At 41.5% G+C, this 72,089-nt stretch overlaps 1 protein-coding gene across 1 annotated transcript; it reads right to left on the reverse strand.

Moving 5' to 3' along the window:
* Positions 1-6,112: 6,112 nt before the first annotated feature.
* Fam3c (family with sequence similarity 3 member C) lies at positions 6,113-59,476 on the reverse strand. Its single transcript, XM_029478621.1, has 11 exons — positions 59,473-59,476; positions 57,849-58,151; positions 42,503-42,556; positions 38,328-38,432; positions 28,329-28,358; positions 27,298-27,421; positions 21,002-21,060; positions 19,839-19,976; positions 18,283-18,316; positions 8,908-9,034; positions 6,113-8,119 (listed from the first exon to the last, which is right to left on the reverse strand). The coding sequence occupies exons 1-11, from the start codon at positions 59,474-59,476 to the stop codon at positions 8,030-8,032; spliced, it is 1,068 nt and encodes a 355-aa protein (XP_029334481.1). The 3' UTR covers positions 6,113-8,029.
* Between the last annotated feature and the right edge of the window lie 12,613 nt (positions 59,477-72,089).

Below are 72,089 nucleotides of genomic sequence, written 5' to 3' on the forward strand. Positions count from 1 at the left end.
TTATTATATTTTATGCAATGTTGCCGTTTGAATGCTGTGCTATTTTTTCTTTTTTTTCCTTTTCCTTTTTCTTTTTTCTTTTCTTTGCATTATTGGGGTAGGGGGAGTTATGGGTGGATCTAAGGTCAGAACTTGGGTCCTGTGCTTGCTAGACAAGTGCTCTGCTGCTGAGCTAAACCCTCAACCCGTTGCTTACTTTAATCCACATGTATATGTTCATATTCGACAAAAATACCCAGCAAAGTATCACAGGGCTGTGTCTAGGTTGTATTTTACTGTAAAGGCTTATGCTTTTATACTTTGTTAAATATTTTAGATTATATGGAAAATAGTTTTTCTAAGTTCAGAATAGACACAAAAAGATAAACCTTTTCTTATTAATAAGATCAATGTTTATCAAAGATTTTGATCTATTTACTATTAATTTTTTAAACCAACATTAAGCAATAATTTGAAAAGCAAACCTCTAGAGGATTTCTCAATTCTGATGTTATAAATTGCGATTTGAATGTTTACTCTTGACCCTTAAAGTCTAACAGTTGCTATTTGCTAAGTGACAAATGTGGGCGTGGCCAATGAACAAATACAGAGCTAATTTGAAAGACTTGCTTCTCATTTCTTGTTATTCTCTGGCTAGTGATGTGGGGGTGGGGCGCTCTCCTGCTCTTTTTTACAAAGTAACTCTACTTGATCCACCTTGAACATAATCACCCTTTTACTTTAAGAGAGGAAGACCGCAGTGAACGAATTAGAAAACTTCCCATTACCCTATCAACTGAGAACTGGGTCATTCTCTGGTTCTGTGATAGCTGCTAACCCTTCAGTCTTTGTGCATTAAAAACCCAAAGCCTATTTGGTTGTGCATTCTAGGATGCCAAAGAAGAATTTCTCACTCCCAAGCTGTATCTGGGGTCTTTTCCTTCTTATCTTTGGCCCCACCCCTGCAGTCATCCTTGAGTCATCATCTATCTTTATGTTGCAAAAAACAATAAACCCAGACTAGACTGACAAGGACATCAAGGAAAACACAGTGACGCAGAAATGCTTGGCACCGGAGGAAGCATTATCAGCAAATGGCCACCCTAGTCCTTTGACTTGGCTCTGACCAGGACTTTCATCTGACTTCTGGCATTGTCTTGAATGTAAGGCTCTGTCGCTGTGTGCCTCCGATTCTTGCCCTGCCCCCAGCCCCCAGCAGCTCCATCTCCGCTTCTCTTGGTCACATGATGACACTTTCAGAGCTTGTCTTCTAAAGAAAACTAGTTCATTATCTAGTTGGATATTTCCAAGACAGGGAAGTTTCCTTCCCAAAAGCTCTGGCAAAGATCTTCTGGGTTGATGTTGGCACTGACTGGTTTAAATGTGTTCGCATCTGAGGCAATCACAATGACAATAGGGATCTGGGGGGTGATCAACAAATATTCATATTTGTCTAATAGCAGTCTGGGCCCTTGCTGGGTGGTAGGTTTTAAGTCCAACTAATTTAAACAGTTTGAGGCATGGGAGGAGGGGATTATGTGTAGAGGAAAGCCGGGGCATTAGTTTACCAGGAAAAGGTATTTAAATGCCCACAGCCAACAGAGCTTTACATCTAGTTCGTTCTAATGATGTTTGTGGTGTCTGGCATCACGTAGAACTCACTGCCAAAATAAAATCAAACCCAGACCTTGTGGATTATATAAAAAGGAACAGTGCCAGTAATGCACTGTTTGTTTAAGGTTTGGGGGTGTTTCTTTCCTTGTTTTCAAGATTTGGAACTAATAGGAAAGAAAGGATCATCGTAAAAGGAAATTAAGCCAGGTATGGTGACACATACCTTTAATGCCTGCACTCAGGAAGGTGGAGGCACACAGATCCCTGTGAGTTCCAGGCCAGTCTGGTCTATAGAGTGAGTTCAAATCTAGCCAGAGCTACTTAGTGAGACTCTTATCTTTTTTTTTTTTTTTTTAATTAAGGAAAATTGTAGTAAACAAAGCATGATCTGCATCCTCTAGATGAGGAATATGGAAAGCATTTCTCTGGTAACAGCACACTACAACCTATTCATTCTTTTGAACATAAACGACCACAGCATTCCCTACCCCCAAATTGGATGGTATCTGGTTTGTTCTAATGTTTAAGGAACACACATTATACCGATAACAAAGACTTGTCATTATACATATTTACATGCCATGACTTTGCATGTCCTTGAAGCTTTAGAATTATGTGATATTCACAGTACATATTTTGAAACTCACTTCTTCTGAAGCATTGTTAGTACCGATATGAACAGATTTAATGTCAAGATCAGTACTGAACATTTAACTGTGACCCTTAAAATTCAACAAAGTTATTATTGACTGAAGGAGAGATGTGGAGCTGGCCACTGGAGAAGCAGAGGTGCCAGGCCTTCAGGAGTTACTGATAGTTTCTGAATCACCTCCTGAAAGGCCTCAATGACTGGAAAGCAAGGTCATTAGTCCCTTACTGGGAGCACTGCTGTCTTCAAAGCTAATTTGAGAAAAAAGTTCAAACTCTTTCCCCCAAGAACCACAAACAGACCCCAAGACAAACCTTTCTAAGAAGAGCAAAGTTGTACTGATCCTTGCTTTCATTTCAATTTCACTATGCAACAAGTGTAACATGCTTTGCATGACGAGCAGGGCTGTGTGTGTCACATCATGAAAGGGGACGCCATAGTGGTATGCCACAGAGATGGGAGACTCGTTTCCTTTGAAGGCAAACCTAACTTTAGCAAACACCTTGAAAGCATTTGCTGTCTAGCTGGCAGAATAAATTTCATTCATACACACATGTGTATGAATATATGTATAAATACATATGCAAATAATCTTCATAACAATTCCATAAATTAGGCACCGTTACTGTGGCTCCATTTCCCAGATGAGGTAAGTAAGTATAGTAACTTCCTATCAAGTACCCAGCTATGCTCACACAGGATGGACCAGCTGGAACACCTGTGCCCTCCACAGCCACACTACGCTTACTGTGCATCTCATGGTATCAAATTCCTCAGGAACAGGTTTACAACCAGGTAAACTTTGAGGAATCTGTAAGGGAAATAAAATTACAGATGTTTCATTGTTTGGTTATACAAACTTGGTTAAGGAACTCAAAGTGATTGAAATTAGCAGGGATCACAGTTCGATTACCCAAGAATCTATCAATCTTCCAAGAAGAAATGATCTTAGTAAATAAAATCATCTAAGTCAGAATAAAATAAATACACCTTTACTGATGTCCTTATAGCCAATTGCTACACAAGGTATTCTTTTACAAAGATAGATAACATTTGTCATTTGTAGTGAATTAACTTCACGTACAGAAAAACTACCAGAGGTAGGGGTTTGCACCAGGTTAAAGCTTTGCAAAGAAATGAGAGTATAAGAGTAAATGTGGATGAAGTCAACACAGACTAAAGTTTCTTATGTGTGTGTTTAATGAGCAAAGTATGGGGAAGCCTTCATCTGACTTGTAAGAACTGGAAGCAAATGTAGTGAGGTAAAGACGGCCTATTCCCTGTTAAATGGCCGGTCTAGCCCAGGGGTTGACTGACCTCCACAGCTGCCAAGAAACATCTTAGTAACAGCCTAACAGCTGTTGTTATAATCTATATCTACCTAGTTCTGGGTATCCAAAATATGAGCTAAAGTAAACCCATGTCCTCACTGAGTCTTTTATTTTGCTGCATATTTCGATACAACTTAAACTCTCAGGCAAGCAAAGGGGACACAGAAATTCAATGAATAATCTCCTTCCTCCCCCGGCCCCATAACCTCCACTCCCCCCTGTCCTACGCACTGCCATCCCCATATCCTGAGCTCCCAGGACAGTAATATTTCCTCCTCTCAAGCTCTTTGCTATAAAAATTGCATACAGTAAGACAGCAGAGTGAGAAACCGAAGTCAATGGAGTAGATACATGGTCTCTGACCTATCTTCTATTTCATGAGTACACGATAATTTCACAAAGATAACTTTCATTATCTTGAGAAGTCCTCTTGCCAACTTGAAGACTTTTTCTCTCTTAAAATGACCAACCTTATTATTTCTCAAGTTTAAACTTTACTGACAAAAAAGTAGAAACAATCTCAAAATTGTAGCTGTGGCAATACCTGTCACTGTATCCATATCCAACATGCTTTGGGATCTAGAACCACAGCGAACCTACTCCAGAATATTTCCATAAAGGGATTTAATAGCATTTTGCAAAGTATACAATGGACAGTTCTGTTAGCTTTCAGTTTTATTCTGGCCTGGAGTCTAGGAACAGGCTCATTCACTTATCTAGTAACTCACAGATCCCTGCTAAAGAGCAGGAAACCTCTGGGGGCAGGGCACCTTCCGTAGACCCCATCCCTCACACCTAAGAAAACTTATCAACTGAACCTCCTATTCTATATTCTTGGACGTCCCAACTTATAGGCACTAGTGACTCCTGGCTTGCCCAGTAACTGAACGTGTTCAGATGACAGTGTCTAACATGATTAAATTGTTCCAATGCTCAGCACTGAACTAAACATAAAATGCAAAACTTGATAGGTTTAAGACACTGAGACCCACACTGAACTCTTAGTGAAAACCTGAGTCTCGGGGATGAGTATTAAGTGTCCCCTGCTTGGAGGGACATCTCTACAGAAGGTAACATTTCTGTTTAGCAGTAGACATGCAATGGGCCATCATGTTCCACTGGGGATACAGAAAAGCAAGACTTGGCAGAAAATTCACTTGTCCCTAGGCTGAGTTTGTTCATATCAGGCCATCTCCACACAGTGGTACCCGTGTCCTGGGTAAGCTGAAATGCATTTGAATGGTGGTTAACAGATCATGGGAAATGTGCTTAGAACTACATCCAAAGCAAACAATAACAGCAATAATAATAGTTTCAAAATTCCCACTGAAGATTCCACCTTTGCAAAGACACTCCTAGGCAAGTGGAGTCCTTTTATTAGATTTCAAATGGTGACTACCATTAAATCTTGAATTCCTTTTTTTTTTCCTAGTTCTTACATGAGTTTTATTTTCTTAAGATATATTTTTGTGCATTAGTTCTGATGATTGCATGATTTTCTTTTTTTAAATTTTTTTATTATTTTCTTCATTTACATTTCAAATGCTATCCCAAAAGTCCCCTATACCCTCCCTCCGCCGTGTTCCCCTACCCACTCACTCCCACTTCTTGGCCCTGGAGTTCCCCTGTACTGAGGCATATAAAGTTTGCAAGACCAAAGGGCCTCTCTTCCCAATGATGGCCGACTAGGCCATCTTCTGCTACATATGCAGCTAGAGACACGAGTTCTGGGGGTAATGGTTAGTTCATATTGTTGTTCCACCTATAGGGTTGCAGACCCAATTCTGCATGTGACAAGGCCTATGATGTTCCAAGTAATGAATGAGACAGACTGTGAAAGTCAGGGCACTGGAGATCATGGATGACCTCAGGTGTTGCTGTTTCACTGGTTAAGGAGGTCACTGTCCAGTTCATTGACTGGCTCCTTCTTGCTTAGAACTGGCAAGTTACAAATGTAGCTGCCGGGTTTTCATCCCATTTAACCCTTGATTTGATTTGATGCCAAGAGTTTCAAGAATGGAGGAGTAATAGGAGGAGAAATAAGTGATTTCGGAGGTGAGGGTTGACTGATCACTGGCTTGTGACAAAAACCATCCTCGTAAGGACAGGGAAAGAAATCTTAGAAATGCTTTAGAAGTGGGAAAATCCATTTGTGGCTTCTACTGAGCCACATTCGTATATATTTAAAGAGGTGGAAGGAATTGGCTGAGCGGCCAATCTTTTACCCGCTCAACAAGCATTTCCCCCTTCTCATATTGGCTGGAAACGATACCAAATGTATTTCCAGTGTAAACTCCTTTGCTCTTTGAGCACAGTACATTTCTCTTTTCTCTTAAAATGGACAGGGGAAGGTAGAGGGCTAACAGAACATACGGAACAATGAATTCACCATTAACCAAATGAAAATGAAGACTAGAAAGGTTCTCTTTGTCTCAGTTCCCAGGTATCTGCTTATGTCTCCTTCCTTCTGCTGTTCTAACAAAGCAGAAGTGCATCTGTCGACCCCCCACCACATCACTGCAACTACTACACGTCAGTGTTAAAGAGTTTTGATTTTAATAAAGAAAACTCGTTCTCAACATTAAGTGAGCATTGTTCCACTTCTAAGGCTGATGTGAACGTAAAACAGTTGATTATTGCTTCCAGAGTTAAGCCGGTATAACCAAGACAAGACAGAATCCAGGCCAAAAAAACCCTACTGCACCACAGCAGTTACAGAACCCGTCTTCTCCCTCCCAAAAGTTTATACAAATGGAAAAGCCATCTCTCAAAGGGTTAGCCTGTTATCAAGCAACTTTACTTCCATACACAGTCCAATATATCCAGGCGATATGATACTACTATGTTGAATGGCAAAAACTTAATTTTTACATGTTAAGATGTATCTCCCCCACCCCCCAAAAAAGGGGAGAATTTCAGGGGATGTTCTACAGGTATAGTGCTTTGTCAAATACAAAAATGAAAAATAAAAAATTCACAATGTCAAACCAAGAGTACTTATATTCAGTATTAAAAAAGAAAAATAACCCTGCAATGTTTATTTATTTTCCCATCCCTAGAACTGTATTTAAAAAAAAAAAAAAAAGGCTAAACCATACATGCTGGATGTGTTAGTACAGGAGCACCAGGACTCTACATTTAAAGTTTACAAAACTTCTCTGAGCACAGACGATTATTTATCTCCTTATGAACTACATTCAATGAGGAAAGAAACAGTAGCACAGGTCAGTAACAGTCAAGAAGGGGACACCTGGACGGCTTCTAGCTTTTAACAAAATAGCAAATACTGCTTTTAGATTTTTATACAAACCACCTAAATTTTAGGTTCAGATTTTACGTGTGGCCTCATCCCACAAAGGGCAGCATGAACATTTCATTTGTTTATGTTGCATTTGAAGTGATTCCATACATGAGGATTTAATGTACGTCACCTATACAATAGGCATGGAATGCCCTAAAAAAAACATTAATTGGGACTTTTCAAAGCTTCTGCTACACGTTTAGGCAACAGCTGCTATCACAAAGTTAGAAATAAATAACAGAATTTCTTGGTTTACAAATCAAGGCTATGATAGTCAAGTATTCCTGTTCTAAAATCATGTGGTCGATGAAAGCAGATAAATGCCTGTATTACTCTAAATGTACTGACCCAGTTGTCTTGAATGACCTGATTAGGTTGAGGAAGGGACTCGGCCTGGCCCCCCAGTTCTGTGGAATCCCACCCCTAGGCTCACTCTACACAGCTTACACAGAATCACAGAATTCACACCGCTAACACAGAATTGAGAAAATGAGCTCGGAATGACACCTACATTAATGTTCCTCTTCACTGTTATTAAAAAAAAAATAACAACAACAAAAAACTGTTGTGCTTTTCACAAATCTGATATAAATTTTCGTGTGAAACATTTTATTTCTGGATTTCTTTGGAAAGACAAAAATAAAGACTGTGAAAAGATACAACAGGAGTCGGACTGTAAGGTGACAGTACACAGACAACTAACCAAAAATCTCTTTCATTTAAAGGATACTGTCATAACATGCCAGATATTTATACAGAGACACATATACGAACAAAATCTCCTCCCTAAAAGCCACGTTATTCCATGATAGGGTTTCCCAGCAACCAGGATAAATATCAGCGTCCTGTACAACCTGCGTGGTTACCCCCTGAATATGCTTTTAGGATTAAAACACATTATTGCCATTGTCGTCTACACGTTGTACTTTCAGGGAAATGTGCTTACAAATAGTTCAGTGATTGGCTCAATGAAGACTATTTACAGAAAGGTAGCCATTTCTGTTAGCAATAAATAATCCTGGAATCGACAGAGACGGTCTTGCTCATGCACACCCTGGACGGCCACATGCTACTGAAATATGTACACAGAGCGGCTGCCTGACCGCTCTCCTGCAGAGTCAAAGTGCGTTCCTCCTCGCCTCTCGTTCCTTCCCGTCAGTCTTGCTTCTGGGGGATACATCCTTCCATCTCCACCACCTCAGGCCATCCCTCGTACTTGTTCGTTTCCTTATTATTCTTTATGTGCTAAGGGAACACAAGGACGATTCATAGCATTAAAACAAAAATGAGTGTGATCTGCTAACGTAGAGTAACTCAGCCCACCTGCCCTCGTTTCAGTGACGCACATGTCAACAAGGAGGTCACATAACACTTAAGACTCAAGATGTTAAATGGATGACCCTTGGGGACAAGGAGCTATGTGGCAAACCATCAAAAACAAAAAAACAAAACAAACAAAACAAAACAAACAAACAAAAAACCCACCAAAAAACAACCAAAAAACCTAAAAAAACAAAAAACCTACTTTTAAAGAATTGTCACGGGCAGTGGTGGCACACGCCTTTAATCCCAGCACTTGGAGGCAGAGACAGACAAATTTCTGAGTTCAAGGCCAGCCTGGTCTACAGAGTGAGTTCCAACACAGCCAGGGCTATACAGAGAAACTCTGTCTCAAAAAACCAAAACAAACAAAAAAGAATTGACAAAAAATATATTCTGTTTGAGACATTTACAGATTCAGTTGATTCTAGTATCAAAGTAGAACTGGAATCCTTAATAACCTGAGTTCTTTAAAAGGCCCAAGCATGAGAACGCATTGGTGTATAAGAAGGGAATAATTTTTTAAGTTATTGTGAAGCTTTTTTTAAGTCATCATTATTTTAATTACTTACTGAGAACTTATAAAAAAAAACTATCTGGACATATTCAGTAACAGCTTAGTCTAATTTTAGTCTAACTAGCATGAGAATATTGTATGAGACAGTCTCACTAGCTATTCTAGTCCCACAGTTAGGAACGCCCCAGACACTAACCTGTTCAAAGGGACTCTTTGTCTTAATGCCCTTCCCACCACAGAAGACCCAGTTATCTCGGAAACCAAGACTGGTGATCGAAGTGCTGCCCAGTTCAGCAATGAGCCGCCGTGCCTCATCCGTGAGCCTGCAAGAGAAGACGAAGCAAAAGATGTGGGGTATTGCGCTTTCTAAACACTTACCAAGCAAGAGAGCCACTGAATATGATGGTGAAAACATTTCAAACTACATCAAAGAATATTTTTTTAAAAAAAATGGATACAGAAAAAAATTTCTACAACATTCCTACTTGAGTTCCTTCGTGATGAAAGGCAAAGTCAGAAGTTAATGAGAGAGCACCAGCTGAACATCAGCATTGCCTAACGGCTGCTCTTCCCTTCGTTATTTCTAAGTGCATTCATCAGAAAGAGAGAGCCCGGCTCTGCTAATGGACGCCTACCCAAACTGCATCCAGGTCTTAAGCAACCAGTGTCCACGCAAACGGAGCAAAAGTGAACGCTGACAGATGCTAAAGGTTGTTCATCACTATCTTTTATTTAAAACAAATCTTGAGAAAAGGTCTAGAAGCTGCACTTTGGTTATTTAGTCAGAATGGCCATTAGAACCCACGGGAAAGCTAAACCTTTGCCCAGAAGGCAGTGACACGTTAGCCCCCAGTGAAGCCCTCAACTGATAGACACCATTAGAAACATCCATGTGGGGCTGTGGTTGTGATGGCTCAGTGGTTAAGAGCACTGACTATTCTATCAGCTGTCCTGAGTTCAATTCCCAGCAACCACATGGTGGCTCACAATCATCTGTAATGGGATCTGATGCCCTCTACTGGTGTGTCTGAAGACAGTGTACTCACATATATACGATAAATATTTTTTAAAAAAGAAAGAAACATCCACGTGGATCAGTGATTCCCTCTCCTGTCTCACAGAGAGCAGAACGGAAACAGATGAACACTAGCTGCAGAGCCAGAAACAGAAAACGAGGGCCAAGTACCTTGGTTATTTGACGTGAAGTCCTATAGCATGCGAACAAACAAAATCACTAGCACCACCCAACCCAACTTCCATAGATTAGATAGATCTGCCCTGCTAACACCAAGGCAAAGTGTTCCATCTGAAAACAGGACTATTGGAGAGGAAGGGGCTGATTCACGCCAGGAGTAGACCTGAGCTCTCTGCCTTAGTGGAAAAAACAAAATCAAAACCAAAAAAAAAAAAAAAAAAAAAAAAAAAAAAAAAAAAAAAAAAACTCCAAAAAACAAAACCCTCACCATCTTAAACTAACTTAAAATGAGGTGCTCTGCATTTAAAGAGGAGCTTTATGAAACATACTTGGATCACTCAGTGTCACAAATGATATAAAAAAAAATCCCATCCACGGGGTGGGGATGGTAGGGCAGCTTGAGTATGGTTGTTCCTAGCCTGGAGCAAGTTCACTAGAATCGTGAAAATAAACAGAAACCCAGGAAATCTGCAGCCTGTCAGAGCCGCTTCTGAACGATGCAGTGTGAACAAATGAACAGAAATGGAGTGTAATGTCTGTGTTCAAAAAGAGCCCATGAAAATAATAAATAAATAAATAAATAAATAAATAAATAAATGTTTAAAGGGGCTGAAAAAACAGCAGTGGTTAAGAGCTTGTGCAGCTCTTGCAAAGAACTCAACCTCAGTTCCCAGTTCCCAGCTCCCACAATGGGTGGCTCACAACCACCTGTAACCTCAGCTCTAGAGAATTCTGAAGCACTTGTAGCTCTAGGGGTTACTCTGAGGGCACCTGAATGCATATACACATGCACACACATTGACACGCATGTACGCGCACGCGCGCACACACACACACACACATGTATGCATACATGCACACACTACTTAAAAAAAAAAAAAAAGCCCACACAACACCTATTGTGTGGGTGTCTGCAACTTGCCACCTGAGCCTCTGTGAAGCCCTCAGGTTAGCTATTTTCTGGCTACTTTTTAAAGACTCCTTTGCCTCTGTCAGCACAACCAGATGAGCTGTGATGCTGGAAGGATAAAATGTATTGCAATGTGGAGGGCAGGCCGTAGACTCACAGCGCGCCAGCATGGCTACCTCCGCAGAGAGCCACAGGGCTCCATTTGTATTTCTTCCTCAGGAAAAGTTCAGTTTGCAATCTTGACAAATTAAAATAATAAATGTTGAATTCACAAACAACAGTAACATCAGCTCCCCAAACGATTGATTATCCAAATGCAAGTATGTTCCCCTATTCAAAAAACTAAAAAAGTAAAATCTCTCCTATCAAAGAGTTTATACAAGCGCTTGCATACACACACACACAAACATTGAAGAGACACTCAGTCATCTTTCTGCCATTTGAATTTTACTACTGAACATTACGATCCATGTGCAGAAAGCAAACCAACTTCACCAGAGAGCTAGAATCAAGTTGCATCCACTAACTCCTGCATATTCCACAGAACATTACAATGTTCTTGTGCGGAAAGCAATTAGCATAAAAGACCCGAGCCCCCTTAGAAAGTCCTGTCAGTAAGGCTGACATCGTTGGCATCCAGACACCTAGATCTGAGGTGAGCACCTACCCTTTGCAGAACTGTGCCTCTGGTGCACAGATGACATCATTTACACTGAACACCTATTGTGTGGGTGTCTGCAACTTGGCGATAGGTAACATAGAGGGTGGTCACGTGAGCAGCTTCCAATCGGAATGCAATGAGCAATAAACTCCCCGGGTGACAGCACTTATATGGGTTGTCTTCATTTAAGGCTGGATCATTTGAGCATGCCTAGTGTGACCCTGCTGGGAGAGATTCTTGTGGTGTGGAGAGATGGCTGAATGGGTATCTCTCTGAACTTGCTCTGACAGCACAGGACCTCATTTGAAATCCCCAGCAACCTCCTGAAAGGGCATGCATGGCTGCATGTCCCTGTAATACCAGCATGCCTCCCTCCTGAAAGGGCATGCATGTCCCTGTAATACCAGCACTGAGATGGCAGACAGACTGATGCCAAGAGCTCATCAGGCAGCCAACCTAGCTCAGCTAGTTAACTTTCAGCTCAGTAGGAAACCCTGTCTCAAGGCCGCAAGTCAGAAAACAGTACAAAAAGACCCAAAATACTGCTCTAATCTCCACATGAAGGCAGGTACTTCCGTGCATACACCACACAAATCCAGGCATGCACGCACATAGAGATTTTAAAAATTAAATCTAAAAGGACTATTGGAAACCTGGCCCTGGTTCCCTCCAACCTTTCACCCTGGATTCACACCCTTGCTGATAACTGTTGTCTCCCTTTTCCTGAAACAAATGGCCATGAGGCTCAAAACCCCAGTACCCGTGTCTATGTCCAACTATAAAAATCACTTCCCAGTGACTTGTAATGCTTTCTGATCTTCCTATGTAAAGTCTGTGAGCTATTTCCATGTTCCTTTTTTGTTCTATTCTAGTTTAAGCAAAGGGTAATTTCATATTTCAAAAGGAAGTTTAAATCAATGCAAAACAGCCCGAGTGAGAACACTAATATATACAGGTGTCAAAATGTAAAGCCCAGAATAATAAACACAGCATCAAATTTGGAGATATGAGCTTTTTGTTCTGAATGAGGAATTGAGAGCATGTTGTGTGTTCTTAGTACTTACTAATGGCATTACTAGCTGAGTTCTTCTAAAGTGATGCTGAGAGAGCTAAGGAGATGCTTGGTTGTTAAGTGTGTATGAGGTCCTGGGTTTAAGTCTCAGCACCTCCAGGAAAAGCCAGTGAGGCCACATACATCTGTATCCCTGGTGATCGGGAGAACAGAGGCTGCAAGATGATGCTGAAGCTTGCTGCTTGGTAGCCCAGCAGAGAATGATGAGTTCCAGACGCACTGCAGTAAGCAGGGAATAAGCAGAGAACAAGACACCTGATGCCCTCAGGAGCACACACACCTATACAACCTGTGTACTACACACACACACACACACACACACTTTTAAATTTTTATTTTGGGGGTCAGCAGGATTTCTCAAGACGATAAAAGCTTTAGACACCAACATGAAGATCTGAGTTCGGTCCCCAGAACAGATATGGTGGAAGTAAAGAATCAACTCTAGCAAACTGTTCTCTGACCTCCATATGCACACCATAGAATGCGTGTGCTTATTCACACATCCACCATAACTAAAGTATAATACATTTTCAAAGGTTTATCTTGAATCAATTATTTTAGAGAAGACTTCTTTTAAGATAGATAGAAAACTTTCCAATGCTACAGCAGGACTGAAGCAAACAAAGCAAGGGGGCCATGTTTTCCTAAAGACATCCTAATGTTGCATAGGGTCTCCTTGGAGCACCCATAGGGTCTCCTTGGAATGGGAACTGGTGTAGCCGGGCCCCAGATCTGAATAGGCTCAACTGACTCCATAATGGAAGTACCATCCAAGTTGCAACACTCAGCACACAGACAGTGCTACTTGCCAAAAATAAAACAGATACCTAATTTGTCAAAGCCCATAGTTCTGGGAAAGCCTTTAAATGTATAAACCTTGCTTTTTGGTTTCTGTAGCTCCCCTTCTGGATGATTGTTCTTATTAACTGAAGTATGTTAACCTAAAATGCATTTTGCCTCTGTGTGTGTGTGTGTGTGTGTGTGTGTGTGTGTGTTCTTAAAAACTCACCTCATGGATTAGAGAGATGGCACAGCAGTTAAGAGCACTGACTGCTCTTCCAGAGGTCCTGAGTTCAATTCCCAGCAACCACATGGTTGCTCAACCATCTGTAGTGGACATCTGATGTCGTCTCCTGATATGTCTAAAGACAGTGATAGAGTACCCACATATATGAAGTAAATATGGCCAGAGCAAGCTGGGACAGAGTGAGTGGGGCCAGGGGGGCAAGGAACTCACCCCGAGTAAGGCTCAAAGCTACACTGAAATCCTGAACACTGAGAGGATGGACCAGAGATGAAAGTCTGCATCAGGACCCACTCTTACTGGGAGAGGAGGTATATCCAGCAGGCCTACACCTTCCAGCCGAATCAAGCCTCCAAAGCACGAAAAGAAAAGAGAGAGCTGATTTTCTGGAATCAATTCCGCTTAGTAGGGAAGAATAAGCTAAGAAATATAAATAACAGGAATTATGGAAGAAAACAGTCACATTCCTGTAGAGTCTAAAGGCCAAACACTAGAAGATGGGGAGAGGGGAGCATCAAAACCAGAGATGAAAGACAGTTGTTCCCCAGAAATTCTTCTGAGAATGTAGTTCTTTAAAAGCAAGCAAATGTGGGCCTAGGAGATGGCTCAGTTGGTCAAGACACTTGCCAGCAAACTTAGTGACTTGGGTTTGATCCCTGGGTACTCATGGTGATGGAGAACAGATCCTAAAAGCTGACTTCTGACCTCCACACATGTGACATATACCACCACACCCCCACCAACAAACAAACAAACTAACTAACTAACTAAATAAATGGAAAACAAGCAAGCAAACAACTAAAACTAATAATTTTCACTCTATAATAACCAGGGAGACGACATCAGATGCCCATTACAGATGGTTGAGCAACCATGTGGTTGCTGGGAATTGAACTCAGGACCTCTGAGTCTAAATTTCTGCTGTCATAGCAAGGTACTTAACTGAAAACAGGAAAGCTTTTGAAGTATAAGGCAAACCGCATTACTGAGGACAAAGCTTTTAGCAATATTATATGAAAACCTTCCATGTCAGAATGAAACAGAACTCAAAACCACTAAAGAATTTCTGCTATAAAGACAGAAAGAGCAATAAAGTATAATGAAGGAACCCTGATTTACAAAATGAGTACCAGGATCAAGTCTGATCAAGACCCAGGAGGCAAGCACAGTTTGCGCCACAGAAAAAGGAAACAGTAACTCAACAAAGTCCTGGTATGCAATTTAAAGTCAATTTAAGCTTCTGGATATAGACACATCCCAAACACAATTTGTTACATTGTTATAACCATTGTTGTAGCCAATTGTTAGAAACCACTGGTACACTCTTAAGGAAGAGTCAATTGTTTTAGAAACTAAAAATGGAGATCCTAAGCTGTTACAAGTTTAGTACTCTAGGGGTTTCTTTTTCTATAAATAATGTATTTTATTTTTAAAAAGTAACTTTTGTTATTCTTTAATTGTTGCTGCTGCTGGTGGTGTGTTTGTGTGTGTGTGGGTGTGTGTGTGTGTATGTATGTATGTATGTATGTGTTCCAAAATAAATACAACATGGCTTCCATGGCTCAGGTTTATTGCAGAAGATAAGGCCGAAAGATTATAAGTGCCAGAGGAAAAGGAAGTTTGCCATGAGATTTTTTTTCTTTTCTCCAAAAATGTCAGTAGCTGCAGGCAGGAAGTCTCACCAAGCATGCCTAAACATGTCCTGAACAAGGGTCATACCAATGAGCATGCTAACATGGCGGGGAGGGGGCTCTCACGAGGCCTCCACCATGACCGACAACTACAGGTAACTACGAAATGCTGAGAAAGTCTTCCCTAGGGAAGGGTACACCAATTGATGACCTAAATTTTGCTTTGTTTTTAAGGCAAACAGGGCCAAGGAGATGAAGGCTCAGTAGTAGCATGCTTGCTAGGCAAACAAGAGGACTCGAGTTTGATTCTAACAGCACACTTAAAAGCCAGACGTGACAGTGTTCACCTATGATACAAATTCCAGTTCCTAACAAAAATCTAGACTGGAAGACCACAACAGCCCCTGTAAGAATAACAATGAAGGGGGACAAGCAAGGGGGAGCAGCTGGAAGGGCGCAGGCATGAGTCAAGCCAAGTTTAATGACATCTCTGAAACTTGAGCTACATGGCAGCAGATCAGGGTACTGAAATGAGTTTCCTCTATGAATTTCAAGCTAGCATCTGATAGCCCCAGAAAATAGCTGCTGCGAGTAAAATAACTAAGGTGCAGCGGGACAGCATGCCTACTGGGGGACACTGGCAGCTGTCTGCAAAGTCATCCCCGCAATGGATTAACAGAAGAATTCTGTGAGGAACCAGGTCTCTAGTTTGGCGGCACACTGCCCTTGGTAAACATTTTTATCAAGGGCTTAAATTTAGACACACGAATGACTTTGGAGCCAGTACAAAGCCTGGATTGTGGAGCCCTCTTAGGATACACGTCAGACTCAAGACCAAGCAGGCCCAATCAGTACAATCAAATTGAACAGGAATAAATGAATATAAAGTTCTTCATTTACATAAAACAAAATCAAGTGCTGAATGGAGGGAAAAATCTGACATCAAAGGAAAAGATCTGACGACTTAACAAATCTAACTTGACCAAAAATTCATGAGCCAAAAATGTGATTTGATTGCTTAGAGAGAACTAATATAATTCCAGTCTACATGAATATTCAAAGAAATGTAATCTCCTGAAACAGGGCAAGTTAGCGTCTCCGTTATAGCCAGTCCTGGCCAGACCACATCTGGAACATTGTGCTTAATTTGAGACACTCATTTTAAGAGAGACAATAATGAACCAAAGGATGCCCAGGAAACACAGCCAGGAAAGGAAATGAAGAAGAAACACAATATGATAAGAGGTTAAAAGAGCTATGTGTACTGAGCCTAGAAACCTAAAAGGCAAAAGTCAATTAGTTTCAAATGCTTCGGTATTGGGTTGCGAGGGAACACGTCTATTGTCTTGCCGTTCTACTTATCCAAAATAAGGAATGCTGAACAGAATATAGAGACCACCCTGAGAAGACAGCATCTCTTTACAGTCTCCACAGCTTCTTAGGGACGTGAGTGCTGGCCTCCAGCAGGTGGGAAGGACCAGGGCTGAGAGGACTTGCTCAGGCTGGCTAACTGCTTCTGGAGGACTTCAGGACACCCACAATGCAACCATCTCAAGACTACATCAGTATCTCATCAGAGTTCTGATTCTCATTAGGCTTAGTAATAAAAGCATGAAAAAAGGAAGACTGTGTGTGTCTAGACAAAAAAGTGAGTCTTTACGCTAAAAAAAATGACACTATACACATAATACTCTAGACTCTAGCCAAACCAACACACAAGTCACTTTTTCTAATGAAGAAGGCTTAATGAGACTCTGTATGCTATTTATTTTACTGTGTAAAATCAGCTGAACCTGCCAGTTACATTAAGTCTCACTTTATAGATTTAACATTAATCATCAGTTGAACCAGTTTAAAAATATACAATGTCAGTGTTGTCCATAGAAGTGTTTTAAAAGACTATATCAGAGAGGAATAAAGCACATTCATTTTTACAAAACAGTCATAAAGCAGCTGAAATGGTGTCTTTGAGACAAACAGAAAGAAAGAGGCTAACTGAAGAGAACCAGAAACAAACCTACACCATCTTAGGACACACAGAGCTGTAAAGCTCTGGAAATTACAAATGGGTTTTGAAAATACAGGAAAAGAATAAAATCTCTGCAAGACAGAATATACTAAATTATCTAATTTGGGAATGGAAACGTCCTTCTTGAGTTTAAGGGTCAGAGAAACTAAAAGGAAAAGCCTACAGGCACCACTACATACAAGCTCCTACTGTCAAAGGCAAAGGCACCTTAAGTTGACTTTAAAATTAAAAGCTGATTGTCTACAAAAATTGTATTTTTAACAAGAGAACTGGTTAATACCTTAATATATAAGGAACTTATATTAATTATTAATTAATATGGGTCAGCTTAAGTGGTCATATTTTATAAAAGAAAATGCAAAACAAAAAGAAAAAATCTATCTAGTGAGCACACACGTAAGTCTAGTCTCACAAAAATGAAATAAGTCATTAAAAAAATCAACAAAAACATAAAATCCATCTAGAATTGGAAACTAAAAGAATGCACACATTCTTTAACTCAAAAATCTCAATTTTTAAGGAAAAACAAGTTATTGAGCTTTTAAGATTATAAAATCATAACATACATTTTAAAACTCGTATGAACAACCAAAAGGAATACTTAATGTGGGAAAATATATACCAAAATGAGGAAAATGTGCATTAAGTCATCTGACATGGAAAGAAACTACAGTGTTTGCACACACTGTCCCTGGGCGATGGCATGTGGGAACGTGTTTCCTCATTGTGCTTTTCTACGCTTTCCAGATGTCCCAGGATACACAATACAAGAACACAAGCTACAAAACCGTCATCATCTGCTACACTCCATAAGAAATATATCATTTCCTGGGCTGGAGAAGATGATGGCTCAGTGGGTAAGACAGCTAACTCTTTTTACAAGGGACCCAAATTAGATTCACAGCATTCCTGCATGTCAGGTGACTCACGATTACCTGTAACTCCAGCTTCAGAACCCTCACAGACACCAGCACTCACACGTTCAGGTGTACACACACTCGCGTACACACACACACACACACACACACACACACTCCTCACATCTGCACCCTTGACCGTTAATTCCATTTTCAGAAATTAACCCTAAAGGTTATAAACAAAGGTCCAAAAGAGGAAAAAAAATATGCAAAAGAAAGTTATCACCGGGGCTGGTGAGATGGCTCAGNCTCTCTCTCTCTCTCTCTCTCTCTCTCTCTCTCTCTCTCTCTCTCTCTCTCTCTCTCTTTCCAACAGCAAGGATTCCAAACATTTTTCTCTAATTGATTGCATTTTATAATAAGAGCATTTTTAATGCAGAAACATAAATGCCAACAAGTCATTCCCATTGACATGAAAAGATGACACTAAACTGCTATTATTTCTGAACCAGGAAGAGTTTTTGGCAGCAAATCGGCTTCAGTGATGGGCTAAGAGAGCAGTACCGGATCTCTGTTTACACGCCTGGTTTCAACAGCTTCACGGAAGAGTTTCTGTGTTATAAATTATACTAAGCGCAATTATGCCCTCAGAATTTAAAACTGATGGGAACAGTGTAATTTAATATAGCTCTGACAGCTATGAAACATTTTCTAAAGCTTAAATAAATAACACACAGCAGCTTATTAAGAGCTGAAGAAATATCAGACACATCAGCTGGTCTTAAAACTGAACCTAAATAGCGACGGCCTGAGAGCTACCAGCTTATGGGGCACATGTAAATAGACCAGGCAACTAAAAGGTAAGCCTGCCTTCCTTGAAGATAAAGGAACCCTGCGGCCTTGAATGATGGCTCAAAGCTTAGGTAGGAGTGCTCGCTGCTCTTCCAGAGGACTTGAATTTGGTTCTCAGCTCCCACATCAGGCAGGTCACAACGCCTGTAACTCATGCTGTAAGAACCTGATGTCGCTGGCCTCCTCAGGCACCTGCATCCTTATACGTATATATCTACATGCAGCCGCACACCTACACATAACTACAATAATAAAAATAATGCATTTTCTAAAGAAGTCCCTCCCTTTGGGGTAACATGCTTTGGGGAGTCAGTGCTTGTTATGCATGATAGTGACCTTGTCCTGTCCCTAGGACTCCCAAACACAGAAGGAGTAAATATCTGTGGTTTGTTCTGAGTCCTGTAAACTGCAAAGAAAAGTTTATGCCCTCTCTCAAATATTTACTATGTAATTGCAGAGTCCAGTTATATGTGCGTATGTGTGTGTATGTGTGTGTGTATGTGTGTATAAATAGTTAACAGGATGAATTAATGGGAGTATTGCTTTTCTAGAACCTGAATGTGTGTGTGTGTGTGTGTGTGTTGTGTATAAATAATAGTTAATAGGATGAATTAATGGGAGTATTGCTTTTCTAGAACCTGAGTTTACCTTATCTACTGAAGGCTCCCACTTTTGACTAATTTTTGAGATTCAAAAACCATACACAAGCCAAACTGTGTGAACTGGTTATACTGGTCCTCCGATATGTCTAACTTCAGGGAGCAATCTAAACAAACTCAGAGCTTTGAGTCAGGTGTCCTGTCCAACAAGGGCTGATGTCCTCCAAATCTCACTCTCATACAACGTCCCTGCAATAACCAATCTGCATGCAATGTATTAAATATGAGTGGACACACAGTGAGGCCCGAGGGAGGGAAATGGGAACAGTTCTCTCTCAGATGGTTCAGTGAGAGCCGCGGGGACACAGTGTAAGCTGCACGTACCTCCTCCCCACATGTCAAAAAATCTGGTGTCTATCACTTCCCCTGTTTTCCCTGAAAGAGACAAAACACATATGAAAGCACACAACTGAAATATAAGTGTAGAAATTTTAAAAAATAGTGTTACCCAACAAATGGCATGAACTCACTGACAGAAGGAACTGCTCATAGACTTTATAATCTGAACCATACACATAGATGTGCATCATTGGTCTCAGGTCAGTTCTATGTTACACTTCAGTTTCATGTGGGGCCATCATCCTGGGCTAATCACCTCCTACATACAAGCTCTATCCACAGCAAAGAAGTTAGCTACCAAAACAACAATCTATATTAAAGTTATTTTAAAACAAAATTTACACTTATTTTACATTTAAGATCAATGATGGCGAGACATTAAGGTGTTAGCTTAGCACACAGTCCTATAGTTGTCTTTATGAATAAAGCAAACAGCTTTTCTCTGTGGTGGGTTGGATAAACTGCTGGCTACCCTACTCATCAGACAGTTAAAGGAATATATGCCTGAACAGTGGCCAGCTACATGGGTATCACTTTGCGCCCATGGGCTGGATGCTTAAGATTTACTTTCGTAACATTCGCTATGTTCAGGATTCAGCGGACTTGTCTACACCAATGAACCTCTGAGGAGAATGTGGACAGGATTGGAAACTTACAACACATTACACCTTTATTGCTCCCTATACTTATACAATCCACCATCCTTTGTCATTTTACAAGCCCTTATGTCTTCCTATTTTCATACTAAATAAGAGTTCTGAAAGGCACAGCAACGTGGCACCCATTTAGTACTAGATTAGTAGTTTGCAATTTCATAAGAAGCTTGCTACACAATGCAAACAGCTGCAACGTGCCCAAAAAGACACGCTACCGATCAGTAGATTCCAAGTGTCCATCTGCAGTGGTTTGCACAAGAGGGCACCCTTGTCGGTAAGGTTTCAGAGTTGAGTGGTGCCTGCCATTCTGATCCCAAGAATAAATTTTAGTGTAGGATATATATATATATATTTCCCACACTATATCCCTTCATTATACTGATAAAGTACAATAATTATTCTTACCATTTACCAAGGCAATATTTATTCCTCTTCCGACATTATTCTTCACACCGCTCATCAAACTAAGGGGAGAGAAGACAAGACAAACATTAGAGTCAGACAGCATATGTAAACATGTCAGAGAAATAAAATGCAAAAAGGTATTATTATACACATACCAAATACTCAACTCGACAAACGGGGAAAAAAAAAAAACATTTAACATCAAAGACAGCCTGCTGAGTCAACTCTAATGTCAACTCAAATAATACTTCATAAAATTAAAACTACGCATAAAGGTACAATAGTGCCAGAGAGTTGGTTCAGTGGTTGCAAACATGTATGACTTATACAGAGGACCAGCACCCAGTCAGGAGGCCCACAACCTCCAGTAACTCCACCTCCAGGGGGATTGTAGGCCTCTGGCCTCTGCTGACACATGCACTTTTGTGCACATACCCAGACACACGCAAAGGAAAACAAAGTAATTTTAAAATAATTTTGATTGAAATGCCACGCTGTTGCCACTCTGTGCAGTGCCATCTGAGGCATTCTTCAAGCCCGCCCCAGGACACGATCTCTCAACCATTCTCAAAATGCCAAAGGACAGACCCTTTCTTCTGCACCTTCTGTAGGCTCACTGTGACTGTGACACGGTGACATGAAATGGAGTCCTATGCTATACAAGCACTTTAAAAGCCAAAGCAAGGAGTAGTGGAGCACTGTTGTACCCAGGCCACCCCACCGTGAACATTTTCCTAGTCCTTATCAATGCAAACCTTCTCTGCACTGAGAAGGAATGCTGTACCTACGAATTACACCTCATCATGGCTGCACGTGGGCTGCCTGAGATAACCAGAGATAAATGCTCTGCACCTTCGGGCTGTCAACAATGCCAGGTGACCCCGTGAGACGCACGGCACAGTGGCATATTGACTTGCTAACAGTTTATTTTATGGGATACAAAACCAAAGTTTGTAGGTCATGTTAAAAGAATTCCAGGTATTAGCGATTTCCTCAGCAGTGTATTGCAAGAGGAGGTGCTGTGCAGGCATGTGAATATTAGATAGAATGTGTAGCACATAATTTTGCAAGTCTCTAATGCTTTATTATGCATTCCACATAGTCAACTGGTTTCCACAGAAGGTGTCAGTGCCTTCCACAGAACTCATATCTGGAACTGAACTATAGTTGCAGGGAATTAATTCTAATACGTGAGTGGCATGTTTGTTTATGTAAATGAGTACGACAAAGTATGGAAAAAGAAAACGAATGTTAAGCGTCGTGCATCTGATGCTGAGAAGGGCTCCGTGCCAGCCAGTGCCAGCTGCAAACTTCAAACATGCAAGCATAGTGCCATGAACATACATCTAGGTCTCATTTACCTAAGAAACACTAGACCTTAATTCCAAAACCTTCCTGCTAAGGGACAGACAGTATCACTATAAGTCTCTCCAAAAAGATACACTCAAAAACAGCGAGTAAATCTAAAAACCTTCTTAAAATGTTTTTATTGTCATATATAATATCCATGGGTTTCACTAATTTAAATAATTCTGCGTGTGTTTAGAAAGTATTTTTTTAGTCATATAGCCCATAACCCTCCCTCATCCCGTGTTGCCGTGTCACGCCTCCCCCAGCCACACCTGCTGACCTCGTCCCAACTAAGCCCCTCCAATAGAACTTTAAAAAATGATCATGAAACTCAAAGTAAAGCTATCTGAAAACAGAAAAAATAATGCTAAAATGATAGCAAGTACAGTGAATGTAAGTAGTTCAAACACACCAAATGAAGACGGAATGCGAACCATCAGCTATTACAGAGCCACGCTATTTAACAGCAATGATGCCGACAGTAAGTTCATCTGAAACAAAGATGCAGGTAACGGAACATAAACGGGTGAGAAGGACATACGCAAACAACCAAGCAAGGAAAAATAACCATCAATCAATTTTCAAAACGAACAAAATGGACATTTCCCTATGGTGAATTTTAAAGATGCAAGACATTATCAACAATTAGAGCGATGCACATCAAGGCCTCCATGAGAGACACCTTCACTCCTACTAGATACTGTAGTCTCTGGGCATACGGAGGACCCAGGACTTCACACTCGGCTGGTACAAAGGTCAAATGGGGTCACTTTGGAAAACAATCTGACAGTTCCTTTATAAGCCAGACAGCTATCTGAAAGTCACGGCCATACAAGCACAGAGAGTGGAAACACAGCCACAGAAAACCTGCATGGAAAATGGTTCAGGAACACTGTTCTTACTAGTCAGGACGGGGAAATAATCCATACACCTATCAACCTGATAAAGGGCTATACAAATGAGCCATATCTATAATGGAAAATCATTCAGTTGTGAAAAGAATTAACTAGTACGAGCTACAAGGTGGATGAACCTTGAAAGCATTATACCAAGTGAAGAAGCCAGTTACCGAAGATGACACAGCTATGGAAAACATCAAAACCAAGCTTATCTACAGAGACAGAAGCAAACAAGGTTATTTAGCACACGGGTGTAAGGCGCGGAATGAATGAAAATGGGGAAGGGCCAGAGTTACAAGTGCAGTTCCTTTTGGTGGTATGAAAATGTTCTAAGCTGGGGCAGCAATCCCAGCATTCTAGAGGCAGAGGCTGAAGGAAGGAAGGAAGGGAGGGGAGAAAGGAGAGAGGGAGGGAGGGAGGGAGGGAGGGAAGAAAAATGAACAAGATAAAAAGGAAGAATAAGCCTAACATGACTATGGCAGAGTGTCTTAGGGTTTTGCTGCTGTGAAGAGACACCATGACCAAGGCAACTCTTATAAGGCCAGCATTTAATTGAAGCTAGCTTACAGGTTCTGAGGTTCAGTCCATTCTCATCATGGCAGGAAGCATGACAACATCCAGGCAGACATGGTGCTGGAGAAGGAGCTGAGATACAACATCTTCATCTAAAGGCCACTAGGAGAAGACTGACATCCCCAGGAAGATAGGGAAACTCTTAAAGCCCACCCCAACAGTGACACACTTCCTCCAACAAGACCACACCTACTCCATCAGTGACTCCTCCTAACAGTGTCATTCCCCAGACCACCACACAGAGTTTGTACACAATGAATTATACGACAAACATGACAATGAATCACACTACAAATGAGTAAAGTGTAGGCATATATAAGCTACATCTCCAAGCGTTTTAAACAAAAGAATATGTGTGCTGAGCACACTCATAGGACGGCCATAAGCTTCACCACTGGAAAACTGGATGGGCTGCATCAGAAGGGGAGCACCTCAAAGCACGTGCTCCAGACCCTGGAGGACACTGGATGGTTCCAAAAGGTGCTCGTTACAACTGATGTGTTGGCTAATAATCAAACCCCAGCGACTTTCCAAATGGACTGTCTCCATCATCTCAGAACGTGCTCTATATTCCATCAAACAAGTCCAACACAGAACGAAGGCAGGCAGCAAGATGCAGTGCCACAGGCTTCCCACGAGGGGGCAGCAGTCTATCAAGTTAAACAGATTAAAGCAGGGAAAACCTGCAGTCAAGGAAAAACCACCCAAGAAACCAACACATTAGGAGCAGTCACAGCAATTAATACATTTATTTTATTCTTGATGACTGTGAAGGGCCCTCTGGACCACTACACACACCTTTAGAAAGAGAACCTGCTTTTTCTCTCTTACTCCTGCTTGCCCCTTGCTTCTCTCTTGCCCCCTAGCTCCCCTCTTGCCCCCTAGCTCCCCTCTCTCTGCATTCCCTTCCCCCCCTCCCAACACCTCTACTTCTCTACTCTCTCCCTCTCTCTGCTTTTCTACAATAAACGCCTTAAAACAAAACAATAAATAAATAAATAAATAAAAAGAAAGAAAGAAAGAATGAATGAACCTTAAGGGAAAGGCATAAACACTATACACTTTCAAATCATAGTTTGAGCAGTTTTACCTCATATACCTGCCACCAGCTATGGCTACTTTAAGCATCTTGGGGGGCAGCTTGCCTGAGCACTAGAAATGAGCAGAGCCCAGGCAGGGTCTGCAGTTGGCACCTCCACAGCTATGACAAATAACAAACATAGCAATTAGCTCTGCCAGACAGCAATCTAGAGTACTCGTCTCTACAGTGAATTCCTGTACGCAGAACAGCTACAGGGACATACATATTAATTATGTATTTGTAGAGAAACAGGCAAAAAAAAAAAAATGGGATGATTAGGGATGCCCTGTCTAACAGCTGGCTCCACTAGCCGTGGCTTTCCATTGCTCTTTGTTCCACCAGGTGAGTCATCTTATATAGCTATGAAATTCATTTTTTTTCAATACAACTGAGATCGTTAGCACAGTCAAGAGTCTGAAAACTTGCGCAACACTCTTATAAAATTATCTCAACCCTTGACCTGTACCGATCAGAGGTTCATTTGTGTGTGGCCTGACCCACTCACTTCTAGAACTTTCCTTCCTTATGGCCTGTGGAAATGTGCCTCCCATCTGGGGTGTTCAGAAATGTCTGTCCTGCCTCGGGTCGTCCCCTGATCCCAAGCTTCTCCGACCGCACTCAGTATCTTAGAATCTAAAGTTAGGTCCTTTCACCTCAATGACAATCTCAAATTAGACTCTACCTTACTCACTCTCACAAGTAAGCGCCTCACTGCCTACACAGCTGGGGTCCTGGCTGACAACCACTTAGTTGCAATTCCTTTTTAGGTATCTGTCACCACTGCTAGACTGTACATCCCACGACAGGGGAAAACACACTCAACCAACACCTGGCGAATGAATGGCCGCCAGGGCAAGCAGTCTCTGTACGTTAGCATTGTTTAAAAACCTTGTAAGTTTTCAATACAGAAATAATTCTATCAGAAAAAGGACTAGGCTAAGATCTGGTCCCTGCAGTCTCCCCACTAGAGATCCTTGGCCAATTACAAAGCCCTTCTCCAAGGCGCAGCTTCATGACCTGAGCTCTAGCTGTAACATTCCATCAATTATTAATCTCTCGTGGGAATGGCAGAATGATTCTTGAAATGCAGCTGATTAGTGGACGGCCTCAATCTTTTGGTTGGGCAAACTACAACAGAGTACAAACCCTACATGACATGCCCACCGGGCTAGAACCAAAAGATCTGGCTGCCAGCCCGGTACACTTCTACTAAGCCCTACTGTCAATAAACATTTGTCTTCTGACCTATGTAGCTGCGGTTGGAAAACTGGCTTTGGGAAAGGGTTTAATGTTCTCCTTGCACTAAACTCTGGGCTTCAAAGAGGTGACTGTCTGTGGGCGAGGTATTCCAAGAGAACTTTCCTCCTCTTATTTACACTCAAACTTGGACTCTTTAGTGAGACAAAGGGGAGTGTGTCTGAAGACCCAGAAACGTCCAAAACTTGCACACTCTGCTGTGTCATTAAACAGATCTGGGGTACTGAAAAGTCAGAGCGTAACTGACGGTGGCTGCCCGTTAGCACTCGGGGAAAATGAGCAGAGCTTATAAGCATCAATTTTCCAAGAAAGTGTTTTGCATGAGGCCAATTCTTTCATAGTTCACTGAAATTTTAATTTAAAAGCTCTACCTAAAATTCATAAAGAGCTGGGAGAAAAAGTCCGCACTGTCCTGTTTAGCTGTACACCAGCTTTAGCCTACCCAGCCTGATGTCATATCTATCTATTATTTTACACTAATGTCAATGAGGTCATGTCCCTAAGTTTTCTGGGCGATCGGATGAAGAACAGCTAAAAGCAGGCTTTGCAATGTCAGAGGCAGGAACTTGTGACAGCCGACAAGGCATGATGACAAGCCAATGAGCATCGGTGTAGAGAGCACTGTAACCCCAGAGTCGCTCAGCTCATCCCAGAGCCGTGTGAGCGCAAGGGGCTTGACCTCCAGGTCACGTCACACCTCAGCAAGCAGCGCCACCCAAGCATCTGGCCTAGGACGTGAGGCATGCATTGCTCTGGGAAGAGCTGTCAATGGGACTTTGCTCTGACACATATGTTTTCTATATGGGATGTGTGGTCAACAGCCGTGTGGCGGAGACACTGAACACTTGAACTATACCAACTAGAGAAATGTTTTTATTTTAATGATTTTAGATGAGTTAATTTTTTTTTCCTCATACTTAAGCAGCAAATGAAACAGCCACCTGCATCCTACACAAAGTCAGATAAATGCAGGTCTCTTGGTCACTCTCTTTAATGTACAGGGGAGAAAAAAAATCATACTATGATAACCAGAATTACTGTCTGTTAGCAAAAGCATTTCAGAACGCCATGACCCTCAAGTCCGCAGACTGTCACTCAATCCACGACCTTCGAGCTCCGAGCCATCCCATACTCACACATTGTCCTCCAGGCAGATCTTGGGTCCCACGACATTGGCTGCTCCACTAGCCATCTTAAAAGCAAAATGCTTCTCTGGGCACGCTTTTGAGATCCCACACTTGTACCTCGGAGGTTTCGTAGCTTTGGGGAGAACAGAAATACGTTGGAGATTCTTTAGAAAACAAATTAATTAAGATTTCAGATAGTCTTAGATCTCAAACTATGTATACAAAAACACATATATAAGACATTAAGGTATACCTAGTTAGGGGCTAGAGGCAGGGGTTCAGCGATTAAGAGTACTGGCTGCTTTTCCAGAGCACCCAGGTTAAACTCCCAGCAGCCACATAATCAACCATCTGTAATTCTAGTTCCAAAGAATCAGATGCCTTCTCCAGCATCGCTGAGTATCAGGAACACATGTGGTGAGCATACATACATGCAGGCTGTACACCATACATACTTTAAAAATTAATTAAAAAGGCAAGACACACATTCTTTAATAAACTATAAATAAATGAAAACTTTCAAAATCTGTCAGAATGTTTTTCTCTAAGAGTATCAAAAGAACAAGAAGAAAGGCAAAGCTTCCGATATAAAAAGGCTCAAGGGCACAATTCAGACCCTCCTGAGGAATGAGCTAACCTGACAGAAATGGATCATGCCATATGATCTTGCTCAGCAATGCAGATTTTATTTAATCATTCTGGAAGTTAAATTTCAGGGTGCCTGAGGCTTTTTAATTGGCTCCTTTGCATTGTCTAGTCCAAAGCCAGGATCAGTGAAAGCTTGGTCCTTCCATCCATCCAGGTATCAGCGGCAGCAGACTCCTCTATTCGATAAACATCGTCTGTGCTTACGCCATGGGTCAGAACCCAAGTGAAGAGCAAACGCCCAGTGGGAATGAAGAGCCTCTGACACTAGGCATCCAACACAACTTGTCTCCTTCAGGGTTTGTTCACAACTTTTATCCACACTCCTTGGATAAAAGCTTCCCAATGAACACACAGGATAAAGTACTTATAAAACACCAAGATGAGAGACTTACGACGAATGGCTGAGTCCAGCGCGGATCGAGCTAAGGAGAGAAACAGTTAAGACTATTAGAAAGCACAGGCCCATTGGCAATGACCTACTTTCAACATATTAAAGCTTCTAATAAGCCTAGGCAATGTGTGTGTGAATGACTGCGCATCTACATTACAATATCAGTTCAGAGAAGCGGTACCTGCCCACTATGTAATTCATTATGGGCAAGTGTGTGTCGAAATCCTGGAGAGCTGTGTTTTATTACTGAAATATCATTTTAAACATTCTATTTGATTATTTACTGCAAATTTGGATCCTACTCAAAAAGTTAGCCTGAAAATATATCTTTTAAAAGACTACAGTGTGTGTTGGTGAACATGATAATGTTTAAATGATGCTGCTTCTGCTGCCACCGCTGCCTCTGCTGGCCAGTGCTGGGTACCCACACAGCCCTGGAGAATGTTCATAAACCATGGGGGGAGGGGCGAAAGGGTTGCAAGGCTTTGGACGTCCAAGAGGTAAATGTTGGGGAACCTGAATTTCTCAGAACAAAAGTGTACTGGTTGGCATAAATGATATTAATGCTGTTACTAAGAGTTTATTTCATCAGTTCAAGGAAGGGCAAAGGTCAGCTCTTAGCCCCCACAGTGGGTCTCAACTGTCCTCCTTCACAGTTACGCTTGGTGCACTGTAACACGCCAGTGTCTGATCCCAGTCCAAGAAATGTGGACAAGGAGCATCAAAGTACTGTGGGCAGCTGGCTCCTGCTTTGGCAAATTAGTACACGGTGAAATAAGCTGGCCAGCTGTCTGACTATAAATAGACACTTAAGTTTTTACTTCTGGACTATTTTTGATAACTGTGAGTTTCCTGCAAGTCTACTATTCAAATGATAGAACGGAAAGTTAAAGCTGAAAGGGAGTGTCGAGGTATTTAAAGAGAAGAAACCAAGTCACCGGCTTGAACTCTCAGGAGAACACTTAGGAGAATATTATACACCACTAAAGTCACACAGCTGTAATGCAGGGAAAGAGTAATGCCCTGGACACAGCACAACAGCCTCCCCAACTCCATAACCCAGGCACAGAAATGATTCCCAAGGAAAGACGGCCACGGACAAGCAAATAACAAGCAGAAAAGGGGGAGGGGTAAAAGGAGTGGAGCAAGCACACACGCAGGTGCTACGGTTTCCCTAGCTCACTCTTTCCTTTTCCTGGTATAATTACAGAGATTAGATCCGATGCTTTCACTCTTTCGAATGAGAAAACTAACCCCCAGAACAAAGTTAGCAATGTGCAGGCTAGACACGCTCAACCTCAGTCTGTCTTTAAGAAGAAAAAAGATGTGAAGGTGCAATGGGTAGCAGCAGGCTTGACACCAAGCCGGGTGTTCCCAGGATCTAGACGCTGGAAGGAGAGACCTGACTCTCCCAGGTGGTCCTCTGACCTCCACTCAAGCGCCATGAACACGTGTACCAACACGCATACACAAATATGTTTACACATACACACACACACACCACACTAATAAACACAATTAACAAAAAAAGCAATTAGCTGGGTGAAGGTGGCACACGCCTTTAATCTCAGCCCTCAGGAGGCAGAGACAGGTAGAGCTGAGTTTGAGGCCAGCCGGGTCTACAGACTGGATAGCCAGAGCTACACAGAGAAACCTTTTCTCTAAAAAATACAAACCAAACATAATTAATTAACTAATTAATTAGTTAAAGAAAAGAATGTATCACCAGACTCAGGTGTTTACATTTCTAGAAAGGAGCACTGTTAAAATCAGGAATTCCACTCTCCCTGACCCGTGCTGGGCTAATTAGATGGCAGGTCATCTGATCGTATGGTAATAGTGTATGGAAGAGGAAGTTCGGACCAGAGCTAAAGCACTACCACTCGTTCCTATGTGCTAGCTCTGTCAAGTACTTCTGGGTGGTTACTGACGTGGTCATCAAGTTTCAGAGATAAGGAAACAGAGGACAGAGCGGTTAACTCGTGTGTTTGTTTTAGGTCATAATTGTGATTGGTGGAGCTAGCTTCTATATTTTAGTGTATTTTTAATTTCTCATTACATTTACTTATTGAGGTGTATGCATACCACGTAATGTGTATGCATATGTTGTATATGTGTGGATACGGGCATGCCAAGGTACACACGTGGAAATCTCAGAGGACAACTTACAAGAGCCAGTTCTCTCCTTCTACCGTGTGGGTCCTAGGAATTGAACTCAAGAAGTCAGGCTTGGTGACAAGCATTGTTTCCCTGCTGAGCAATTCTGCTGGTCCCAAGCAGATGTGGAAATCATCTCATGGAGTACCCAGGCTGGCTGCACCACTCACTTCTAAAGGGTGACGATGTACAGACAGATCACCAGTCAGTCCCGGAGCACAATGGCAGGGTGGGGACCTTTAGAGTAACTCTTCCAGAAAATGAGATGTGGTGACTTTTTTTTTTTTTTTTTTTTAAAGTAGCCTCAGAGAAGGAAGGGCAGAGTAACTCTAGGACTGGGGAGCTGGCTTAGTGGTTATGAGCACTTTTGTTGCAAAGGACCCGGGTTCCACTGCCAGCACCCACCTGGAGGCTCACCATATCCTCAGGTACCACGTACAAGAGTACTGCAGAGACGACGTACATGTGGGCAAAACACCCACATACATAAACAGTAAAAATAAATGTCTAAAAATTCGAAAACAATCAGATCATTTTGCTGGTTACATTTCAGATGCCAAATCTGTAATTGCTACTTAGTTAAAGACAATGGCCTGGAAATCTGTTTGTGAGTCATCGAGCTTCAGGGAAAATAGCCCTCCGTGGAACATGTGTTAGCTGATCAGAGGCTTGAAGGCAAAGAAATTCTCAAGAAGCACTTCGAGACAAGGTTAGTTTACTTGTATCCAAAACCCATCAAAACCGAAAGATTGTCCCCAGGGCTGCAATTATGAGAAGGTAAACCTGCAGGCAAGCAGATGACCTAATTTTCATGAATACGGGGCATTGCTAAAGTGTCAGGTGCAAGCCCAGCCTGGAAGGCAACAGCCCCTCTTCACCTGCATGCTTTACTTCTGACTCTAGGTGATAACCCCAGTCTTTCATTTCTTTTAGATAATATATCAAGAGATGGACACACCCTGCCTGATTTCATCAGACTTCCATGGATGTCCTTCAATTAAGTCAGACTATAGGATTAGAACTAAGTTGTACCTAAGCTTTTAATACCGTCTTAACTAACCCATACATATTGTACTTACCAATGGCTTAGATATAGAAGGCTAAAAATAATTACGTCCACAAATTCACTGCAGCAATATCTGCAGAGGTAACCTGGACTTTGTTCAGTTCTGTGCTAGTTAAACGTCCATGCTGAAAACTAACCCTGCATTAAATCAGGGCCAGGAACATGACTCACAGACTGTACAAGTCCCTGTCCAGCCTGTGAATGGGTGGAATTCTAAGTCAAGGGTATCCAGGGTCTCTGGGTATTATTTTTACAAATGGAGCGTGACTTGCTAATTCCTTCAAGATTAAGTCTTATTTTAAAAAACTAGTGTTTGTGTATTTGGGAGTGGGACATGCTGGGGACTAAATCTAGATATGCTAAGCAAGGTATTCTTGCACTTAGCATTGAGCTACATCCCCATGCCAAAATACTTCATTTAGGAGATTATATCTTTTACTTGTTGTGGTTCTTTGCCTTTTGCCTTTTAATTTTTATTTTATTCTTTTACATCACAATCTATCTTGGTAATTTCAATTATTAACTGTGGGTAAATTTTTCATTCTTCCTGTCTGGAAATGTCTGTTTTATTTTTCTGAAACACTATGATATAAAGAGCTTGAGACAATGAGCTAGGTTTAGTGAGTGCACATCTTTAATGCCAGCACTTGGGAGGCAGAGGGAGGCAGATCTCTGAGTTCAAGGCCAGCCTGGTCTACAGAGTGAGTTCCAGGACAGCCAGGGCTACATAGAGGAAATTCTGTCTCAAGAAAAGGAACAAACAAATAAAGTTTGGGTTCTTTTCCTTTTCTTCGTTTGTCTTGTTCAACTTCAATATGATGACTTTTGTTTTATCTTACTATATTTTATTTTGTCAGGTTTGGTTGCTATCTTTTAGAAGCCTGTTCTTTTCAAATGCAAAACAGAAATGGGGTGGGTGGATCCAGATGGGAAGAGTGGAAAGGAGGAACTGGAAGGAGTAGAGGGAGGGGAAACTGTAATGAGGATATATATTGTAGAAATATATACAGTAGAAAATGCTCTACTTCCAATAAAAAGGAAAAGGTGATCGGTTCAAGCTATTACGTTATCACAAAGGACAGCAGAAAGGGAGCTCACCGATGATGACGGAACTGTAGTGACCACTATGGGTAACTAGACACCAGGTTTCAGAAACCAACGTATATAGATTCAACCCAATGACATTTGCTAAATTAAGTTAGGTGCTAAATAAATGGTTATGAGAGCTAATATATTTGAAACAAGAAATAAAGCAAACCCCACAATTAATATTTGCACCAGTTCAATGTAGACTGACATCCAATATAGATAAAAGGCACTACAGTTACAAGATTCAAGCAAATACCTGCTCTAAACAGTGCCAAAATCAAACAGGTAAAACATACACGATAAGAAGGTCCCTAGCAATATGAAACACCAGAATGAAAATTAGGAGAGACAAGTGTTCTAGCTAAAGCACTAGACATGGGCTCATTCTAACTGGAAAGGCAGAATCTCGAGCCACACCCCAGATACTGAGTTACCATGATGCTCTGAAGAGTATTGACACAAGAGGCTAAGTGCTGGTGTGTAGCAGAATCTTTAGATACAAGAGGAAGTGAAGTAAGTGTTAAGAGTGGATGTGGGTCAATAGCACAGCCCTTGTCTGGTATATACAAAGCCCTGGATTGGACTTGCAATGACTCAGAAGAGAGAGAACTGTACAGTGGGCACAGTGGTGGTGCACACTTGTAATCCTTGCACTTGGGGAGTGGGGGAGGCTGAAGGACCACCAAGGCTACACAGTAAATTCTGAAATGGCCTGCAGTGCCATAGGAAAACCAGAGTACACTTCTAGAGTAGGAAAATCTGAAAACCAAGAAGATATAGAACTGTATAAAATAGCATTAAATACACCTGGTTTCCATGTTGTTGAGGGTTTTGTAAACTACTGAGTTAAGGATGTACACCACTAGCAGAAAACTTGCCTAGCATGTGCAAGGCTCTGGGATGGACCCTTAGCACTGAAACTGTAATCTGAGTTAAAGGACCTTGTATGGGTACATTTGCAACATAAAAACACTAAAGATGTGGGCTAGAAATGAAAATCACTGGAGAAAAGAAAGAATAATATTAAGGACCAACCCTTACGATCCATTTCTCTGACCCTTATACCAACTAGATTTGGGTCTATTTTCAAGCAGTTAACTCAAATGAAGAAACAATTTCAACATAGCAGCGTTGTCTTTTCTACAGGGAGCACTCCAGAGCCATGATTAATGTTTCTCATCATGTAGAAAATAGTCTTTAAATATGTTTAAAATATCAAACAAAAACAAAAATCGATTGCTTAGATATTTATGTTTTTATTCTTAGTTTTTGGTTTTTAGACTACTGGACTGAATGACATTCACCCAGATAATAATTCTTTTCTAGACAGACAAAGCATTAGTAAGCCCATGCTGGGAACTTACACTTTGGGCAGTCATGCTAAGAATAAAACAGGGACACAAGGCACATACCTAGCCAACATCAAATTAAATGGAGACAAACTTGAAGCAATTCCACTACAAACAGGGACAAGACAAGGCTGTCTATTCTCTCTGTGTCTCTTCAATATAGTAGTTGAAGTGTTAGCTAGACCAGTAAGACAACTAAAGGAGATCAGGGAATACAGATCGGAAAAGGAAGAAAGAAGTCAAAGTATTGCTATTTGCAAATGATATGACAGTATACATAAGTGACCCCAAAAATTCTATGAGGAAACTTCAACAGCTCATAAAAAACACTCAGTGAAGTGGCTGGATACGAAATTAATTCAAAAAGATCAATAGCCCCCCTCAATACAAGTGATAAGCAGTTGTGAAAGAAATTAGCAAAACAGCACCCTTCACAATAGCCACAAGTAATATAAAATACTTTGGTGTTAACTCTAACCAAGCAAGTGAAAGACCTATATGACCAGAACTTCAAGTCTTTGAAGAAAGAAACTGAAGAAGATATCACAAGATAGAAAGCCCTCCGTGCTCATAGATAGGTAGGATTAACATAGTGAAAGTGGCCATATTCCAAAATCTTCCAATTCAATGCAATCTCCATCAAAATTCCAAGACAATTCTTTAAACACTAAAAGAAAAATACTCAACTTCAGATGGAAAAACAAAAACATCCAGGATAGCTAAAACAATGCTGTACAATAAAAGAACTGGAGGTATCACCATCTCTGATTACAATCAGTAATTCCAAGAAATAATAATAAAATCTAGATAGCACTGACATAAAAACAGACAAGTTGATCAATGGAATCTAACCGAAGACCTAAAAATAAATCCACACACTTATGCACACTTGATTTTTGAGGAAGAAGCCAAAATCATACAGTCAAAAAAGAGAAAGCACCTTCAACAAATGTTGTGGGTCTAACTGGATATGTACATGTAGAAGAATGAAAATAGACCCATATTTACCACCCTGCACAAAACTCAAGTCCAAGTGGATCAAAGTCCTTAACATAATAAAACCAGATATGCTAAACCTGATAGAAGGGAAAGTGGGGAATATCCTGGATTGCATGGGCACAGCAGACAACTTCCTGAACAGAACAGCAATAGCTTAGGTACTAAGATCAACAATTAATATATGGGACCTATTATAGAAGCTGAAAAGCTTCTATAAGGCAAAAGATACCATCACAGGACAAAATGACAACCTACAGAATGGAAAAAGATCTTTACTAACCTCACACTTGACAGAGGACTGATATCCTAAATATATAAAGAACTCAAGGGGGCTGGAGAGATGGCTTAGTGGTTAAGAGCACTGACTGCTCTTCCAAAGGTCCCAAGTTCAATGCCCAGCAACCACATGGTGGCTCACAACCATCTGTAATGAAATCTGACTTCCTCTTCTGGAGTGTCTGAAGTCAGCTACAGTGTAATCCTATAATAAATAGTTAAATCTTTAAGAAAAAAAAAAAAAGAACTCAAGAAACTAGATTATCAACAAACCAAATAAAAAATGGAGTACAAATCTAAACAGAGAATTCTTGACAGGAATCGCTAATGACTAAGAAGCCTTAAAGAAATTTTCAACATCCTTAGCCATGAATGAATGAATGAATACAATTCAAAATGACTTTGAAATTCCATCACAGCCTGGTCAGAATGGCTAATAGATCAAAAGGAATATTCCTCCATTGCTAGTGGAAGTGCAAACTTGTTCAGTCACTCTGAAAATCAATTTGGCAGTTTCTTAGAAAATTGAGAATAGTTCTACCTCAAGACCCAGCTATACCACTCGGGGATGCCCCACCATCCCACAAGGACACGTCTTTAACTATGTTCACAGCAGCTTTATTCACAATAGCAGAAGCTGCAAACAACACAGATGTCCCTCAACTGAAGAATGGATAAAGAAAAATGTGATTCATTTACACAATGGAGTATTATTCAGCTATTAAAAACAAGACATTGTGAAATTTGCAGGCAAATGGATGAAACTAGAAAAGATCATCCTGAGTGAGTTAACCCAGACCCAGAAAGACATGCATAGCATGTACTCACTTATAAGTGGGTATTAGCTATAACGTAAAGGATAAGCATGCTACAATTCAGACCCAAAGTTCAGCAACAAGGTGGGGAAGGGAGTATGGACTTGGACACAGTAAAACACATTAATACCATTGATCGTGAGAAATACAATAGACACTGGGGGTGGGTGAGGGGTGGGGATGGGAACAGGAGGGATCAAGTTGGGTAAAGGAGGATGGAGGGAGAGACAATTCGGGGTGGGGGTGGGGCATCTCTAGGATGAGCTAAAAACCTATCAATGGAAACTCTCAGGAATCTATGAGGATGACCCTAGCTAAGACTCCTAGCAATGGGGGATTTGGAGCCTTAACCAGCCATCTACCGTAACCAGGTAAGATTTTTTTTTTTCCGGTTTTTCAAGACAGGGTTTCTCTGTGTAGCCCTGGCTGTCCTGGGACTCACTCTGTAGACCAGGCTGGCCTCGAACTCAGAAATCCGCCTGCCTCTGCCTCCTGAGTGCTGGGATTAAAGGCGTGCGCCACCGCACCCAGCCAGGTAAGATTTCTAATGGAGGAATCTGGACATCAACCCAAGCATAAAACCTTCTACCCCTACAATCTGTCCTGCCTACAAGATATGCTGGGGTAAAGAAGGAGCTGAAATTGACCAAATGGCCAATGACTAGTCCACCTTGAGCCTTGAGAGAAAGCCCACCCCGACACTGCTAATGATACTCTGCTAGACTTTCAGACAGGAGCCCAGCAGAACCAGCATCAGAGAGGCTTCTCCTAGCAGCTGATAGAAACAGATGCAGAGCCACTGCCAAACATTAGGTAGAGCTTAGGGAATCCTGCAGAAGAGGGGGAGGAAGGCGTGGAGGAGCCAGAGGGGTCAGATGCCACATGAAAACTTACAGAATCAATTAACCTCAGCCTGTAGAGGCTCAGAGACTCAACAGCCAACCAGCAAGCATGCACAGGACTGACCTAGGCCCTCTACACCTATGCAATTGTTGTGTAACTTAGTCTTCATCTGGGACCCCTGACAGCTGCAGCCGGGGCTGTCTCTAACTCTGTACCCTGCCTTTGGGACCCTTTCCCCTCTTGGGCTGCCTCATCTAGCCTCGATAGAAGAAGCTGCTCCTGGTCTCACTGAGACTTGATGTGCAAAGGCTGGCTGATGTCTGTGGGAGGTCTCCCCTTCTTTTTTGAAAAGAAAAAGAGGAGGAGTGGATGGGGGAGGGAGGGAAAGAACTGAGAGAAGAGAAAGTTGATCAGGATATAAAGTAGTTAGTTAGTTAATTAAGTAATTAAAAAAATAAGATTCTGGGGCTGGAAGGTAGGTCAGTACTTAAAAGAACTAATTGCCATTCCAGATTACCCAAGTTCTATTCCCAGCACCCACACATCAGCTCACAACTGCCTATAACTCAAGTTCTAGGGGATTTGATGCCGTCTTCTGGCCTCTTATGGCACCAGGCATGTATATGGTGCACAGACATGCATGCAGGCAAAAAAAAAAACAACAACAAAAACAAAAAAACAAAACAAAACCTGTCCACACAGATAAAATAATAAATTGTTCTTAAAGAATGAAGTTGTTCTACAGTAGGTGACAGCTAACTCAAGAAACTCATAACTAGTCAACATGCTACAAGATTATGACTGTTGAGACCCAATCCTATACAGGACACCTGTACCATCCTCCCTGAAAGCTCAGGCAACCTTGGAGAAGAGAAGGCAGAGAGAATTTAAAGGGGTGGGAAGCTGAAAAGCGCTGGGTCCGAGACATAGCATGTCTGCAGCACTCAGGAAATCACATCAGCTGTGATATCCATGATTGCCTGCAGAAGACCAGACATACAACATTCAGTCACGGATGGGGCGGAAACTGTGAGATACTACCCGTCCCTGAGAAGTCACTGGAACATCATCACTGCTACCGTAGGAGGGAGAGCCATTGTCTTCAGTGGTGTAGCCATGGGCTAGGTGCCCGTGCTCCAGTAATCAAGCCAAAGTTATGCTCGTGTGAGCAACGCTAAACTGAAGAGGCTGCAAAAAACTAGGACATGAAACTAGGAGGGTGTGGACTGGATGGGGACCAGGAGTGGGAAGGGGATAACAATGCAATGGGGTATTCACAATCAAAACATTTTACACATGTATGAAATTGTCAAAGAATTTTTATTTTTACAAAAAGCATAAAGTCTGTACTAAAATAAAATACAAAACAATAAAAGGAATAAAGTACTAAAGGGTGTGAAACTTACCAAATAGATTTCCTAAACTTGCATCCATTTTAATTTCAAATACTTGAGAAATAACATAGAAGGTCAGTAAGAATACTGCCACGGCCACCACCAACTTTGCGGCTCCTGGAGAAAAGGCAGAAGCAACTCAGCATGGTTTTATAAGCCAACGAACATCACTTCTGCTACGCAGATACTACATTCCGGCAAAAGCATGAAGGCGAATAGACTTCTATATTGTCATCCCCTAGATCTTAATGTTACTGGGGTTACAACGACTCTACTGATGATACCCACCAAGTCAAGGGATTTTTCCCAATCAACTCCCAGATGGAAGACCTGAGACACCTGTCTAGGGGGATTTGGTGTGGTGCAGGAGGGGCGTGGGGGATAGGGAGTTTATCTACCATCAGCAGCTGGCTTACTACAGGAGTCCTGGTGAATAGAACACTGCCAAGTCTACAGGACTACTACTCCTTTCCAATCCCTAAAGAGCAGTGCTCTCCAGGGATGATACAAAACCTTTCTGGAGATACCACGGCCAGGACACACAGGAAGTAAAGAGTTGACATGATATGTAGCAAGCTTACTGTCCTATCACCAACCGGAGAGCTACCTAACCCCACGAGGAACTGCAAACACTCCCTTCCCCCTCCTGCTTAATACTTAGGTCAACACAGGACTTGCGGCCTGGAGGACAGGCTTGGGTATCACAGTCATTGGCTGTGTGATAAGCTCTAGGAGCGCCTGCTCCCCAGCTTTTGACTTTGTATCTTTAGGGTGTCAGAGTACCTTATAACAACCATCCCTGCCACGTCTGCTGACTATGAATCATCTCGTACTCCTAAGAACCACTATGGAGCAAATCACAAAGTGCAAAGTAAAAAGGGAGTGGCTTCCCTCTCAACCTCTGGACTTCAGAGACAGGGCCTGCTTATTCAGAAACAGTATTAATTTATTCGTGTCTTAACCAATCTCAATTGGTTGCTCATATTAATCTTTCAGGTTTAACCTCTATTGATGCGAAAGAGGTAGATGAAGTCTGCAGTTATCTAACCTTAAAGAGAAAAAAAAAAAAATCCCAGAGATGAAGAAATCCCCTAAGACTACAGATAAACCAGTGGCTGCATATGATTCAGAAGGCAAGCCTCCCTGCAAAACCCTAGTGTCCTATACAGTACCCCATTCTAACACTTAATGACACAGTCTTCTGCCAAAGTCAACACAGAGGGTAAGGAAAAAAATTAAAAAAAAAAAACCAAAAAAACCAAAACAAAAAACAACAAAACATAGATCTAATTTCATACACCCAAAAGAATGGTCTGTATTCTAGGAGGGGAGGGGCAGGAAGGAACCGAAGATGTTTGGAAAGGCCGCCCATGCTGAAAGCCAGCCACATCCAGAGCCTCCTCGGGACTATTTAGAGATGCTCTATTCATAGCTATACGTGAGGCGATACTAGAAAAAAAATCTCAGTACCTGCCTCCTAATTTGGTTGTGAATCTAAAATTGCTCTAAACAAATAAATAAATAAATAAATAAATAAAATAGAAAAAAAATTTTAAAAAAAACCCAAAGCCTTAAAAAAATATATCTATTAATTCAGGAATAATGAGGCAATGAGTAGGTTCACCACCTACTTAATCCTTCTCTCCTCCACCTCAATTCTCCCTCCAAAGTCTGCTTCCTGCCTTTTAGAGCACCTACTAGCTGCCTATAGTTTCATATCTGAGCAAGCAAAATTCCATTTGGTTTGGCCTGCCTTCTCATCAAAAGCATGCTTCCAACACATATATGCTCAACAGATGAATGGCTACGGCAGACGGCACACACAGTTTTTGCCAAGTAAGGTGGGGCGTGAAGTTGACAGATGCTAGATGAAGGTGAGCACATACTAGGTCACGTGTTCTTTTAGAGCAGTTTTAGATTCACAACCAAACTGGGAGGAAGGTACAGAGAGTTTTCTAGCATCCCCTCCCGTATAGCTATGAATAGAGCATGCTAGGCTTGTACCTTATTTTCTAGCAGTCATGGGCATTTATAGCAGAGGAGAAGCCCTCACTGTCTCTCCTCAAGCAGATGGGTGAAACTTGCACTGTTCAAGGACCAACTTGCTTGGAGTCACATTAATGGGGGTGGTTTCATTTTTAAGATTTCCTTATCTTACTTTACATGTCAGTGTTTCTGCCTGCATGTACACACGTGAATGTGTATTCCTGGTGCCCGGGGAAGTCAGAAGAGGGCGTCAGATTCCCTGAACTAGTTACAGACGGTTCAGAGTCACTGTATGGGTGCTGGGAACGGAACCTTGTTCCTTTGCAGCAAGAGCATCGAATGCTCCTAGCCATCTCTCCAGCCCCAGCACTGAGTCTTAGAGCAGGACCGGTTCCCTCACACTGGTCTGGAACAAGAAAGAGATGCTCCAAGACACAGAAAAGCAAGCAGCAGAGACACTCACAGTTTCTACAGTGGTAGACTCCAGGAGCATGCTACAAAATAGTCTCTAGGGTTGGTCCCAACATTCAATGCTGGCCTTAGATTTGGCTTAAGATATCACAACCACAACTCTCATTCCTGACTCAGTGTGTCATTCTGTCTTCTTTCCAGGCACTGATAGCACTGCTTTGAGTCTGTCCCCACATTTATAAACCAAAGATCATTACATCGCAGGCTATATGAGCATCTCAAAGCAACCAGAAAGAATTTTCACTTAGAAGATATTAATTAGTTCAAAGCAGTGAACTCCTAACTGTCCTGATAGCTTATCAAAGGCCCCCAGACCTAGGCCAAGAAACAAGAACTAGCTGATGAAGTTAGTTTAACTGAGTGCATTTAGAACTATGTGCAAAACAGGAACTGGCTCTGGTTATCACACTTGAACAGGGTATTTAAAAATCCTCAGGAGACCGAGGTTACAAATCATCCCGTGGAACCTAAAAACAAACAGAAACAAAATGCGGAGCAAACACAGTAAGAGTGTGACGTGTTTTTTTAGAACACAAACAAGCTCTTGTTTCTGGAGTCTTCCTACCCCACAAGCGAATAACTACTTAGAAATGATACTCTGTAACTTCACAGCAAAGTTTTACAAAAGCATGTGCAGCAACCTTCAGTTAACTTGGTTTAGTAATCATGGTATTTGATCAACTCTGCTTGCTTGATTCTATACAACTCTAAGAAATTAAAAATTGCTGTTTGTCCACCCGCCTCAACTTTGGGCACCTTTGATAAACAACTCTAGGCAAATACTGGGTTTGCTTGTAAGAAAATGACAATTAAGAATAAGACTGTCTTGAGGTTGGAAAAACAACCTGTTTTCTCCTGTAGCTGTGCAGAATTCCTCAGAGCAAGGTGCTTTGGTAAGGGGCTGTGGCTGGAGGCAGCATAGGAGAAACAGTTTTCCCTTGTAGGTAGAAAAAGGCCAACTGAGAATTTAGGGGTCTACCCTTTAAAGATGCTTACCAATACCTACATTAATACAATGGACATCTACCAATGACTGTCAATGTAAACAACACATTACTTCATATTGCTTTAATGTCCTGGCTTCACACTCGACAAATAAATAAATAAATAAATAAAATCAAAGCAAAACCACATTTTAGGAAATTAAATTCTTCGTGTATATTACACTTAACCTCACACAGGAGAAAGTTCTATTTTAGAATTCCTTTTCTTTTCTTTTTCTTTAACTTAGCAAGAAAAAGTCATTCTCAAATTTTCAAAGCTATTCTCTGAGTATTTTATATTGACTAGTAGGGAAATACGCTTATCTCATTAAAAATAAGTATTAATATTTGGCATGATTTCAATATGCCAAATCTACAAAAATGTATATTATACCTACTAAATGTGCAAGTAGTGACTTGTTGACTACATAAAATGAAAAGGCTAAATATGATTTAGTTTATTTCTGCCAGGCACTTAACTTTCCAAAATTACAGCTATGATGGGACCTGAGGCCAGAAGATTTCTAAAAACCAGATTGTAGTAGAAAGCAAGAACCTCCCCCCACCTCACTTCACCCACACACCCACACACACACACCAGGGAAGGAAGTTAAAGGGAGAAACATGAAAGATGCAAAAGAATTAATGAATCGTGCATCCTCTCCTTTAGTCATTATTGAGCAAACAGGGTATAAAATCGATCATGAAATAAAAAATTACTTTCACCAGATTAAATAAATATCTTACCTGCTACCCTCATGTTTGCCTTCTCACTCTCTAGCACGTCTCTGAAAGAAGGTCCTAAAATCAAAAGGGAAGGCAAACACCATGAATTATGCAATGCATATTCCTCCTTAGGTTGAGGTTAACTTAGCATATGTATGTGAAACAAGTTAAGTAAATACCATGTCATTTCTAAGTATTCTATGAATAGCAATGTTTAGTTAAAAAAAAGAAAAAAAGACAAAACCCTCTTACCACTGGCCACTCCCCCTGGGCCATTAAAAAAAAAGGCATTTCCCTGATGATTAAGGATGTTGAACATTTTTTCAGGTGTTTCTCTGCCATTTGGTATTCCTCAGGTGAGAATTCTTTGTTCAGTTCTGAGCCCCATTTTTTAATGGGGTTATTTGACTTTCTGTCCACCTTCTTGAGTTCTTTATATATATTGGATATTAGTCCCTTATCTGATTTAGGATAGGTGAAGATCCTTTCCCAATCTGTTGGTGGTTTTTTTGTCTTATTGATGGTGTCTTTAGCCTTGCAGAAGCTTTGTAGTTTCATGAGGTCCCACTTGTCAATTCTCGATCTTACAGCACAAGCCATTACTGTTCTATTCAGGAATTTTTCCCCTGTGCCCATATCTTCAAGGCTTTTCCCCACTTTCTCCTCTATAAGTTTCAGTGTCTCTGGTTTTATGTGAAGTTCCTTGATCCACTTAGACTTGATCTTAGTACAAGGAGATAGGAATGGATCGATTCGCATTCTTCTACATGTTAACAACCAGTTGTGCCAGCACCATTTGTTGAAAATGCTGTCTTTCTTCCACTGGATGTTTTTAGCTCCCTTGTCGAAGATCAAGTGACCATAGGTGTGTGGGTTCATTTCTGGGTCTTCAATTCTATTCCATTGGTCTATTTGTCTGTCACTATACCAGTACCATGCAGTTTTTATCACAATTGCTCTGTAGTANAGCTTTAGGTCCGGCATGGTGATTCCACGAGAGGTTCTTTTATCCTTGAGAAGAGTTTTTGCTATCCTAGGTTTTTTGTTATTCCAGATGACTGCTTGTGGACGTTGTACATCGTGGTGCGGAGCCTAGTGCGCACCACGATGTACAACGTCCACAAGCAGTTCCATCTTCTGAGATCTTCTATAATTTCTTTCTTCAGAGACTTGAAGTTTTTATCATACAGATCTTTCACTTCCTTAGTTAGAGTCACGCCAAGATATTTTATATTATTTGTGACTATTGAGAAGGGTGTTGTTTCCCTAATTTCTTTCTCAGCCTGTTTATTCTTTGTGTAGAGAAAGGCCATTGATTTGTTTGAGTTAATTTTATATCCAGCTACTTCACCGAAGCTGTTTATCAGGCTTAGGAGTTCTCTGGTGGAATTTTTAGGGTCACTTATATATACTATCATATCATCTGCAAAAAGTGATATTTTGACTTCATCTTTTCCAATTTGTATCCCTTTGATATCCTTTTGTTGTCGAATTGCTCTGGCTAGGACTTCAAGTACAATGTTGAATAGGTATGGAGAAAGTGGACAGCCTTGTCTAGTCCCTGATTTTAGAGGGATTGCTTCAAGCTTCTCAAAACAACCCTGAGATTCCACCTCACACCAGTCAGAATGGCTAAGATCAAAAATTCAGGTGACAGCAGATGCTGGCGAGGATGTGGAGAAAGAGGAACACTCCTCCATTGTTGGTGGGATTGCAAGCTTGTACAACCACTCTGGAAATCAGTCTGGCGGTTCCTCAGAAAATTGGACATAGTACTACCGGAGGATCCAGCAATACCTCTCCTGGGCATATATCCAGAAGATGTCCCAACCGGTAAAAAGGACACATGCTCCACTATGTTCATAGCAGCCCTATTTATAATAGCCAGAAGCTGGAAAGAACCCAGATGTCCCTCAACAGAGGAATGGATACAGAAATTATGGTACATTTACACAATGGAGTACTACTCAGCTATTAAAAAGAATGAATTTATGAAATTCCTAGCCAAATGGATGGACCTGGAGGGCATCATCTTGAGTGAAATAACACAATCACAAAAGAACTCACACAATATGTATTCANTGATAAGTGGATATTAGCCCAAAACTTAGGATACCCAAGATATAAGATACAATTTGATAAACGCATGAAACTCAAGAAGAATGAAGACCAAAGTGTGGACACTGTGCACTTTCTTAGAATTGGGAACAAAACACCCAGGGAAGGAGTTACAGAGACAAAGTTCGTAGCTGTGATGAAAGGATGGACCATTTAGAGACTGCCGTATCCAGGGATCCATCCCATAATCAGCTTCTAAACGCTGACACCATTGCATACACTAGCAAGATTTTGCTGAAAGGACCCAAATATAGCTGTCTCTTGTGAGACGATGCCGGGGCCTAGCAAACACAGGAGTGGATGTTCACAGTCAGCTATTGGATGTATCACAGGGCTCCCAATGGAGAAGCTAGAGAAAGTACCCAAGGAGCTAAAGGGATCTGCAACCCTATTGTTGGAACAACATGATGTACTAACCAGAACCTCGGAGCTCTTGTCTCTAGCTGCATATGTATCGAAAGATGGCCTAGTCGGACATCACTGGAAAGAGAGGCCCATTGGACTTGCAAACTTTATATGCCCCAATATAGGGGAATGCCAGGGCCAAAAGAATGGGAATGGGTGGGTAGGGAAGTGGGGGGCGCTATGGGGGACTTTTGGGATAGCATTGGAAATGTAATTGAGGAAAATATGTAATAAAATATTAAAAATCAAAAAAAAAATAATAATAATAATAAAAATAAAAAAAAAGGCAAAGGAGCTTGCCTGGCTTGTGTCTCCTGCTGGCTATCCTTTGCTCCCTTGGATACATCATACCTGTGTCTACGGAGGCCGACTATGGCCCTCAGGGATCACACATCCATTAGGAACTCAAAACACTTACATTCAAACCCTGGCTGGTACATCAGATCAGTAAGTAAGCTCTTTAGCAAGTAACAGAAACCATCTGTAGAGATGGAGTTTAGATAGACCAGTCGATGCCGGTACAGGACATATAAGAGCCAAAGTTAGCCTGTAAGCCCCACTTGCCCAAGGACAGACAATACTTAGAATGATGGGGGCTATGGTTCTTGGAAAATAACAAGCCACAAGTTTCTGTGCCCCTAAACAAGTTTGTTTGCACTATCTGTTTGACTGGAGGTGAGTGGGAGGTACACAGGAAGGAAATATGTCAGGATGGATGCTTGTCCCTGATTGGACCGAATAGGAAATATGATGGACTTCAAGTTTTGCCTTTTTTAACCTTCAAATTTGGCTCACAACTGTGGTAGTGGTCTTACTCTTGCTGGTAAGATTAACAAATTATGTATGTCATTTTTTATAATGTAATTTGGATATCACTGTTGTAAGCATTCACAGCAAACTCTAGATAGATACTATTCTTTGATATTATTTCACCAACTGGCAACATATACTAGAAAAAACAATAAATAAAAGCCATGTGTGCGTGCTTTTGCTTCCTACCAAATTCAAAATACATGAACCGTTTGCCTAAAATGGAACCGGAACATAAACAAAGCCACACCCACATTCAGCCACACCCACATTCAGCCACACCCACATTCAGCCAGGCAACTACTTCAGTCAACATTGTGTAAAGGAACAGAATTCTTATTTCTCTGATCTCTTGCACACACACTGTGGCACACAAGTTCACAAACAGGCATGTACACACACTAGCACCCACACATACTGATTTAATAGTTCACAGATAGTCCCTCTTCCCCCAAATGACCTTTGCCTGAAGGGCACGGAAAAGAATATCAGTTTTCCTATTCACTGGAAAAAGCAATAGGGAAGAAAGCCTGCGTGCCCCTCCCACCATGTCTTCAGCTGGCTCCCATTCTTCTGCAAAAAGCTAACCTGAAGCAAAACACATCAACACTTTAACTGAGCTGTTCACTATTGGCATTTCCCCCCTTTGTTATCTTTGTGAACAACATCTATATAACAGCCAAAGTCAATACTATCTAGTTAAAGTCCTTAGGCACCAGCCAGAATTCTAAAAGGAAACAAGAGATACTGAAGTAATTCACAAGACTTCACATAAAGGGGTGGGGGGCAAAGGGGTGGTGGTGGACACAGCTCATCCCCTCAAAAGAAAACTCCATAAATCCTCTTTTGGTTTCCAGTAAAACTGAACTCTGTATTCACAACACACAGTTGGCCTTTCCTCCCCTCTTATATGCCAAATAATTTCACTCCTATCTAAGGGTAGCCTAGGAAAATGTCTTTGAACAAGTGATTAAACAGCTGGGTACCAGACACCTGATGTTCTATCTCAGCTTCCATTGCCAGGGGAGACCACACCTGCATAATTAGCCACCAGCCTCCGGCTTGCTCTTCCCATCAATTCCACTTCTAAACTCCTAACTCTGTAAGCAACTACATTTGTGAATACAATTGTTTTCCCTTAAATTATCTTAGGGAGGGATGGAGAGATGGCTCAGCAATTAAGAGCACAGACTGCTCTTCCAAAGGTCCTGAGTTCAATTCCCAGCAACCATGTGGTGGCTCACAACAATCTGTAATGAGGTCTGACGCCCTCTTCTGGTGTGCCTGAAGACAGCTACAGTGTACTCATATACATAAAATAAATCTATAAAAAAAAAGTCTTTAGGGAATTAACATTTAGAAAAATTAATCTATTAAAATCTCATCAAAATGCCTCGTCATTTACACATTTTAATTAATTTCCTTAATTAACTTTTTTTTGCATCTTTAATGATGCAAAAGTGTAAATCCGAAGAACCGAAGTACTGAAATAGATTTAAGGGCGAAGCACGGCAAGCATTTATGATGCGCTAATTCCAAACCATGCCTGGCTCTTTAGAGAGCATTTGAAGACACAACAATCTGAGGTGGTGGATGAAACAGCTCAAGAAGACTGCAGGCAGTCAAGAAGAGATAGGCCCAGAGACAATAAACACAATGGTGAAGGAATAAGAAGGCCTCGGCTAATAATTCAGAAAGCTAGTCTCCAGGCTACAAGTCAAAAGAACATAAATGATCTGTGTATTCAGTGAAAGAGAGATACAAGAATTTGAACTAGTTTCCAAAACCAGAATATTAGTAATGAAGAGAGTAGTCTTAGAATATAGATAAAAATGCAAATATTCTGCGGGGAAGTGGAGGCAGGCAGATCTCTTAGTTTGAGGCCAGCCTGGTCTACAAAGCTAGTTCCAGGATAGCCAAGGCTATGCAAAGAAACACTGTCTCTCAAAACAAACAAACAAACAGAAGTGTAAATATTAAAATATTCAAGACAGGATACTTAAGGAATTCAGGGCTCCAAAAGTGAAGGGATAGTCCAAAACCGATTTTGATGGTTTTAGATAGATAAGAATGCTAACTGAGAGGTGCAAAGGTCACCTGAAAATAAAAGCAAGGAAGGCCACACTGCCCCAAAGTGTGTGCACACTCAGGGTCTGAGAGTAAAAAAGAGTCTCAAGGTAAGACTCCTGGGAACCAGGCCCAGTTTTCTGGATGTTTTCATTTAAACAGTTCTTTTAGCCCAACTCCCTAGATTGGTCCAATTTAATACAATTTTCTAACTAAAAAATTGGGCTGTTATATAAGAAAGACCTGTCTAGAACTCATTAAGATAAGGACCAACAGGTCACAGGTCCAACCGCACTTCCCACTCCTTCAATACACCACGGTTCTGTATCAAAGAAACAAGCCATAAAAACAATTACCATAAAAACAATTACCGTCTGGCCAGGCAGTCCCCCACCACCACCAGTTGGCTAGTCTAGCTGTCCTAGGCCTTACAGGCCAGGACAAGGGGGTTCCAGAGAGGAAGGACACTCACAAACCCCATCCCATTTCTCCCGATGCACACTGATGTACTAAAGACCTTGTTGACAAAATACCACGTCAATCAATTTGGCTCTTGCAAATTGCTCTGGGAATTGCTGATCCCACTAGCCACTCCAGAGATTTGACAGTTTGTCAGACTGACTTAAGTTTGAGTGTGAGAAATCCTTACTACCACCTCAAGACAACTATGATGAAAGAAAAATATGCGCACACATATATACCGTAGCATAATGCTAAAAACAAAATTAATTCAGACAAAAAGAAAATAGTATGGATTATATTTCACAAAATAGAGAGCCACCATTCACGTTAATCCAACTTTAATTCAGTGCTGGCCAAAGAACAATCTTAACCAAACCAATTAAATTCAGATGATTCTAATAGTCAAGTGGGCTAGAGCTTTTCTTTTGCTAATTCAATTTTTATTTTATGTGTATGAATGTTCTATATGAGTATGTCTGACCATTTTGTGGCCCACCGAGTTCAGAAGAGGCTAGGTATCAGATTCCCTGGAACTGGAGTGACAGAAGACTGGGCTTGAACCCAGTTCCTCTGCAAGAACAAGTGCTCTTAACACCCCAACCCCCAACCCCAACCCCCCAGCTACCTTTCCAGCCCAAAGAGAGCTGGAGCTTTTCAAGAGACTACACAAAAACAGGTAAAACTACAAAACAATAGCCCTTAGACTATACTCAAGCCCAGTCTGTGAAGGTGGATTCCTGGACCACCCAGATAGGGCCACATACTGCCTATAAATCAACACCATTCCGGGGGTGTGGGAAAGGACCTTCCTGGATGATTAGCATCAGAATCTAGACTGGGGAGTTGAAGTGCCTTCCTCCAGCGGGGCACCAAGTAGGTTGTTTGCCCAAGTGTAGTTCCTCAGACATAGTAGGAATTTCCATCCATAGCTCCTGGCTCCAAACTCCTTCCCACAAGGCAGGATGTAAGAATTATCTAATTGTTATTCTATACTCCAATTTTTCTTTCCCCTTGCAAGAGATAGAAACCTAACCTAACCTGTGTTAATGCTAGCCACAAATAACCTTCAGTGCAGCTCTGTCTGACAGACAGGTCACAAGCCTCTCCTCAGCCCTGAGGCCTGCTGAAGAGGCAAGATGGATTGCTGGGGTTCCCCATTCAATCCACTAGCATTAGTTCATTTCCTTTCTGTCCAACCACATTTCAACACAGCTGCCCATGCTTCAGTCATGCCTATGGAATGAAGTCTCACAAAATGCCACAGGACAGAGCCCAGAGCCTGGAAGACTTCCACAGAGGAGAACACTACAGTTCCTGGGGAATGGTACACCTAGAGAGGGCAAGGAAACTCTGTTCCCCTTCCCATACCACAACCTCTGCATCTGCTCGCCAGTGTCATTTCTAATAGCCTGGATGCAGTGAACGGTAAGTATAAACCTCACAAATTACTTGAGCCTCAAGAAGTGGTTGTGGGGCCCCCAGCTCATAGCTGGTCCTGGTCCAGCAGATCCATATGTAAAAAAGCAGCCTGGGCTTGTAATTGGCATCTAAATAGGGAGAGGCAGTGGAGATACAGAGCTTCAACACACTGACACTGTCTCCAAATAGATCAGAGGACACCCACCTGGGATCTGCGGCAAAGGTCCTTTGTGTTCTGGTTGGGAGAATTCCCATCCGCCTTGGAGGACACATCTTTTGCATTTACGGTGTTGGAGTAGAGGAGGAAACACTGGCTTTTCTAATAGGGAGGCTCTGCTCTCTGCCTGCATTTAGGCTGCATAAGGGCTAAGCTGCACAGGCACACAGTACCATCAGGTCTGCTAAGTGGCAACATGCCAACTGCAAAGCCTGAAGCTCTCAGCCTCTGGAACTGTATGAGCCCATTTTTTCCCCCAAATAAATTGCAATATATATAATAAATGGCTACAGAAATGTATACAGCTTACTACATAGTACCTTTATCTAGCTGTATACATATGCACACAAACACACACACATATATACATATATATATATGTGTATATACATATCTATCACCTATACATACATCATTTATTTTTTCAAGCGAACTTGGACTGTTTAAGGCACTGTCAAGACTAGAAGATAAAATAAATTTTCATCCTCTGAGCATTTAATGTCCAAGAGGAAAATGGTTGGTACTGAAAGTGTCTAGGGTAAGCTACTCTGCTAAGTCTACATACAAAAGTGCACTACTGGAAACAAGATTCAAACAGCAGGTACAGTGGTCCAACACTGGGAAAGCAGATCTCTGTGAGTTGAAGGCTAGCCTGGTCGACACAGTGAGTTCCAGGACAGCTAGAACTGTTCAAGCTAAATAAAGAGATAATGTCCCAAAAGAAAGAAAAAAAAAAAGTTGCAATACCATACAGCTCTATGCATGTGACTACTGACAGCAAAAGCCCAGAAAACTTCTGTGTAAGAAGTGCTTTGACATCAGGTCCCACAGTCCCTACTCCAGTGTACACCCCCAGCTAGATGGAACAAAGATGGAGGGTTTAACTACATGGCAGCTTTTGGATTTTGTTGTTGTTCTTGTTGAGGGTCTTATTACATAGCCCTGGCTGGCCCGAAACTCACTAAGTAGACCAGGCTAGCCTGGAATTCAAGAGATCGGACTAGCTCTGCCTTCCAAGTGTCTCCCAGCAGGTCTGGCTCAACTGTGTTTTCATAAGGTTTTATTTATATAGACAACAAACTCTGGGTTTCATACCATCTTCATGTTTCACTCATTCAAATTTTATTTCTCAACCTACTCTGAAAAATGATTCTGCCTTAAAGACTACACAGGCTTACGTGTATGGTTAGCTGAGCCTTAAGGAGGAGTAATTTGTTTAATTAGAAAAATAAAAATAAAATAGAAGACTGAAAAAACTTCCCTAATAGCAGGTACCTTAGTAGTTGAACATTTTTGCTAGGTTATTTGGAGAATACAGATGGCTTCTATGTAAAGAGTGTTGACCAAACGCACAAGTTCTGTGCTTAATCAGCCATTTCGCCAGCATGTGTCCTCCACGGAGGAAGCCTATATTGCATGAGAAGCAAAAAGAATCTAATTCAAATGGAAACACCTTTACCTTCCTATAGCTGGAGCCAGCAAAGATAGGAGTGAGTCTGGACTGTTTCCAAACCCACAGCTAAAGACAAAAAGACACAGACAGAAATGGTTACTAAGTTCTGCTTCACTGCTGATAAGATCATGGCTGTGGAAACAAGGTAACAGCGCTCTTCTTTATGTGCGAGCTGGCATCATTGTTGTGACTCGCTTTAAAAAGGAGCTGGTAACTGTGTACCTGATGCTTGGCCAACTTGTATCATCTAGCTCTTAAACACATTTCCTAGGCTGGGGAGACAGACCAATTGCTAAAGCACTTGATGTACATGCATCTGGATGGAGAGCCAGATGGAGTTCTACAAGCCAGACAAACTTTAGAAACAAAAAAAGACAGGTAAAAAGACTGTATCCATTGGAAAGAGATTATTAACATTTAAAAATCCAGTTCAAGGACAGGGGCTCATGGGCACCATCAGCAGAGTGGCCACCTGCTAGGCTCTGACTCTTTCTCAGCCAATGCATCAGGATGTAAGTCTTAGCTACTGTTCCAGTGCCAGGGATGCCGGTACGCTCCCTGCCATGATGATAGCAGACCAGACCTCTGAAACTGTAAGCAAGCCCCCAACTAAATGCTTTATAATATAAGGGTTGTCTTGGTCATGGTGTCTCTTCACAGTAGTAGAACAGTGACTAAGACAGATGAGAAGATCAAAATTTCAAGATTATCCTTTACTAGAAAATGAGTAGGGGCCCAGCCTGGGCTAAGTCAAACCCTGTCCAAAACAAAAACAGGAAACAGCAGAACAAGGACAGGGCTTTAGCTCGGTGGTTCATCAGAAGCCTGGAGTTGGCTCCCTAGCAGGCAAAGCAAGAACAAACAATAACTCAGTATGCAACATAAGCTGCTACTATTGTGCCACTGTGGAACGTAATAGATGGACTTTAACATCAAGTGATTTTCAAGACTTTAACACTAAATGCTTACTAGAAATACTAACTTGAAAAAGGATTTAATATTGGCAAGACACTTTAGTACTGAATAGTAGAAGACACAGATTTTTAAAAAATATAATCTACACAAAGTGAGAGGGAGCAAGCGAATGTGGGAAGGAGAGAGGCAGAGAGACAGACAGACAGACAGAGGAAAAGGGAGAGAGTTAGTTAAAAAAAAAAATTAAGTATGATGCACACACCTCTAAATCTTAGCACTTCAAAGATAAAAAGGAAGGGACATAGAGTCTAAAGTCATCCTTGCCCAGACAGGGAGTTCAATGACAGAAAGGGCTACATGAGACTCTTCTAATACACCAAGACAAAACCCTACAAAAGGAATATGTAAGTTATGAAAAAGGGAAAAAAATTGTTTTTAAAGAAACAAACTAATCTTGTATTTTGATTGGAGGAAGAAAAAAAAAAATTAAGCACAATAACAACAACAAAAACTCACTCCCACAAAGTGGTACAGAGTTCTTCCAAATGGGAGAATACAAAGCCACAGACTGAAAACTTGAAATAAGGAGTCAGTAGAACAACTCTTTCAGAATACTGTTCTACTGAAAAATCTTGGGAAGAGTGCATACTGATGGCCTACTCCTGGCTGCTTTGGTTTGTCTGACACAGAATTTCCACAGCTAGCTCCTGCCACCTCAGTTTCCCATCTCCAGAATGTTGGCCTTACTAGCATGTGCCACCATGCCCCATCTCTGAATTTTCCTATCTGAATCAACATCTTAGGGCTTTTCTTCTTTTGTCTTCAACAGCACAAGATGCAAATTGATTTAAAAGAGGATTAACATCTAAATGTGGGTAAGTGGGAACACTCAAGTCCAGGGTGCTCCTTAGTTCTCCCAGAGTGTTTGTTACCCAAGGAAATTCAGGAAGGAGATGAAGCAAAATAGAACCCCACTGGTGAGACTTCAGTGTCCTCCCAGCCCTGCCATTCACTATTAACTGTCCCTCTACCTTACTTAGAAATTGCTCTTCCTTGCTGGCAACCAGGAAGAATTCAGAAACCTGTTATCTGATCTACAGCAGCCTGAATAAAGCCCCCTTCTCCTACACTGGCAAACGCAGCTGCAGCTCTAATACCTAACACAGGTTAGGGAAAGTGTCCGGCGGCGTAGGCCAACTTTGCCCCAAAGACTTAATGCAACAACAGGTGCTGGAGCCTGACAGACATTCTGAGAGCAGTGTTGCAACAGACAGCTCACTGTTGAGTCGGCTGCTTCCTAGCAGAACTCTGGAAACTGTAGAAACCACAGAGACACCTAGATTCTTTCTTTCCTCTCCAGGCACCTGAGCTAGCCCATTACAGAAATGTGCCAGTTGATCCGCATGCACTTGACAATGTTTTCCAACAAAACACTTAAGGGATTAAAAAGAAAACGGCCTTGTGTTCGTCCTTCAGCCTAATAGTACAGATAAGCAAGTTTTTTCATCTATAAAGGATGCTCATACACAGGCTGGGCTAGTCTCCACAGACTTCTCAATAGTACAGAAAGACGGATTCTAACCTGCAGACACTCCATCAGGGTCCCACTAGCTCTTAAATTTTTTAACTCACAGCCAGAGTTCAGGTCTCTTTTGAGAGATTGCTGTTAACCTTATTACCATCACATCTAAAAACCATTCAACCCAGGAGGGTATGTGGTGTGTGCAGGTGGAGAGTCAGTAAGCGGGAGTAAATGTGGGCTGCTTACTAAAAAGGACCAATAAAAAGCTGTAGGTCAAATGGAACTGCCACACCTATGCAAACACTGTATGAAGTAAATATTTCAGTGAACAAGTCTATTAAGCCACTAATGCATAAATAAATGGAAATGAGTAGCCAGATTAGATTGCATGACACCTCAAAGATATGTCTGAGGCACTCCTTAGAGCTCAGCCACTAATACAATCTTCACTACAAACAGATGTCAGGCAAGGCCACCTTTCATAAACTCTTACAGTTTGCATGGTTGAACATCTGAAGAAATATTGATAGAATTGGTGTGTGTGTGGTGTTTGTGTGTGTACATGTCTGTGTGGGTATGTGCATATGTTGTATAGGAGAGAAAGTGTGTGTGTGCGTGTGCGTGTTCATGTGCGTGTGTGTATGAAACCAGACATCAATGTCGGGTGTCTTCTTCGGTTACTCCCTAGGTGGTCTCTCATTGAAACTGGAGATTCCCCATCAGGGTAGACTGACCAAGCAGAGAGCCCCAGAGATCCCCTGGCAAGCATACTGACTGATCTCCCAGACTTCAATATAATATCCTTTACATTATATCCTAACCCTCATAATAACACTACAAGAGAAGCCCTAAAACCTTAGACACCTAAAAAGGTATATTATTAATTTTAAGAAACACACTTAACAGTCTAAATACAGAGGCTTCCAAACATGTTTGGGTTGGGGGGGTTTTTTGTTTTGTTTTATTTTTGTTTTGTTTTTGTTGTTGTTGTTGTTAGTAAAATACATCCTATCAAGTTCTTCGAAGGCCTCAATAAAGTGTTACCCACACCAGGGAGGTGTGCCTTTTAACAAGCAAATGTCTCTGCTACTGCAGACCTACAGGATCAGACTCCCAGAGTAGGTATAAGAACCAGGCATGTGTAACAAGCTCTTTGGGGTAACTCTCTCAGGCTGAGAGAGAGCTTCAGGACTACAGTGCACCAACTCACACAGAAAACGTTAAGAAGGGGGAAAAAATCAAAATGAAAGCCAAGGCAGATCTAACACTGAATTAAATCCCCGAGTCCAATTCCTATGATAGGAATTTTCATTATTTTCTGAATGGAAATAGAGCCAGCAGTCCCAGGGCCAGGTCTGCCAGGTGGAAGAGGGAGAGGCAGGCAGGAAATCTGGAGACTGGCATGAAGAAAGGAAGAAAGAACTCCTGTTTGCAATGCTCAAAACAGACTCTAGCTCAAACTGTCCCCATGTTTTCTTACAGATCTTCTCTTCCACAAAGCAGCATTTTGTTTAAAACTCCGATAGTCACTTGACAAACTGAAATGGACATTGGATTTCTGGAACCCAGTGCAGAGACCTTAAAAATAACATTTAGTTTTGCTTGCTCCTTTAGAATTCTACAGCTGTTTAAATACCTTAATCCTACCCTATCCTACTACGGGAAAGATGGGCAAATATTATCGAGTACAATGACAAAGGGCTCAGAAGTTAAGTATGCTGACAAGTCTGACATCCTGACTTCAAGTTCCAGAAAGAAAACCAACTCCTACAAATGGTCCCTGATCTCCACACATGCGCCACAGCATGGGCCTTGGCCCCACCCCTTACATATGAAAAGAATGCAAGGTAAAAATAAGTAAATTTCCTTTGAGAAAAATAATAAAAATGAAAAAAAAAGTGTTCACTATAGGAGGATCAAAATAGGACATCCATATTTCAGCTTTCACTCTGTTGGGGTTTTGTTTTATTTTTAAGAAAGAAAACAAGAGCAGGAGGAAATAAATTTCTACTCAGTCTGGTGGGATCTTCCTTTCCTGTAACTACTTCACATTCCACTTGATACGGATTCACAGTTTCTTAATCTCATGTTTCCGGATTTCCCTGCACTTCATTCATACCTAGGTCAAGTGTCAAACTGAAGTATATCAAGGTTCACAGAATTCAGCAGCCAAAAGCTCCCCAGAGGGAAAAGTGCTGGAAGAGAGTGGTTCTATCTGCCCACACAGAAAGGCAGGTAGGTCAGCAGCCAGGGGCACAGAATAAAAGGAAGGCACTGAGGTAAAAGTTGTATCAGCTCAGACAATTTTACAAGCTCCTATTTTGATCCTATGCAATGCCCTACAAAACTCACTCCAAGCCCACTAATTGCAGGTAATGCAGGGTGCCATTAGTTTACACAGCTGATCCCACAGAACTGCTTTAATAAGCCTGGAGGAGCCGTGATGAAAATCACCAGAAACTCACTGCTGAGGATGCTCATGCAGCAATCAAACTATCACACAAGGCGCTCAACAGTCTTACTGAGGGAGGGACCAAAAGGGAGAAATGTGCCATTGAGAGTCTGTGCCTGCCTCTCTGGTCTACATAATTCCATCATTCTGTGGCTTCCTGTCTCCACAACCATAGGGTCGCAGAATGTCACCGACTAGAGGAATTATATCTCGCCCTTTTTATGTTACAATTTCTTCCTACAAAGAAGAAATATTTTTTCTATTTTTTTTTTCCTGCTGTGTTCACAGCTGTAGTTTGCATGATACTCTTATACCTGAGTAATGAGCAACGATAGATGAACGTCTTGAATTTGATGCGTCGAGCTGTAACGTGCTGGAAGTCATCAGCTGGTTGTTTTAATAAGTAGAGTACATGTCTTAAGATTCTATGAAACAAACCTAGTCACTTGCGTAAAACCAAAAACCTAGCATACTGCCATAGAGAAATCACCAGATGAGCAACCTCCAGAAAGAAACAGGCTGTAAGACAGCAGGGCAAGGGAGAGTAACTTACTTTTCTCAGTGAGTGGCATCTGGGAAGTTATTGACTTTACTTCTTCAGTAATGGAGGTTTCTCTGTGCTCCCTACGGCACTGTATGAGAAACAATGTTTCCAAAGACTTGGAAATTTTAAGTCTATCACTGGTCCTTCCAGGAAAGCACAGGCCATGGGACCTGCCATTACCATCCAACTTTAAAACTCTCTCAGGAAATAGGTGTCCTAATCTGTAAAATCTGAGCAGTAATAATAGGACCCGTGTGAGGAGTTGTGAAAACTAAATATGCGCTAGGTAATACTGGGTAACTCTATCTAAGACGGTAAAGATGCAAATTAGGGACTTTGTATACATGTATTTCTTCCTATGAAGAAACGAAGCAAAAGTTCTATCAGATAGTAGTTCTATATTATAGGAATTAACTATGTAAATTGAAGCTGATGACTCCCCGCAAGTTACAGCTAGATGTGTCGATCTCAAATCGTCCATCTGTCACTCATTACTAAGTACAACAGCGCTGACCATCATGCGTACTACAGCTGTGAACGCAGCAGAAAATAAAACTAAAAATAAAATGAACAGCACTCATCAAAGACATAGTACACCTATGTGTTCACTTAAAAAAGGAGAAAGCATCTCCAGTTGGGCAGGGACGCAAACTTTACGAGTGGGTCTAGGCGGTCCAGCATAGAGTTCGAATCCAGCACGCCCGTCCATCCCATCCAGTTCTCTGGGAACGCTCAACCTGCAGGATACCGACCACGAGGGGCAAACACCGGCTTCCAGGTGCAGCCGGAGCCCGGTGGCGCTCGCGACCCAACGCCCGGTGCAGATGCCGCTGAGCGGGCCGCGATGCTCCGGACGGCCGGGCCCCGCTGCAGCCAAGACCCGCATCGGGCTGCGAGGCAGCCGGCAGCCGGCGAGCTGCTCCCTCGGCTCCTGCCTCCACGCGCCCAGCCGCACCCAGCCCAGCCGCCAGCCCGAGCCTCACCCGTCTGCGGTCGCGCCGCCGTCAATCCTGTCGGAGGCTGTCGGGAGGTGCCGCCGCCGCCGCCGCCGCCGCCTCCCGAGCGCGCCGATCGCGCCTCGGCTTCCCCCGGCTCCTCCGGCTTCGCCGCGCGTCCGCTCGCGCCGAGGAGGAAGCCAGCTCGCCCCAGGCCTCCTCCCACGCTTCCCGACGCGGCCAATGAGCCCGGCAACCGCGGAGCCGCGCACGCCCCCTGGCGGTGGAGGACCGAGCCGACGCTGAGGGTCCCGGAGGAAAGGCCACCGCCGCCAAGATCCCGGGTCGCGTCTGCGACTCAATGTGGACTTGCCACGTGGGAGCTGCCGCGTCCGCAGCCAGGAGCTGAGAGGCACCCGGGGAGGAGGTAAAATGTGTCAGCGCCTCCGCCCTTCAGTCACACACACACACACACACACAATCTCAATCCTTCAAGCGGCAATTTGAAATGACATAGGGAATCTTCACTTGACTCCTGCAAACTAGGTAACTGATCATAAAAATCCTCTAGGCAGGGGATTCATAACAAATTCTGCAACCCTGAATAATCTATCCAAGGGGAAGAGTATTGTTTGCATGCTGCATGTCAATTTCTTCTTTCAAATTATTTACTAGTATGAGGAATGTTTTTCTCATCTGTTAGGAAGTTTACTTTTTATCAAGATTTTATGAGTAACTGGGAAATTAATACAAATTTTGCTATGCACAATCTAAGAATGCAATATTTCTAGTTTCAAATCCATATCTGTATAATTTGCAACTGCTAACTTCTTTTTTTGGAAATCAGGCTAATTTATGGTAGCAAAAATTAAATTTAATGAAGTAATAGGGTTTAATTATAACAATTATGTTATCAAATTTCAACTTTCCCCCCAAAACATAAAACATACAACCTAAAAAGAACTATGGGGGCTGGAGAGATGGCTCAGCAGTTAAGAGCACTGACTGCTCTTCCAAAGGTCCTGAGTTCAAATTCCAGCAACCACATGGTAGCTCACAACCATCCGTAAGGAGATCTGGGGCCCTCTTCTGGAGTGTCTGAAGATAGCTACTGTGTATTTACATGTAATAAATAAATAAATCTTTTTTAAAAAGTTAATGTATAGCAAAATTATTAAATAAATAAATAAAATAAAAAGAACTATGAATGCTGTTGCTTAGGCCCCAGGAAAGGGAAAGAGGCAGTAAACAGCTGAGCTAAATTCCAAACACCTGTCTAGGCCTTTGCTTTGTTACTTAGTTGCTATGAAGAAACACTATGACCAAGGCAACTCTTGTCAAAACAAAAAAACCTCTAATTGAGGGCTTTCTTACAGTTTCAGAGGATTAGTCCATGGTCTATCAAGGTGAGAAGCCTACAGGCATGGCGCTGGAGCAGTAGCTGAAAGCTTTAGGTAATGATCCACAGACAACAGACAGAATAGACATTGTTGGGCTTTTGAAACCTCAAAGCCCGCCCCTAGTGACACGCCTCCTCCAAGGCCATACCTCCTAAATCTTCTTAAACAGTTTCACTAACTGGTAGCTAAGCATTCAAATATATAAACCCATGGGGGAGAGGGGCATTTGGTTTTTTACAGTATTAAAAAGCCATAACAGTTAATATACATACGCATCCCCTCTAGTTCCTGTATCCCACTAAAAGAATTGATGAAATCTCTCGAGTGGGAAAATAAGTTCCCGTTTGGGAATGAGCGTTTCCTCGGTAACTTAACAGACTAGGAAGGAAACTATATTTGCTACATTCTGATAAAACCTGAATTATTTTATTCTGATAAAATAAGCAATGCTTATTCCGAAAGTCAGTTTGATTTTGAATTTCCAACACACAATAAAATAAAGCTCCGAATCCGTTCTTTGGTCAACAATAAAATTAATAAATGAGTTACAACCAACATTGTTTTGCTTTGATTCATTGAACAGACTAGAGCTAAACCATTCCTAAAACACGTGCAGCACGGTGTGTGGGAATCTGTGTCTATGTATATGTTTTGTGTTATAATGTAGACTATATATATTTCCTACTCAGTACGGGTTGTGGTTTTGTTTTGTTTTTGTTTTTAGTCAAAGTCACTTGTTTAGAATGGTTGTGACTTAGCCTGTTTTGTGGAAAAGTTGGGCTAACTTCCTGAGTTTTATTTGCCTAGGGTAAGGGAAGTGCTCAGGATTAGTGAAAGCTCTTGGAAGATTTCACAGGTAAGGAGAATGTAGGGAACTTTACAGCTCTGGGAGGTACTAACCAACCTGATATTACTGCGTCTTATAATGACAGGCAATGATCACTTATGTTCTAAAGCTAATGTTGCTTATATACTTACTATGTGACAGCACATGTCTAAGATTGTTACATCTGCTTATTCATGTAATCCTATAAATACAGAGGAGGAAGGGAAGGAGGAGAAGGAAGCTATGCCCAGAGTCAAAGTGCTAAGACCTCACAGAGACAAGCTGCACCCCATATGAGTAACTTCATAGTCCCTCTCTTTTGCTTGCTTAAAAAGAATATTCATTGCTCAGGCCTGGGGGCACATGCCTTTAATCCCAGCACTTGAGAGGCAGAGAGAGGTGGATTTCTGTGAATTCAAGGCCAGCCTGGTTTACATAGTAAGCTCTAGGTCAGCCAGGACTACAAAGAGAGACTCTGTCTCAAAAATACAAAGGAGGAGGAGGAGGAAAGATTTATCCTTTATTCAGTACATGTGGGGTTTGAGATAAAACTACAATCTGTAATTATAATGAGTCCATCCCATCATGTTAAAGGTTAAAAATTATTAAAAAGCCCCAGGATATTAGTTAATTGGAATAATCGATTTGAAATCATTCTTCTGTATTTAGAAGAGCAGATCATATATAAACATGGACACCAATGATTCCAGACACCATGGAAAGTAACTCAGACCAGGATATTAAATGGTGAGAGAGTACCATGTGAGAGGGAGAGGGGGATAAGTACCTCCAAATCACCCCAGTAACCCACAACAAGGCACTGTGTAGGTGTGCTGCACTGTGCATGCCAACCTCTTAGGGCTTGGGCTAATGTCCCTAACACCATGTGTTAAAGTCTTGATTGCCAGCCTGTGCTGTTGCTGGAGGATGTTGGGCCCTGTAAGAAGAAAGGACTCTGAGGAAGTTACGTTACTAAGGGTCATTGGAAACCCAACCACTTCCTCTTTCTCTTTTGCTTCTCTGTCACTGTGACACAAGTAGCCTCCTGCATAATATTTGAGTTTATAATTCAATGTAAACATTTTTATATGTTAAAATAACCCTACTGGCCAGCTCCTGCTATGAGGTCCTGCCTTGCCACAGGCACAAAAAGCATCAATCTAACCAACATGGCCACAAACCTACAACATGCAGAGCTGAAAGAGATCATGCCTACTTTGTGTTGATAACCTCAGGAAATGCATCCATTGACAGAGAGCTAACACAGCTTAATGAATCCCCAAGGTGACTCCAAACCACGCCAATAGACCTTCCCAGGTGAAACAATCTGCAACATCCTGACATAACACACATTTGTTTTGTTAATTTCTGAGGAAGTTTTAAAAACAGTAGTCAATAATGTATATAACCATAGGTTTTACAAGGAGTAGAAGCTGGCCAATGCTACAAGGAGTAGAAGCTGGCCAATGCTAGGAGTATAATTACTCTAAAATTATATATATATATATATATATATATATAGTTGAATTATAAGCTCAAACTTGAGGGGAAGTCAGAAACTCAACTCATCAGAAAAAGGAGAGACATGACCATTTAATGAGAAATACAGAGTAAAAGTAGGCATATATACTGGGTAAAATATAAAACACAAATGTAGTTTAGAACTATGATTTAGAATTTTTATAACAAGGTACATTCAGAATTTCTAGCTTTGTCCTTGTTCATAAGAACACAATATTTATAAAGAAGTTAGAATGTTTCACAGCACTATATTTTGGTATATATCCAATACAGTCCATATATATATATATATATATATATATATATATATACACAAAGATATATCTTTTCATAAAAAGCATACTTAAGTTTTCAATCTATTACCATTATTATTAACATAGAAGAAAATTCTAAATACTACAAAACTTTGGTTATTTAAATGATACAATGATATCATTTTCATTCTACTTCTAGGGTGCCTTTCAGTGTGTGAAAACAGCATTTGTGTCCACATTATAAATTAAATTAGGTGGTACAGTGTATAATGGTGACCTACATCTGAAAATTTATTTAAATAGTGACTACAAAGTAAATTCCTTGCTCTTGAAATTATTTGCAAATGAATATTACAAAAATTACTAAGGTTTTTAGTACACCCCCCCAAAGGATATTTTGTAATTCTGTAAATGTAATTTGTAAAATACTACCCCCTAAGGAATTTTCTCATTTAATGTCATGGTTTTTTGATGCCTTATAAAAGGATTATATGATAATGTTAAGTGTGTAATGAAAAAAGATGCAGAAACCATGGAACAGATTATACACACAAAGAAAGAGATGCGGATATGTGGGGCTGTGAAAGGCAGCCTGTTTTGGTTGAATGAGGCTTGCTCCAGTGACCCAGTAGAGACCCAGTAGGAAACTTTACAAGGGACGGAACAGTAGGCCATGTTTCCAGAGACAGGTGCCTGACACCATAGAGCCCCCAACTCCATAATTCTGTGACTATAATACACACAATGTCCCAAGCTTCTAACATTCTGGCTAGACTCCACCCGCACAGTTACCTGACTATAGCCAGGTATTCTCCTCCCCACAGTTACCTGATAGCCCAGCCCACTATAAAAGGAGCTGCTTGGCCCCTCCTCGCTCTCTTTAAGCTCTCACCTTTCTTACTCTCCTCTCTAGCCCTCCTTGTCTCTCTCCCTTCCCCCATCTCCACATGGCCATGGCCGACCTCTCTCTCTCTCTCTCTCTCTCTCTCTTTCTCTCTCCCTGCCTTTCTACAATAGAGCTCTAAAACCATAGTCTGTCTCTACTCATCAAGGCCCTCAGTGCTTGAACGATGGGATAGGCATTCCCCTAAAGAGCTGCATCCAACCTCCCACCCGAAGGCCTTCCTGCGCTCCAGCCAGGGACCGGACCAAGGACTCTCACCTGAGTGAGAACCACTCAGCAACCCCCCTCTCCCTGCCCTCTCTTCCCTTCAGCCCTGGCCAGACACCCACCCTGGGCTCGCAGTCCTCCGCATCTGCCTTCCTAGAGCACCGAAACTCTGGCCGGACACGGGTTTTCTCCCATTCCCTTTATTCCTCCGCGCCCACTGCCCCCGCACAGATATACATATGTGCACAGTCTGAGATATAGGCAAACACAAATGCAATACACAGAAAAATAGGCACTTTTAAATGTATAATAGTATTCGGGGTCTACAAGGTATTTTACAATGTTTATTTGCCTGGGGCTGGAGAGATGGTTAGGAACGCTCGATGCTATTGTGGAGGGCCAGGATTCAATTCCCAGTGCCTACGAGGCAGCTCACAACCACCTATAATTCTAGATTCAGGGACCTAGACTTTGCTTTCGACCTCTGAGAGTACGAGCCATGCACGTGGTACACATACATATATGCAAACCACATAAAAATAAATCCATCTAAAAATATTTTTTATTTTTTATTTGTCCGACTTTTAAGATAAATACCTTAAGAATTTTAACAGCCATGAAGCAAATGGAAAAATGTGACTACACCTTTGACGTTCCTCTCTCAGTAAATAAAATTAAGTAAGCCTCAAGTCAGTCCACATCCATTAAAAAAAAAAAAAGATTCAGCTAGAAAAAGCTTCACAGAAAAAGCAACTGAACAAATACTGAATAAAGTCGTGTTATCCTAAGACAAAAAAAAAAAAAAAAACTTCCTTTCTGAAGAAGGTAGTGTGGAAACCCTTTGAGCACAATAGGTCTCAGGCTGACTGTGCTCTTTTTATTAAACATTAACTTCTCTAGTTACATTACATTGCAATGCGCTGTTTGCTTTGCAAGGCAAGCTGGCAGAAATACATGTAACAAAATACCACCCAATTGTTAGTATCCCCTTAAGATTGTTCTCTACTAAAATTACCTACCAGGCCATTACAAACAGGTTAGCAACAATGTGGGGTCCAAAATCCCAAGTGTTCACAACTGGGCTAGAAAATGCACACGTAACAAAACAGATAAAATAAAACAAAACAGAGCTTTCTGATACATTGTTGGGCTCCTCTGGTCCAGGCTTCCATTGGAGGCTCTTTTAAGTGTGTAGAGCCTTTTTCTAATCATCCTCAGGTCAATTACAGCCTGCCCCAAGGAATTCCATAGAAATCCTGGATGGATTGACTTTCTTTTTTTTTTTTTTTTTAAATATTTATTTATTTATTTAATGTAAGTACACTGTAGCTGTCTTCAGACACTCCAGAAGAGAGCATCAGATTTCGTTACAGATGGTTGTGAGCCACCATGTGGTTGCTGGGATTTGAACTCAGGACCTATGGAAGAGGAGTCGGTGCTCTTAACCGCTGAGCCATCTCACCAGCCCTGGATTGACTTTCAAATGCTGGCATTATTTCGTGTGCAGCATCTCTTCCCTTGATGTGTACTTATGACATGAATATGGAGCAGGAATCGCCTCATTATCCTTTTCTGGTAGCTTTTTAAATTGCCTCACAAATTCTAGCTTAATGCCGATTACAGCATCTTCATTGTTTCCACTCCATGGCAAGAGAACTCATATCCATGCTCCCCAAATTTGCATCTTCCACAATGTTGTAAGCCAGAGCCTGTTAATTATCTTTGTGTTACTGTAACCAAAATACCTGACAGGCAAAAAAATAAAATAAAATAAAATAAAAAATAAAAATAAAATGGAAGAAAAGATGCATATTGGCCCACAATTTCAAAAGAATTTCATTCTTCTATGGCAGGGCAGCCATGGTAGAGTGGCTTATTGTGGTGAAGTGGAGGTTTGTTTACGTGGAGACCAACCAGGTACCACATCTGAGCTATTCTGATGGTATCCTGATTGAATATGAAAGCTTAATTATGAATCCTTTGTTATTTTCTTTTNTTTTTTTTTTTTTTGAGATTTATGTTATTTTTTTTAAACCTATTTTTATTTATTTATTTATTATATGTAAGTACACTGTAGCTGTCTTCAGACACTCCAGAAGAGGGCGCCAGGTCTCGTTACGGATGGTTGTGAGCCACCATGTGGTTGCTGGGATTTGAACTCTGGACCTTCGGAAGAGCAGTCGGGTGCTCTTACCCACTGAGCCATCTCACCAGCCCCCTTTGTTATTTTCTATATATATTTATTTTGAGATATTTTCTTTAAAACTGCTGAGGTCTCTTTGAGACTTAGTTTGTATTTTAATGTGTAATTTACCCAGAGGTTTGCTCAAATACAGCATCTGGTGTTTTGTAGTGTTCCATCCGATAGTCAAATTTTCCATCTCTATTCATGAAGCCAAATCCAAAGAGATTGCTTGCTTCATGGAAAAGAACAGCAGTCAGTGGAAAATGTAACTTTCAGGTTCTATGTATTTCAAAGTCATCTCAAATCCCTCTTCTCTCCCATTCCTCCAGGCCACCACCCTGCCCCATCCTGTGGTAATATTGACAGATATGAGATAACAGGGTTACGTTTGGAGTTAGAAGAGTTTGCATCGTGGTTCTACCCATTAATAGCTAGTAAGTGTTTTGAAGCAAATTGCTTAGTCTAGTGGCAGTTTTGTAACTGTAAAGGAGAACAATAACAATTTTCTCACTGTTTTTAATATAGCTTTTAGTATATGAGATGGAATTCACCTTAAGTCTCTATGTTGTCAAAAGATGCCTAAAAGAGGGATTTGCATACAAATGCTGAGGTAACTGCTTATCTGTTTGGCCAGCCATTGTACTCTTTCGCATGGCCTTTCTTTCTAAGTCTTCGGGACTCCAGAGATTCATTCTAGCACTTTCCTTTTTTATCCAGTACCCTTCACACAGTTTGCCCTGCGTCACAGTATGCGACTGGTAAGAACTTCCTCATTTCCTTACCTCCAGCAGTCAGCATAAGGGTCACCTCTCCATCACCAGGACACACCCACTGGTGATCATTCACATGCTCATGCACAGGCCCTCTGCAGGACACTGGAGGTCACACATTTACTATCCATTCCTGTAACAGCATCTAAGAGGTTCGCCCTCCACATCCTTAACTCCTATCCCAAATCCCCTCATAGTTCCTAGAGGGAAATGCCCTTTGACAACTTTACCAGAGCCTCTCATTTTCCACTAAGCATTTATGGTATTAATTTCATTTTAGAGCTGCCCAGCTGCTCCCCCTAAGGAATTCTGAAACACTAGTTGTGTATTTCCAGCATCAAAATAGTGTTGAGCACACAGCATCATCTCCACCCCTGTGTCTATTGAGCTCATCAGCTGAATGTAGGACGATTTTGAACAGTGTATGGACCCTAAGATGTTTTAATATTTCTCATTTTCAGGAGGATCTGCTCTCCGTGGCAAATAGAAGCCTGTTATACATTACTGCAATTCTGTCGCTTCTGTTGTTGCCCAAATGGAACTTAGAAATGAACCCCACCCCCCCTCCTGTGCTGGAAGTGCAATTTCCTTACCATTTGTCAATTTGTTATCTCCCAAAATAATAGTTAGAAGGGGGGGGGGTGAGATGGCTCAGTGGGTAAGAGCACCGACTGCTCTTCCAAAGGTCCTGAGTTCAAATCCCAGCAACCACATGGTGACTCACAACCACCCATAATGAGATCTGATGCCTTCTTCTGGTGCATCTGAAGACAACTACAGTGTACTTATGTATAATAATAAATAAATCTTTAACAACAACAAAAGAGTTAGAAAGGGAGCTGCAGAGATGGCTCAGTGGTTAAGAGCACTGACTGCTCTTCTGAAGGTCCTGAGTTCAATTCCCAGCAACTACATGGTGGCTCACAACCATCCATAATGAGATCTGATGCCCTCTTCTGATGCATCTGAAGACAGCTACAATGTACTTACATATAATAATAAATAAATAAATCTTTAGGCCTGAGCGAGCAGGGCCAACCAGAGTGGGCAACCCTTATTCCCAACAACCACACAACACATGATGGCTCACAACCATCAGTACAGCCACAGTGTACCCATATACATAAAATAATTACATAAATAAATCTTTAAAGAGAAAGAGAGTTGGAAAGGAGATGGCCGTGGTTATAAAAGGACTTGAGAAGTTTGTGGCAATAAAGTAATTCTGTAGGTTCACTCTTATGATGGACTCAGGACTCCACATGTGATCAAATTGCATAGAACAAAATCACCTAGAGAAATAGCTACTGGAAAACTGGAGATCAGGGCATTGTGCCCTTGTTAAAAATACTAGCTGTAGAACTGTTCTAGTTCTGTACAAATTGTTTACATCTAACTAGCACTGTTCTGTGATGGCTGATACCTGGTGTGTGCATCTAGGACCAACAGGAAGGGAACTTAGGACAGTGCTCTTCAGCTCTTCCCAGTCCCCTGTGGCTGGTGTGGCCAATTCAACTGTCTGCCAGCAGGTCTGCCTCCTCACCCACCTGGACCTGGACCTGCTGGGGTTTTTGAGAAAACTGGGTAGAGGACTTATGAGATCTGTCCATTGCTTCCAAGAACTGCATATAAATCTATACTGACTACAAAACAAAAGGCTAAATTAGGAACATCCTAGAGGAATTTATGACTAGCTAGAGAAAAGAGAATTCTTGAAGAATCATAATTTTATGTTGTTTAATGGATTTTGGTATCTGTCAAAATGTCGGCAAATAATTCCAAACTCTTATTCCAAAAATAAGAGTTGGAAAAGGAGGTGCATTTTGTTATAAAAGAACTTGAGAAGTTTGTTTGTGGCAATGAAGTAATTTTGTAGCTTCACTCTTGTGGCAGACTCAGGAATCACGTGGAATTCTTCCAAAAGGAATTCAATCAGTACAAATTATTCAAGAAGTCTGGGGCTATTCCGTTAGCCTTTAGTATAAGAACAGGTCTCCCATTACACAATGAACTAATGGAAAACAATATCTTCAAACAATCTGCAAAAATGACAGAGGTCACCAATGGGCTGCCATGACAAATCTTGGACTTGTGTTTTAGAGGACAGAAATGTATTTTCTCACAGACCTTCGAGATGGTAGTCTGAAATGAAAATGACATCTTAGCAGGGAGACAGGGAAAATTAGAATCTCCTTCTGAAGTTCTTAGCCAGTTCAATAACAGAACTTAAGCATGGACTCAAAACGAAGCTCAAGGAGAATTTTATTAGCTTAAAAACAACAACATCAACAACAACAACAAACCTCCAGAGCTCTGTGGTTCGGAACAGAGGAGAAAGGGGGAAAACCATGCCATTTAAGCCAGCTTGGATATCAGATCTGGTGGACAGAAAGATACATGGTAGACGGGAAGGATTTAGAAAGCGAGTAAGAAAGCTCAAAATGTTAGGGGGAAACTCTCTTAAGGAAATAACACTAAGAAAAACAATAGAGGAAAAGTAAAGTCACACGTTTCTAAATAATTCAGAAAAGCAGGCAGCCGCACAGCTCTACATGGCTGAGGTCCACATGGCTGAGGTCCTCGAGAGGTCTGGATTCTGTCAAGAAAGAATAAACTATTTCATTAAAAGACTAATTATCATCCCATCTCTTTAACATCTCTTAGAGGTCTTCTCAGCGAGAAAGTGATTGAACCAGCCCAACTGGAAGGGTGGGTCTCCTCAGAGGCCAGCGATTCCATTCTCTTGGCCAGGCCAATTTTCTACTCTCACAGCAGATTCCCTTGCCGCTTCAGTGAGAACTGCTTTACCTTTTCCAGCCCCTGGGGACTACAGCTTGTGGTGATTTTACTCTAGGTGCCGCCCCTACCATCCCATGATCTTTTGCTCTGTTTCTTCTGCTTTTGATTTTTCAAAAACACATCATTGTGTAGGTTTTTACTTAAGTAATCTGTGGTATGTTGGTTATATTTGTGTTAATGCGATCAAAGGTCGAACAGAGGGAAAATCTTATAGAAAGATTTATTTAAGGCTCATAGTTTCAGAGAGACTTCATCCTATGATGGCAAAGAAACTCAGCCCTGGTGGACAGGATCACATAGAAGAGGTGTGTCCACCATCACTAGACCCGGAGGCATAGAGCAACTGGAACTAGGAGCCTGGATGTAACCTTCAAAGACTTACTCCATGGGACCTTCTTCTACAGGGTAGGCCCATACCCATTAAAAGACCCATGGCAATTTAAAATACATCATCAGATAGAGGTTAAGGGTTCAAAACATGAGACTATAGGGACATTTTAAATTCAAGCCATAAAGCAAGATAGTCTATCAAGACTCAATATTTTTTCACTGCAGAGAAGAAAAAAAAAAAAAAAAACCCAGCCCTGTTGACTATTGTCTTTAATAAGGCACTGTGCCAGAAACCTGGAACAGGTTTGTATCCTTCCACAATGCCAGAATTTATCAAATAACAAAGAATTCACAAGGTGTGGTGGTTTCCATGGAAGCGGTTTATCAAATAATCCTTCCTCCCTTGGTAGTCTGACAAATGTAGGTTCCTGTATTCTAATCTTAAATGCTAATATTAACTCTCATACCACACATCACAAGGTAAACACCTGTGTCTATCTCTCTGTACATGTGTGTGGTTTCAGAATGAATATGAGATAGAGAGGCTCAGGCAGAGTTTGAACGATGGCAGCAGTGGACTGATGGAAAAGCAAGCAGAGTTTTGCATTGATAAGATAAGGAACCTATAACTACCTGCAGGGCATAAGGTGCTGCTGCTGAGTCTGTGGGAAAGTCAGATTTGGGAGAGTCAGACTTAAGAGCAAAGCTGCAGAGTACAATCCAGCTGTGAGGTGAAAGGCAGAATGTAGGTCCAAGAGCAGGAAATGCTAGGTTTGGGTCCAGTTGGGAAAATAGACAGGCCAGCAGATGGTATTCAACTGGCTACATCAGCAGTGGGAAGCCAAAGAGCCAGACAGTTCTGAGTTCCATGATTGTTGATCCTGAATACACACACCAAGTATCAGCCATCACAGTGTTAGGAACCCATTACTTTATGGGGTCCGGGTGATAGAGTAATACCCTTCCCATGATTCACCGAAGAATGATGCCCTGGTCTCAAATAGTGTGCGAACACAAAGAGTGTTGTTGTTGTTTTTGGTTGTTTTGTTTTGCTGTTTGTTTGTTTTGTTTGTTTGGGTTTTTTTTGGTTTTTCGAGACAGGGTTTTTCTGTGTAGTCCTGACTGTCCTGGAACTCACTCTGTAGACCAGGCTGGCCTCGAACTCAGAAATCCGCCTGCCTCTGTCTCCCAAGTAAGAGTGTTTTTTTTTTTATTCTGCAGAAGTCCAGCATGCTGGGGTCTCCCCATTACCAAGATAGAGAGATACCCAAGTGAGCTTGCAGATCTGATTTAAAACACATTAGGAAATTCCAGGGTAGGCGACCCCTATGTTAATCTGTTAGGTCCATCTCTAAGGACATTCCATTACCAGGGTGTGGGGGCTGGAAACTTGCTGAGGGAGGTCTGGGAACTGCTGCTGACCTATTGTCCTTGCCTCAGGCCAGGTGACTAGGCAGCTTTTGAGGCCTGGGCTTGCCTGGAATTGCTCAGTTCTTGGAAACAGAGATTTAGGCCTAGTCTCCTTTAACTGCCAATTTGAAGCCTGTCATGGAATCAGCCTAGCCTTCTCAAGATGCCCACCACTTTATGGAGTCCAGGTGTAGCACCCTTTCCATGATCTGGTATTCTAGGGCCTAGTTGTCTTGATATGATTTTAATATATTCATATACCCCTCCAATTTTAATTTATCTCTCTCCATAACTGTAATAGGTACTTCTATATTGCTGTTATTAAAAAAAAAATCATGACCACAACAACTTATAAAAGGAAGGCTTTAACTGGGCTTACGTTTCTAGAGGGTTAGATTCTAGGATGGTGGAGTAAAGACATGAGGAAGGGATGCCGATGTTTGCAGCTGCAACTGAGAGGTCACATGGCAACCCACAAGCAGGACACAGAGAGAATGCACCAGGGAGAGTGGGAGGATGTAAAACTTCAAAGTCTACCCCCAGGATGTATCTTCTCCAACCAGGTCACACCCACTAATCCTCCCCAGAGAGTTCCACCAACTGTAGACTAAGTAACGCATGAGCCTACAGAGGCCATTCTAATTCAAACCACCCCCCAATAACCCTAACATTCCCCACAACAACCACATCCATCCACTCACGGAGGCTTCACACCTCTCAGTAGGCCCAGTCTCCTAACATCACACCAAGCCATCAACATATAAGTGGGGTGTGGGCACATTAAAGCCTCTGTAACCAGCCCATCCATCACCTTGCTTAGTGCAGAAATTGAGTAAGTCTTGATGTTCAGTAGTTCCCTCCTATCTAATGCTTCTCCTTTAATACTGTGTTGCCTACTTTGTCTTTGTCTCCCCATATAAAAGTTAAAATCACGTTGTCATTATTCATACAATGACTTTTGCTAAAATTGCGAGTGTGTGGAATCTGTAGGTCAAGTTGTGAAAAGCTGACACTGTGACATTGACCTTTTCTAATCTTGAATGTGAAGAAACTCCATTCATTTATTTCTTCTTTTGGGTTCTTTCAACAATTTGTGGTTTCCCTCATAGAGCTCTCTTAAAATGTGCTCGTTTGTTACCAAATGTTTTAGCTTAGGAGGCTCAACTAGAGTGATGTGGTTTTAGCTTCAAGTTTTACTTGCTCATAATTGGTATATAGGAAAGCAATTGCATCTTGTAGATCAGTCTTAGATCCTAACATGTGTAGTTCAAGAGGTCGTAGGGGTTTGTTTTGTTTTGTTTTGAGCTTTTGTATAGATTTTCATGTCATCTTCAAACAAATTCAATTTTATTTCTTCTTTTTGAATATATGTTTTCTTTTCTCTTTTTGTTTTGTTATCAGGTAGAACTTGCACAGTAGATATGGCAGAATTAAGGGACACTCTTGAGCTGGGCGGTGGTGGTGCACACCTTTAATCCCAGCACTTGGGAGGCAGAGGCAGGCAGATTTCTGAGTTCGAGGCCAGCCTGGTCTACAGAATGAGTTCCAGGACATCCAGAACTACACAGAGAAACCCTGTCTCGGTTTGACGCTCTTGCTTTGATCCTGATCTACCAAGAAATTTTCAAGCATCTGATGTTAGTTGTAAGTTTTAATGATTCATTGTTTGTTTTGTGGACAGGT

Source organism: Mus caroli, chromosome 6 (assembly GCF_900094665.2).
Source record: "Mus caroli chromosome 6, CAROLI_EIJ_v1.1, whole genome shotgun sequence".
NCBI classification, from domain to species: domain Eukaryota; kingdom Metazoa; phylum Chordata; class Mammalia; order Rodentia; family Muridae; genus Mus; species Mus caroli.

Excerpts from the sequence above, each read along its gene's own strand:
- Fam3c (XM_029478621.1), bottom strand. Across the intron at positions 28,359-38,327 it reads AAGTTTAGGAAATCTATTTG|CTCGATCCGCGCTGGACTCA; the intron begins GTAAGTTTCACA and ends TTCTCTCCTTAG. Across the intron at positions 8,120-8,907 it reads CAAAGAGTCCCTTTGAACAG|CACATAAAGAATAATAAGGA; the intron begins GTTAGTGTCTGG and ends GTGTTCCCTTAG.